We start from the raw sequence: 72089 nt of genomic DNA, 5'->3' as shown, positions 1-72089 counted from the left end.
AGCCATTGTTATTGCTTAACAACTTGACTTAGATTTAGTAAGTGCTTTTCTTAGGTTTAGAAACAGACCTTGAGAGGAGGAATCCTGTGTACGTGATTTATTAGGGTATTGCTTCCAACCCAGAGGAAACTGGTAAGGGAGTGGGGCGAGCAGGACAGGCAAAGGGAGGAAGTCAAGCAAGGATGTGATTTCAGAGAAATTCCTGTGGAAGGGAGCACTTCAACCTGATCCCATAGGGGAACTCTGGAGTGAAAGTTAAGCCTCAGGGTTATCTTGACCCAACAAAAGAAAACAGGGTTTTCATGCCCTGTCAGTCAAACAGAGATTGTAAATCCCCATGCACTTCCACCTCTGTGTGTGAACTAAAGCAAAGAGGCACCAGTAGCCCAAGGGAAATACTGTGGAAAAGACCCAGGTTTGCTGGCTGTTGGAAGCAAAAGAATTCCAAAGGTTGCAAAGGTATCCATGTACATGGTAAAAAGGAATCTGAGGGATTTGGGCAGAGCAGTGACATTATCAGCTAAAGTGCACAATATTTGCTTCAAGAATTAGGGAATGGCCCTGACCTTTTGCTCAGTGGTTAGAGCGTCAGCCTGGGACTGAAGAGTTTGATTCCTGGTCAAGGGTTTGATCCCTGGCCCCTGTAGGGGCACGTGTGGGAGGCAACCAATCAATATATCTCTCACATTGATGTTTTTCTCTCTCTCTCCCTCCTTCCCTTCCACTGTCTCTAAAAATCAATGGAAAACATATCCTCGAGTGAGGGTTAACAAAACAAAACAAAACAAGAATTAGGGAATGACTGATCCATTCTCAACTCAGCCAAGGCTGTACACATGAAGTAGGTTGCAAGAAGAATCAGTGGGCTAGGAGTTGGGGTTTAGGTATGGAAGAGAAAACAGGCAATGCCAACTAGACTATCGACATTGATCTCTCTCAACCTGCTGCTCCCTTACTCAGTTTCCATTGCATAATCACCAGCTCTCTCCAATGTCCACTGCCAGGTAGAATCGGTGTTGCAAAGGAGCAGTTGCAGAAGTAGGAAGAGTACCTGACACAAGCAGTTCCTGATCTAGTCTAGAGGGCTGAGTTACAATCTGGGTCCATGACCAAGCATTCTCAGATCTTTTCATTCAAAAGAAATGAAAGTTACTCTAAATATAAGTTGAATTTAAAGCCACTTATTTTCTCTTGGTTTTCTGTTTTGTTGTACAGTTCTCAGATTTCTGTTAGCTATAGAACTCCCTATCCAAGGAGATGTATATCCAAATTGACTGTCCGTTTTAGCCCAAAGGGTTTTATTTTCCAGGGGCTTGGCATAACAATGAGACATTATGTATAAAGTGTTATACTTACAATGTAATACTCACAAAGCCTCCTATATCTCTCAATTCCTTCTTACCTTAAAACAGACTCCAAATATTATGCCTTTTCCCTCATACTCAGCAAACCTGCATGACAGTAACTTAATTTATCAGCTACTGTTTTGACTATAAGTGAAAAGTGATAGTGTTAACGAACAGAAAGAGTTCACCCAGCTGGCACTAGTGGAGCTGAGCACTGAATACTGAGTTTTACAGTGAAGAAATTAGTCGCTTTATTTGCAGAGGGCAAAGCAAAGAGAATGGGAAGCTCTATCGCTTAAAACCCAAACTCCCCAGTGGCTTACAATCAGGGGGTTTTAAGGAGTTAAGGAGAACAGGTATTCAGAAATGCTGGTGGGGTGAGTTTGACTGGAGCGTTTTGGAAATTGGCCATTTATGGTAAGAGGCTTTAGCACCGGGTCTTCCCAGACAACAGACCTTTTGCTTCTGAAAGCGTTCCTGTGTTCAAGTTCCCATCAAGTCCAGATTCTTTGGTTCTGTGGGGAGAGGCAAAACAAGGCGATACTTTGGTTCCGGGTGCAGCTGGAGGACAGGGTGGCACATGTGCAGTACTGATTTCATAAAATAACTCAAGGAATGTATTAATCACCAATCAGCCTTAAGGGAGCAGAGCCAGTTTAAGCTGGCCAGTGTGATTAATATGCTGTTTCAATAGTTTAGAGTATTATAGACCTGGGCCTGAATCTTGCTTCTGTCATGTACTGAAAGGATCATCTTACACAAGTCATTTCACCTAAGCTTTAGTTTCTTCACGTATTAAAATAAAAATAACCATAATAATCCAACGGGCAACATTGTCTGAGCATGAAATGACACAATCCTTGTAAACTACCTGCAGAGTTTAACAAACAGAAAATGGCCCATAGATGGCAGCACATTACCAGCACTCAAGCCTCTAACATTTTGTTTTTTTAACAGGGAGAACCGCAAGCCTTAGTAGGCTACACATTTTGCCACAAAACAAGGTACTAATCAGATTTTCCAGTTTGCTTAGTGTGTCAAGTCAGGGCCTCCAGGAAGTAGGTGCCAAGATGGAGTAAGAAGTATAAGAGATTTATTGGGATGTGACAAAGATTCTCCTTGACCAAACTTTAGATAGGCCCCTCTGAGCCCTCTTTTCGTCTAGGCCTCCTTCTTGGGCCTTGTCTTTGGCCTGCCCAGCCCAGTTTTAGTAAGAATTCTGCTAAGGCAGTTTACTGAGATTCCTCCCTCCCTGGATATCGGATCACCCTGGCCTGTGATCAGCAAGAATCCTGTTAAGTCAATTTCGCAAGAAACCTCCTACCCTCGATGTCTCTCCTCTTAGTAAGTTTCCATCCATTGGCTCCCCTTATGCTGCGCATTGTCTTTAAGTCCCCAGCTGTCTTTGCTGTGTTCAAAGTTGAGCAAAGACCCCTATTGTGATAGTGCTGAAATCTACCACAGAAATCCTGAATAAAGTATTTGTTACCATTGTAACAACTATCAGAATTTTTTGATTCGCAGGTGAAACCTATGTAAGGTAACGGGTGAGGGAGCAGGAGTGGGCAGGGAAAGCCTTCAGGCCATGGTGCAGGCCTGACACCTGAGAAGGGAGAGGGGGAAGGAAGGAGAGGAGGTTGGAAAAGCCTCAGACCACCATGCAGCTCTGGGAAAGTCTAAGCATTCAGCAGTGTGCCCCAGAATAAAGATTATCCACAGAGGAGACGTTGCATTGGGCAGAAATGGCCAGACCCAAAGACCCCTACCATGCTCAGTCACCGGTGGAAGGGGAAGGAGAAGCTTCCTAGGGAGAGTATCCTTGGTTCAAATGTCTATAGCAAATCCTGAACCCTGAAGGCACTGGAGCTAGAGGCTCTAAGCTAACTGCACTGCCCACAGCAGCTTCTGCCTGCAACAGAGATCGGAGCAGTTGCCACACCTGGCCAGATGCTCATGCTCTGTGTTCAGGGGACAATGTAATATAATTGAAAGCAATGTATTTTGTGCCTGTCCCTTACTAGCTGTGTGATCACGAGAAAGCAGCTAAAACTCTGAGCTCAGAGAAAATGTTTGACAGTGGCTTTTCCAAGATAATCATGACAGCTGTGGTTATTCACTGTCATCTGAGGCCATGGATTCTAACCATGGAGTTCCTGCCAATGTTTTCTTTCCTCCTTTCTCCATTTCCAAGGCTTAACTCTTTCACATGCTTGTAAAACCTTGATATACCCATCATGAAAGTAATTGCATTTTTGTTCTTTCTCTATTTCTCCACATTTCGTTTGTGCTAATATCAATGGCTAGTGACTTGCATCCGTGAAGAGATGTTAGTTCGTGTTGATGTGACTATCATCCTGAATATCCCAGGGGCTCGGTCATTCCACACACCCATCAGGGTTAGATGTGGCTCTGCCCTACACTGAGGGAGCAGCCTTGTTCTGGAATAGTGCTGGTCATTGCAGCAGAGGGGAGAAGAATATATGGTGAGCCAGCCATTCATTCTTAAAAGCTGTGCTAAGAAGTGACAGATACCATCTGGTCAAAGCAAATGATATGGCTAAGCCTTATATCAACACAGCGGAATGCATAATACTTTTCTAGAATTTTTCATTAATAAAATCTACTACATAGTCCCAGTTTCCACATCTTCAACCTAGAATCTGAATGTCATTGTTTCCTCACAAACGTGTATTCTGGTATTAGTACTTCAGTTGACATAGTCAGCAGAAACTGAGAAACGAACTGCATGTGTCTGTTAAGAACTCCTTCTGAAACTCCTTACTTGAGTTCTATCATCTGTTTGCCTTCTGATCACTGCGGGACCTTAGCAAATATATTCTAAGGATATCATGGGCTTTGTATGAAATGCATTAATCATTCATGCTGTTTTGATTGGTTTCTTCTCTTCTTTTTGCAGGATATAGCAGCCAAACAAAGTCACTACTGTAAGATTTATTACAAAATATCTTACTGACAATTGATTTTTCTCCTTCTAGAATATTACCATGATACATTAGCCTTTGGGGTTTTACTGCTCTTTTTATAAGAGAAAAAAAATAGCACTCTATCTGTCCTAATTCTGTGACAACCAGGCATTCATTGTAAGACAAAATCCAGGGGGGATGAATTTTTTTATGTTCTAATATTTCTTTAATCATGAATGTGAGCTAAGTCAATAAAGCCAATGGGTTAATTCCGAACACTGACTGGTCCTAGGAATTATTGCCATTAGTACTGGTACTGTTTTAGTTAGAAATATAATAATATTTCAAACCTACAGTAATATGTGTTTGCATCTCTTCCTGGACTGACCTCTCCCCATTTTTCATTAAAATGGGGTTGTAATTCCATGGTTATCTTGAGTATAGAATGCTAATTTACTGAAATAGTAGAGAGTTTTTAAAATTCCAAAGATTGATTTATATCATATTATGCACTTTTTGCTGTTAATGTGTTTTTTTGGGAGAAAGTGTATAAAAAATAATTTGTTATACAAATCAAGTATTTAACTTATTAAGAAGATATTTGAAAGATTTATATGGTAATTTCCTTTTTCTTAATACTATCTGTCATCTCCTGGTATTTTTAATTTGGAGACCTGACTTTCCAAATCTGGCTTTTATTTTGTCTTCAGTTACAACTATAACTGCAGCTCCCAAACTGCAGATACCTTAGACCCTAAGAGATGTTTTAAATTTTCAAGAGAAGTCCAGCAATATCTGTCAGACATGGTACAAACTACTAGGACAAAGTAGTTCATAATTTTATTCTTAGATCATATGAAATTCCCTTTGATTATAATGTGGGGGCAAAAAAAAAAATACTTTTCCTTCCACCTTCTAAGTACTTCTAGCTGAGCTATTAATAAAATTAATGGAGACAGATTAACAGGGGGGAGGGAGTCAAATTTTAATATGTGTGCCTGGGGAATTCACATAAGCATGAAAATTCCGAAGACAGGGAGGCAAAATTGGGTATATATGTCATTTTGGACAAAGGAGAAAGGCAAGGAGTAGAGGTCTGAGATTTCAAAGGAGCTGGGCAACTTACAGGTAGCTGAAGAAGAGCAGAACATACATGACAAATTTTTGTCAGGCAACTCCAATAACAATGGGACACAAGGAGGTGATCTAGTTAACAGGCTCCTGCTTGGCACCTTCCTATCTACCATACTTAATTCAAATTAGGCTAAGGTGAATAAGCTAAGATTCCCTTCCTGGAATAGATCTTTCTATCTCAATCTCTTGGGTAGGAAAGGGGGACAGTTCTTTCTGAGTTTTTTGTTTCTTAATAATCAGCTTAAAATCAATATCTCAAAAGGAAAAACTTTGGTAGCCTTCAATATCATATCTTTGTGAAGCTGGGTTTTGGTACTTGCTCTGATAAAAAACAAGTACTGTGCAAAAATCAATGCAGGGCAAGAAATGAGGGTAATGGTATCCAAATGGATTCCAAGGTTTGAGGTGTGCAGTGTCCAACAGACAAATACATCTTGCGGTTATTTACAAATGAAATCAAAGTTTTATTTTTCCCCCAATTTATATATATATAATTTTTCCCTCCAAGTGGCTGCTAAATCATTAGCACAAAAATACCTAGTAAGTTGTGTGAACCTAACAACTCAATAAATAGAACTCTTACTTTTTTTTTTTTAAAATATATCTTTATTGATTTCAGAGAGGAAAGGAGAGGGAGAGAGAGATAGAAACATCAATGATGAGAGAGTCATTGATCAAGCCGGCAACCGGGCATGTGCCCCGACCGGGAATCGAACCCTGATCGCCTGGATCCTAGGTCAACGCTCAACCGCTGAGCCACGCCCGTCTGGACAATAAATAGAACTCTTACATATAGGATGCCCCCCAAAATGTATACACACACTTTGAATAATTCCAAAGGCAGTGTTTATTAAAATACATTTCATTTTCAAAATTGAGCTATCAGCTGTAAAGTACATATACATTTTCTGGGACACTGTATTTATTTTGGCCTAGGATCCCACATGAAAATATACTGAAACACCATGAGCATCTCGGTGTGAGCAAGTTAAGGAATCTCTGAATTATATGTATTACCTCGAGTGTAATATTTGAATAATACAGGGGATGTTATGGTGGCAAAATTGTTTTTAATTTACTCAAAACTATAGTTGATGTGGACTTATAGATTTATATAGCCGTGGCCTGTGTGGCTCAGTTGGTTGAGTGTCATCCCATGCACTGAAAGATTGCTCCTTCGATTCCCAGTCAGGGCACATGCCTAGTTGTGGGCTCCATCCCCAGTAGGGGTCATGCAAGGGGCAGCCGATCATGTTTCGCTCTCACATCGATGTTTCTCTCTCTCTTTCTCCCTCTCACTTCCTCTCTCTCTATAAAAAAAAAAAAAAATCAATAAAAAAATCTTGAAAAGAAAATGAAACCTTTTAAAAAATAGTGTGGTGCTCAATACCTTACACTCTCAATGAACCTATAAAAGAAAATTGTTGTTGCATCTTAATTCCATCTAATATTATAGTCATAAATGCTGGAGAACAAAAATATTCATACATATTCATGAATTCTGGTTTATTAAGGGTTGTTCGATGAGTTGTTTAAAATATGTTATTTTGATCAGTGTAGTAGATATTGATGATGGCTTTCCCTGGAATCTGCCTGCTTACCATCATCACCAATACCACCACCACTCCCAGGACACACATACACACAGCAGACAACCATGGCACTAGCCATCCCCTCCCCCCACCCATCCCCGCAGTTCCAGTTCTGGGCCTACCCAAACCAATCAACATAACCCCATCTCCTTTAGACCAAATATTGGTTAAGGGTGAACGTGTGATGTGACCTAGTTGGTCTAAATAAGGTACCACCCAGGAATAGGAGAGTGAATATACAAAAGAAATTGGCTTTTGGTGACATTATTCAGCTGAATAAACTCTAACTTGAAGCCATCCCCACCAATGTACAACATAAACACCTTGGGAATTTTCAGAATATTGAGCTAATAAGTGTCATCTTTGTTAAAGTCTTTTGTTACTTGCAACCAAAAATACTCTCATACAGATGTCTTACTCTTTTTATAACCGCAAATAAGAAAGTGTTAGAAAAGACTGTTCAAACTGAAATCAGAAATTTTTCTTTATGGGAAAACAATTGGTTGTCATTCAAATAAAAGAAAGTAAGAATGATTCCATATTTCCATGAAAAAAATAGTCACATTTACTTAGTGTCATGTAACTACTATGTATATGTTTGTGTGTCTGTCTCTAAATACAGAGACTTACTGGAAAAACCAAAAGGAAAATAACATTTATTGAGTTTATATCATTTAATCTTTTAAATATTACTTAATTAAATAAATATCCTTAAACTGTGCAAATCGTCTCTGGTATAAAAAACTATTTTTAAACAATTAATTAAATATTCTCAATTTCATATTTCCCTATCACAAATATATGATAGAAAAAATGTTATGATCATTTAAATGAGTGATTCTCAACTGTGACTGCACATGCCCATGGCCAAACCTGGATACATAGATTTATTTGTCTGCATTGAGGCACAGGCATTATTAGCAACTCTCCAGGTGATTCTAAATGTGGAGTTAGGATTAAGGAACTCTGTTTTCTGTGATGTTACTCAGAGAGTCTAACTTTGTTCCCACTGCCTACTTTTTCTTTATTCTTCTCTGCCAGCCTTCTGACATAGGAATTATCACCAGCTACTCTTAACCTGTTTTGATTCATTGTATTGAAAGTCAAACTGCAGCTACATGTTATATTCTTTCAAGAACTGATGCTAAAATAACCCTATTTTTTTTTCTTTCTACATCTTCTTTCAATAATTCACCAACCATCAAGCATCTCCTGTGGATTTTCTGGCTTTTACGAGTCAGTGCTTTACAAAACACCAGGTTACTTCCTTAGCTGGGTTGAAGGGCCTCAGTATGAAATCTATTGGGAGGTGTGAGAATGGATTCGGGCATAGACCTTAATTTAAGTAATTTTCTTTGCTATGTCCATGAAGTAACAATGATTCGATGATTGCTTCCTCCCGAGTTTCCTCCCAGGCTCTTAAAATGCTAAGCATTACTAATCAAAAACAGGTAAATTAGTTTCAGTGAAACTGCCAGTTGTTTATTCTCAAACACATTACCCCAGAAGGTCTGTTACAAAATGTAACATCTGTGTTTTACTAAAAGAGAAGGTAGAGGAACCATGACTGTTTATAGCTCATATCACTGGCATGTTGTTTTACTTTTGTCTTAATAATGCTTTCTTACTAGCTTTCCCAAACTGCAAGAATCTCCAGAAGTGTAATAAATTTTGAAGTCATAGGTATTATATCTCATTATAATAAAGAGAGACTAACAGCCTTCAACATAATTTGGCTCCTAATTTTGTGAGATTTCAATAGAGATTTTCTGGACACAGTGGAAACAGGATATACTCTCATTTTCTTGTGATCTGAAGCATACACAATGGTACCAGCTGCTTCCGTTTTCTTACACTGAACAATGTCAAGAACAGCACTCTTGGGCATATTAAAGTCATTTGTAAATTGTTGAAGGCAAAGATCACAGTTGAGTGTACACTTCCCGAAATGTATTGTCATTGGGAGTTAGGCTTATTAAATCACTTCCTGTTATATCAATGAGATTCCTGGGTCCTATATATGAGTATTGTGAAAACCTAACATAAAATACTGACCTGTATTGTTCCTGGTTCCTTCAGTAATTGTCACAAGTCCTTTATCCAGAATTGGGAACCGTAAATAAAATGTACACTTTTATAGAACCAACATCTAGAGTATTGGCTAAATTTATGTAATTCTCAATGAAAGCATAAAAGATCCAGCTAAAATGCTACTTTATGTGACAAAGTGTTGCTAGATCCAACTGAGAACTTTTCCCTAATTATATTGTGGCATCAGTGCAGCCATTTGATATAAGTGGTGATGGGTGAAAAAGCCTCTCCTCATCATTTTCTCCCTTCTGAAAGGTGTTATCCGACTTGAAGAGAAAAACATGACTTGGAGAAAGAACTACAGACAGAGAAAAAATCTACACTTGAAAGACTGAGTGAAAATGGCATCTGCAGCCAGCAAGCTTGCTCTTCCCATCTGACAGTCAGAATTCAGCCCTTTTCATCAGCATCCAGTTTTAATGTGTTTGCAGCGACCCAAACAATAAACAAGTAGAAAAAGCTACGGAAACATATCACTTAGAACCAGACGTCTCATTCAATTATCATGTAATCAGAGGAGTCAAAAGCCAATTTCACTCAATGAAGAAAAAGTGGATATGCAACTTTTTAAAAAATTTATCTTTACGGTTGAAAATATTACAGATGTCCCCTTTTTTTCCCCATTGACCCTTCTACCCCGCCCCACCCCCACCCCCGGCTTTCACCACACTATAGTCTGTGCCCATGGGCTATGCATATATGCATATAATTTTTTGGTTAATCTCTCCCCACCCACCCCCAACTTCCCTCTGAGATTCCTCAGTCTGATCCAGGCTTCTGTGTCACTGAATCTATTTCGTTCATCAGTTTATTTTGTTCTTTAGATTCCACATATTATAGCCTATGATTCTTTCACTGGAGAAGAAAAGAGGCTGGCAATGTGATTATACATGTGAAGGTTACTATTGTCTCTAACAGGAGCTTACAATATTTTCAGTGTTCAGAGAAAACCCAAAAGGAAAAGACTAATTTTTTAATAAATAAGGTTAGAAGCATCTTTTATATAGCAATAAACTGAAGAAGATTATAAGTCACATTTTCGGTCAAGGATTAAGAAGGCCCTCTAAATTGGCCTTCGGGTATTCATGTTGTTACGGCTGATGAGAAAAACATGTAATGCATGCAAGTACAAAGGATGTTGAGTATGTACATACATTACTGATATTTTAAGCTATCCAATTAATAAGTTTCACATATTATGTTCTTAAATTGGTACCAAAGGTATCATGAAACATTTGAGCTAAGGTAGATCAACTCCCCACACTTTTTGGATAAAGAAACTGAACTCAGAGGGTCAAAATGACTTTCACAAAAATGTACAGCTGTTAGTGGAATAATCAGAATAAGAATCCATGTCTCTCAGTTAAGGGATAAGTTTGCCACTACAGCAAACCTCACAGAGAAGAATCTTAACGTCACACATTATTGTCATCTACAAAATAAAATGAGATACATACAGTGTCTTTAAACACAAGCATAACTTATCTTAAATATTGTGACTGTTCTCATTAGAAAATGTATATTAAATGCAGGAAAGTATAAAAGTGAAAGTAAGAACCCCCTTAGCACCAGTGTGATTACTTCTGTCAACCAAAGGTCGTTGGTGTCAATTCAACCCAATTTGGAGTTGGTGAAGAAGGAAACTCTTTTCCGGACAAAGACCTCAATTGTGATAAAGCACAGCTGTCAGGAGGCCCTTGGGCCAGGCCCCTCTCCAGCTAGATGGCTCTGCTGTGCCCTGCACTGATCTGCTCCTATGAAACACCCTCAGTGTTTCAGCTGCCACCAGGGAAACACAGCATCCAGTTCAGTCTTCTGTCCAAAGGGAAAGTGCACTCTCAGAACCAGAGAGGAGCCGACTTATATAGATAGAAGTCCCCACCCCTGGTCCAAATAAAAACTCCAAATCCTGCAATATGTCCAAAAGACACTGTCCTTATTGGTTAGAATGGAGATGCTCTGATTGGTCAGTGAAGAAGTTGATGGGGATATAGTTGCGAGGCATTATTATTTTTTAAATTGGAGTCCTTTTAGCTATTGGGAGTCCTTCTTAGTAGGTATCTTGTTTCTCAGGGTCCATACTTTGTTATACTCCTTTCCTTGAGTATACTTTCCCTTCACATTTTAAAATAAACTTTACTAAGGTATAATTTAGGTACAGTAGAATACCCTAATTTTATATAAACAGTGCTATATACTTGTCCAATATATACATGCATGTAACCACCACCCATTCAAGATATAAAATATTGCCACCACACCTGAACAATTCCTTTTTGCACATTTGCATTCAACTTTCACCACTGTTCCTACCCAGGTAACATTCATCTTCTTCCTATCTCCATAAATTAGCTTTGCCGATTTTCAAAATTCATATAAATGGAATCATACTGTGTTTTTAGTCTGGCTTCTTTCACTCAGCAAAATGCTTCTGAGGTTTGTTCATGTTGCTGAATATATCAGAAGTTTGTTATTTTTTTATCACTGAGTATTTTCCATTGTATAGATATACCACATACCTCAGGCATTCACTATTGATGAACATTTTGGTTGATAAACATTTCAGTTATACCTGGTTAAGGGCTATCAGGAATAAGATATTCTGAACACACATATGTGTGCATCTTATTATATCACCTGTGCCTCATCTGAGGTTTGTCTGGTGTCTCCTAGTGATTAGATTCCAATTTGCAGCCTTTACAAAATATCACATCTTATCCACCTGTCCTACATTGGTAATGGCAATTTTACATATATATATGTCTTTATTGATTTCAGAGAGAAGAAGGGACAGGAAGAGAGAGAGAGAGAAACATCAATGATGAGTCATTGATCGGCTGCCTCCTGCACGCCCCCTGCTGGGGATCGAGCCCGCAACCCGGGCATGTGCCTTCACTGGGAATCGAACCGAGATCTCCTGGATCCTAGGTTGATGCTCAACCGCTGGGTCAGGCAGGTAATGTCAATTTTAATCACTCTGTCAAATGTTTTCCAATTTCTCCAGTGTATAATTACTATTTTTTCGTCCCTTTGAAATTCATAAGCAATCTTCATAAGCAATCATCAAGGCCATGATATCCTGCTCATCAAAACTTTCCCCTAGATTTAGCATCTATTAATGATTGTTGATTGACCCAATTTTTATCAATATGGTTGCAAAACAATGATTTTCCAATTCCAGTATTTCTTGCACATTTACCAGCCAGTCATCAGAATTCTCCTATAAGCAAGGGCTATCCTATGCCACCCCACACACATATATTTATTAATCTATTTATTATAATTGTGGACTCAGGAATTTCTATTTTATCAATGGTTTGTTATGGTTCTTAATTATTTTGATGTTTGAATTGTCCTAAATTAGGCCAGTAGGAGCCCTGTCAACCCAGTTGCTACGCCCTTATGAACTGATCCATCAATTTTTTTCTTTACTCTTTCTTACTTTCAGACATAACAAGATGCTTCAGGCTCATCTTGTATCTAAATTGCCTTATTCCTGAAATCTACCAGGAGTTTCTCCAAGGAGTCCTGACTCTTTCATGAGAAATGGTATTGGAGACCTAGATTTTGGTGTTATATGTGCTCACTGTTCCTGGAGTGACTTTGCTCTTTGGCCCTCTTACTGGGTGGAGTTAGGAAAATATGACTGTATTTACTAACATATCTAAATATATGTCCAAACATAAACAAATACACACACACATATGCATAATTTAGAAATCATGGACTCACAGTGACACCTCTAATTATAACCCATTTCCCCAGGGTTCTCTGTTGCCTTCTCCACATTCTATATTTTCATGTCCCTTGAAACAGTGAGAACACTAGCTCCTAACAACATCAGTTTCACTCATATGCTCAATTCTATAATACATGTGAAATTCTTTGAGTTGCTTCCCCTATACCACTACAATAAACACATTTTTTAAAAAGAAATTAAAATCTGTTTGCCAATCTCCTCCCTTCCTCACAACCCTGCCCAAGACTGAGAATATATAGTCAAATGCCTCATTCCTAAATTAATTGGATTACTCCTCCCTCCCTCCCTTCCTTCCTTCCTTCCTTCCTTCCTTCCTTCCTTCCTTCCTTCCTTCCTTCCTTCCTTCCTTCCTTCCTTCCTTCCTTCCTTCCCATTGTGGATATGATATTTATTTGAAATAAAATTAAGTTAATTTATTTCCATTTGCTTTCCCTTTTAGGTATTTTCCCTTCTCATTTTTATTGATTTCATTTTAATCTTGAATATGTAAAACATTAACATACACTGAAAACTCAAAAATATTCAGAAAGATGCACTCAAAGAAGGGTCATTCCTGCCTGTATCTTTTTAACCTTATTTTTCCATTATGTGTAACCTACTCGTTGTATTTTGTGTTTCTTTTTGAAAAGGTAAGCAGACATGTGTATGTTTTATTTCTCCATCTTTCATATACACAAATGATAGATTTTTATACACTTTTGCACTTTGCCTTCTTTATTTAATATCACCCCCTGGAATCACTCTATATCAGTTCATAGAGATCTTCCTCATTTTGTTTTACAGTTGCATTATACTCACTTGTGCATGAGTAACATAGTTTATTCAACCTCTCTCTAAGCTGAGGCATCTAGGTAGTTGCCAATATCTTGCAACTACACATACTACTCCAATATATAACCTTGATCATGTGAATTTTCACACTGTTGGAGTCATATCTTCAGAGTAAATTCTGAGAAGTGGGACTGCTAAGTTGTAGGGTAAATGCATACATGATTTTGTTAGATATTACCAAATTCTCCTCCATTAGATGTTGTATAGTTTGGCGTTTTGTAACTGTTACCCCAGCCTCTACATGAAATTTATACAAAAAGTAAGATGATGCTGTTAACATAATATTTCTCAATTTTTAAAAATCATACTGTATCACAGGCTATTTCACATGTTATTAAAGCCCTTTGTGAATGGGATTGTATGTAGTTGCATTATACTGCATTGAACAACTATACCATTATGAATTTTTTTCATTTTGGACATTTAGATTATCTTTAGATATTAGTATTTTACATTAAGTGACAGTGAACATTTTTAGTGTATAATCACTTGCCCATTTGTAAGACTACGTCACTGGAAATATATTTATAATTTTTCATTCGGTATTCTCATTTTACATATGAAGGGCATCGAGCTTGGAGAGAGAGCAAAAATCTTTGCTCACATGTATGAGAACTTCACACATTTTATGAGACAACTTTAGCAGAAATGTTTTGCTCAAACCAAATCATTTATATAGATCTATGGGCAATAAAGTATTTGTCAAGTATAGTCATTAATATAGTGGAGAAGAGAGGAAAACTTTTAAAGTATCAACTGAAGCAATCCCTGTACCCTCCACAAGTCGTTCAAAATGTTCCCCCCCACCCCTTCAGAGAGTGCTGGCTTTATTGAGCTGTAGTGTTTTAATAAAGAGCTTCAGAATGATTGCCAAGTACTTCAAGTGCTCTCTGAGTGCACTTGGTGTTTGCAAGGATTTTCATTTCACAAATTACTTTGTGCAGTAATTTGAGAAACTAAGTGCTTTTCGTTAAGCCCCCAGATACAGTACAATCCGCACTGAAAATGTGTGGCCTTGCATCGCTTTCCATGGGTCACTCTTCTGAGAAGCAAGTTGAATTTTTTATAGAATTTGCCTTTTCTCGAGAAACAGCAGCCTCAGAGTAGAATGCCTGCTTCCATTAAAACTGCAACATAGCTCTGGGGACTGGAGGTTCTCCCTGTGGACACAATCACTTTATAAGCTACAATATACTGGCATTTACGCTGACAATATTGTATCAGTCCTATTCAACTACATTACTGTCCTTCCTTTCGCTGCTGACACATCAGGCCTCCAGCCTCCCTTATGGTCCTGCTGAGTAAGGCACCCCTCATTTAAAATCTACTGGTGTTTCTGCCTCAGACCTTGCCTTGCTGCCTGGCTGCTACCCTGGCCTTGGATTTTTCTGGTCTCAAGCCCAGGTTTGTTTGACAAAGCACTTGCCAACTTGAGCTCAGGCTGCTTCACCAGTCTCACTCAAAATTGCAAATGCCTTGGTATATGGCACCATGTACACTATGCTGCTGGCCTCTTTGTGCTTGGCCACATCTGGGCCTAGGTCAAGCAATTTCCATCAATTGTTTGCTGCTATGAGATGGAAGAGCTCATATGTCAAACTGCAGGCTGTATCCAGCTGGCAGATACATAACCTCTGGCTACAGAACCTCAGAGCAACTGTCCTTATCAATATAGGCTCAAATATTGACCAGTAGAGGTTTTTTCAAGGTTTTGTACCCAGCTCACGGTGTTTTCTTAATTGAGAGAGTTTGGTTGGGCTCTCCTATATATATGTTTAAACCTAAGGGCCAGGTAGTGTGCCTTTACCACTTTACCACCAAGATAGAAAACACATTTCAACACATTTAGAAAACACGTTTCAACAGGTTTCTACCTTCCCAAACCCCCAATTCCTTTCTCTCTCCTTCTCCCTCTCTCTCTCTCCCGCAGAAACACACAAATCTACAACAAAAAGTAGAAATAGAAATGGTAAATACATGGGTAAATATAAAGGCTGTCATTTTTTTCTTTTAGTTTCTATATTTCCTTAAGAGAAAACTAATTTTTAAAGTATAAATAACATCTTTTTATGTGAGATTTTTAACATATGCAGAAGTTAAATGTATGATAAAGTAGCACAAAGTATAGGAGGGAAAATAGAAGTATACTCTTAAATGTTTTGACGTGTACATGAAATGGTGTATTATTAATTCTAAGTAGACTGCGATAAAGTAAGGGCACATATTATAATCCCAACAAAAAGTAATAAAAGATAAGTAGGTATCAAATGAAAGACAAAATATGCAAATAACACAGAAAAAGCAGTAAATGATGACAAAAGAAGCAATATATGGGACAAATAGCGTAGAAGGTAGACTTAAACCTTATAAAAAAACAGTCAATTCATTAGGAAGATACCACAATCCTTAAAGTAAACACATCAAATAACAGAGCTACAAAATAGATGCAATATAAATGGACAAAACTAAAATAAGGAACACAAAAAGCCACAGTCATAGTTGGTGATTTCATTACTCCATCTCAATAATTGATAAATCAAGTAGACAAAATATCATAAGGTTGTAGAATATGTGAACATTATCAACCAACATAGCCTAGTCACATTTATAGATCACCTAAACAATTACTGAACACACTTTTCATGTGCATATGGAATCTCCCTCAAGATAGGCCATATTCTAGGCAATAAAATGTACTAATAAATTTGAAAAGACTAAATACTCACCGAATGTGTTCTTCAAACATACCAATTAAATTTGAAATCAATAATAGTAAGATATTTAGAAGATGCCCCAAACTTTGGAAATTAACACTCTTCCAAATAACCCATGGGTCAAAGAATGCATCACAAAGGAAATGAGAAAAATATTGTACTGAATTCTGGTGAAAATATACCATGCCAAAATTTGTGGGATGCTACTAAAGCAATATATAGAGGGAAATTTATACCTTGACATGTTTATTTTAGAAGTAAGAGTTAAAACCAATGACCAAAGTTTCCATTGTAAAGATGTAGACTATCTAATTTCAAGGCTTTCTATAATGCTATAGGAATTGAGCTTTGGTAATATAAATACATAGACAACTACCTCAAACGAACAGAACACATCATCCAGAAAAAGACTCACACATAATCAATTGATTTGCAAGAAAGATCTCAATGCAGTGCAAAGGAGGAAGAAAATATCTCAATATCTGGGCTAGAGAAACTTCATAAATATATGGAAAAAATAACCTTGACTCCTTCCTTACATGGTACACAAAAATTAGTTTGAGATCTAAATGTAACAGTTAAAACTATAAAAGTTTTTAAAACAGTGCAGAATATCTTTGTGAACGTGGAGCGAGCAAAGATTTCTTAGAGCAGCCACACAAAAAATAAACATTGAACGTAAAAAAATGATAAATTGGACTTTGAGATAAAAAAATTTGTTTCTCAATTATCATCTTTATGAAATAAAAAATACAGGTCATACAGAGGTTGAAAATATTAGCAACACACATATCTGACAAAGGACCTGTGCCTAGAATATATAAAGATCTATGAAAAGTGACTAAGAAAAAATGGACAAACTACTTGAACAAATACTGCATAAAAGTAGATATGTGCATAGTCAGTAAGTACATGTAAAGATTCTCAATGTCACTGCGCATCAGGGAAATATAAATTAAAACCACAGTGCTACAACCACTTGGAAACTGGTTGGCAATTTCTTAAATAGCTAAATATACCTCACCCTTAGATCTAGTGCTCCACTCCTTGGTATTTACTTAAATGTAATTAAAATTTTTGTCCCTGCGCAGGTAAGCATGGTCCCCGCCGCCTCCCGCAGCCACATCAACATACAGAACCACCATCGCCAGCACCTGACCCACACCTGAGATCCCGCTGCACAGAAGCCCCGCAACCAGGGAGCTGAGGCAGCACCGAGACCGGGGGGAGGGGCGGGGACGCGGGCGGGGCGGGGCTGGATCCCGGAGACGCGGCCGCGGGCCCACACCCGGTGCCCGGGTAAACCTGGGAGGGCATCTCGGCGGCGGGGGTTTCCCGGAGGAGGGAGGGGTCCCAGCCCCACAGCAGGCCCCAGCCCAGGGCTCCAGGCCGGGAAGAGACGTCCCCACAACCCCGGGCTGTGAACCCAGCGGGGACTGTCCCTGAGGGTCGCGGAGGCTGCGGGAGCCCCAGCAGCTCCTCCTAAAGGACCGCGCGCGGACTCACTCGGACGCTCCCTCTGAGCCCAGCGCCGGGCAGCGGCCTGAAGGGACCCGGGACACTCGGGGAGGAACTAACCTGCCTGAGATCCGGGCGAGAGGCGGAGGGCGGCTTCCTCCCGGGCAGAAGGGCTGGCGGAGGCCATGGCTCCTGTGGCGAGCCCTCCCCGCACAGCCGGCAGGCAGGCGCCATGTTTGAGTCGCCAGCACCTGACTCGCACCCTTGGCCCCGCCCCGTGACTCCCGGAGGCCCCGCCCCTCCCCACCTGCAGCTCATCCAGGCCACTTCCAGGGGCTTTTCTGTGCAAGTGGCCTCTCGAGCCTCATGCTTGGGACTTTCCTAAAATCTCTCAAACAAGCAGCAGCTGCCCCATACGGCTTGATCAGCGGCCCCAGGCCTGGCACTAGCGGCAGCTGCACTGGCTCATAGCTGGGCCTCTCCTGGGCACCGCCAAGCCCAGCACAAGGAGCAGCCACCTACGGTTTGCTGAGTAGCTCATGCTGGGGGCCCTGGGCAAGGCACTGGCACAGGCTGACTTTGAACCTCCCGGGAGGCCCCAGAGACAGTGCACCTGGTGGTCAGACTCGCCCACGCTGGATTACACCCCTACCACAGCCACGAGTGACACTCAAGGGGCGCACTTGGTGAACACCAAAGCTCCACTGAAGCAAATCCTGCTCCACAGGGGTGTCTCCAGCACAGCAGCTCTCTGGCTGTAGTTGCAGCTGGTCCTCACAGCCGATTGGCCTGGGGGTCAGTTCCTCCCAGGGACCCCCAACAGCAACCAAGGCTCAACTACAACAGGACAGTGCACACAGCCCACACAGGGGAGCACCTAGCAGGCCCAGCTCAGGTGACTGGGGAGGCTGAGCCACTGGACCCTACAGGACCCTACAGGACACCTACTACACAAAGCCACTCTATAAATTCCAGGAGACACAGCAGCTCTACCTAATGCATAGAAACAAACACCTGGAAGCAGCCAAAACGTGGAGGCAAAGAAACATGTCAGGAAGGAAAGAACAGAAGAAATCTCCAGAAAAGGAACTAAATGAAATAGAACCAAGCAAGCTAACAGATAGTTCAGAATTTTGGTCATAAGGATGCTCAAGGATATTAGTAAGACTATTACGAAAACAACTGAGACCATGGATGACCTAATAAAATACCTATCAGAAATGAAGGCTACACAAACTGAAATGAATAAGTTACAGGGAATCAACAGTAGAGTAGAGGACACGGAGAATCAAATCAGCAAGTTGGAACATGAGAAACAAAAACACCCAACCAGAATTGCAAAAAGAAAAAAGAATCCAGAAATATGAAGATAGTGTAAGCAGTCTCTGGGACAACTTCAAGAGGCCCAACATTTGTATTATTGGGGTGACAGAAGGGGAAGAAAAAGTCCAAGAAATTGAAAACCTATTTAAAAAGTAATTACAGAAAACTTCCCCTACCTGGGGAAAGAAATAGACTTACAAGTCCAGGAAGCACAGAGGGTCCCAAACAAGAGGAACCCAAAGAGGCCCACAGCAAGACACATCATAATTAAAATGACAAAGGTTAAAGACAAAGAGAATCTTAAAAGCAGCAAGAGAAAAGCAATTAGTTACCTACAAGGGAGCAACCACACGACTGTCAGCTGATTTCTCATCAGAAACCTTGCAGGCCTGAAGGGAGTGGCAAGAAATATTCAAAGTGATGAAAAGCAAGAACCTACAACAAAGAATTACTCTACCCAGCAAAGCTATCATTTAGATCTGAAGGTCAGATAAAGAGCTTCACACACAAGGAAAAGCTAAAGAAGTTCATCACCACCAGACCAGCACTACAGGAAATGTTGAAGGGTCTTCTTTAAGAAGCTAATGAACAAAAGAATCTGATGAACTAAATAGATCCAGAGACAGTGACACATGTAACAGACGATCATAATTCAGAGGGAAGAGAGAAGGGGGGTGGAGGGTGGGAGGAGATTAACCAAAGAAGTTATATGCATAACCCATGGACACAGTCAATAACGAGGTGAAGGCCTGGGAGGGGGTGGGAGCGAGGTGGAGGGGTCAATTGGGGGGAAAAAATGGGACACTTGTAGTGCTTTCAACAATAAAGATTTTTAAAAAAATTGTCCTCACAAAGATTTGTATGAGAATGTTTATAGTAGTTTTATTCACAATAACCAAAAACTGGAAATAACCCAGAAGTCTATCAACAACATAGTAAGCTGTGGTATAGTCATCTACTGAAATAATATTTAGCAATAACAATAATGAACTGTTGACACACACACTAACATGTATGAATTCCATAGACATAATTTTCACTAAAAGATGAGAGACTCAAAGCATTATATATTTCATGATTTCAGTTAGATGAAGTGCTAGAACTTACGAATCTAACCCTTGGCTATAGAAATCAGAACACTGATTGCGTATCTGGGGGTGAGATATGACTGGAATAAGGAAGCACCAGGGTCTTTTGGTTTTATCTTGAGTGGTTATAGATTACATGTGTATATATTACATGTGAGTGTGTGTATACAATCAAATTTCATTGAATTGTACACTTCAAGTATTGTTTATTTCACTGGATGTAAATTTAACTTTAGGAATAAAAAAGTTTACAACTTAATTCTTTGAGAAAAAATATTCAGGCTGCATAATACTAGGGGAAATTTGCTCAGCATGCAAGTAATTGTGTTTCTTTTGTGATCTAGTTTGACCTACGAATATTTTATAATATATATTTGTGAAACTTCATTGAAAACAATTTTCTGTTCTGTAGCTACATTCTTAAAAGTTATTCAAAGTCACCAAAGCACATTGATTGATTCCATAGTCAACATTAGTTTTTAACTAAAATGTATATAAACCATGTAAGTACTATTATTCCTATGAATCTAAGTTATTGTTTTTTGGGGGGAGAAATACTCTTTAATTTCTTTTATTTGGGGATATTGGAGAATAGACCAGGCAGATTATTCAATAAATGCTCCCTAGGATACCTTGTAATCTGCAGTGTTGGATAAAAATCAGAGAAAAATCCTTGAACCACATTAGTGGTTTGGGTAAAATGAATTCAAACTTGCTTTTATACTACTTGAAGTAGAAATATCACATTCCCCTGCATTTGACATCTCCTAAGGGAGATATGATAATTTGCAAATGTGGCTGTTTCTGGAGAAAAGATCAACTATTCATAACTATTTGCAGCATTTAGATGCAGCTGACCAGAGGACTTTTGATAGAAATAATATAACTAGCATGATATCTGTAATTCGGCAAGACAGGTTGCTGAAAATTTAAAGGGGATACTCTTTTATGTCCTGATTAGAATGCCATCATTCATTTATTCTAGTTAATATCAACAAGGAAAGGTATGAGGAAACTTAGATGTCTACAGATTTCAGAAATCTGTTTCCAGGCTAAGTGAATTATTTATCAGTGACTCCGTACATCTGTGGTGTTTGAAGGCATATTGCACAAATTTAAAAGGAGTTTTTATTTATTTCTGCAGCCAGGAAACAAATCCAATTGAAATAAACAATTTGGAAAGATGATTTTTTTAAATTTTTTTTTTTTAAATCTTCACCCTAGGATATTTTTTCCATTGCTTTTCAGAGAGAGTGGAAGGGAGAGAAAGAGGGACATTGATGTGAGAGAGACACATCGATTGGTTGCTGGGGCCTAGGGATCGAGCCTACAACCGAGGCACATGCTCTTGGCTGGAATCGAACCCGGGACCCTTCAGTCTGTGGGCCGATGCCCTCACCACTAAGCCAAACCAGCCAGGGCTAGAAAGATTTTTATTTCTGAAAGCTATGGATAATTTCTTCAATATAAAAATTCAGTGTCTGCATTTGATGAACCACTTTGTGCTTAGATGCCAGTGCATTTTCAGTACTTGCCTTTACATGTGTTAAATGGCACGAACTGCTATTAAATGCTCATGTGACGTAAATAAAATTTCAGGAGATATTAGAGTAGAAAATAAAACACAATGGAAAACAGCCTGAAGCCACACCTTCTCTTTCTTCACAGAACAATTTTGTTTATATATCTCCTGTAGTTCCAGTTTCAGAGACAGTTCATATTGGCCAATGGAATAAGAGAATAGAATTTCTCTTGGTTCCTCTTTTTTTGCTCCATATAGGTTGTATGACCTAAGTTGGTCTAATCAGAATAAATTTTATTCCATGTTTTGAGAAGTTACTCTATTTTGTTTTCGTGAACAAGAATGTAAATACCCCGGGTTGCCATTGGCATTCACTTGAAAATATGTTATTATTTGGGAGAGATGGTGATTTTACTGAATCATCCAATCACTGATGTTTCTATACTCGACCCTACACTAGCCTTCCTGGTATGGAAGCATGACATTATATTATCTACAGTCAGGCCTTGATTCATAGTAAAATATTTTGCTGTTGGACTGAGTTTTAGGCTAAAATAGGACACTCATCATAGTTCATGGTTCTTGTCTGCAATGCAAGCAAAGGAAAATAAGTGAATATATTTGGTTCATATGGTGCAATCCAATTCTGAAGGGGTTTACCAGACTATCTCCAGGAATATCAGCACATAGCCAACAATAATGAATAAAATCCAAGAGGATTGGACTGAAGTATAACAATTTTAGAACATTGACATTCAAGGAGAAGTCATTTCTGTGATAACTGCTCTCTAACTATTGAATGATCATAGCTAGAAATGGCCTTGAGGAAACTTTCTGTACTGTTAGGGAACTGTGATTCAATGTCATTGCCGAGCTTAAGACACTGATGAAAAACAGAATGAAGATTATTTCTCTTCAGCGTGAGAAGTAGGCAATATATGACCTGTGCTTGAAGAATCATCAATATAGAGCCAATTCTACAATGTGAACTTAACCTTCACAAGTTAGGAAAATGAAAATTAATCATTATTAAATAGTAAAGGAGTTAGGCTCCTACGAGATGATAAAAAGAAAAGATGGGAAAACCTGACAAACACTAGCTCAGCCCAGTGAGCAAGGTTAACACGAGTGACAAGTCATGCTGACAGTGTGTCCCCTGAATATGACATGCTGAAAAGGACACCTTCCCTCTGTGGTCTTCCTGCCCAAAGCATCTACCCCTAATCTAATCATAAGGAAAATCGAATAACAAAAAGTGCGCTGCTATCCTTTTATTTTAAAAACATTTAAAACATTGGCATTTAAATGAGTTTAGGTATCAAAAACCACAGGCTACTTTTAAAAATTCTCACCCTCTAAATTGTGCCTTCATTCATCAGCTATTTTCTTCACTTCTTTAGTCACATCTATGTCCCTCTCAGGCCCACATTCTTAAAAACCTTGAAAGGCCTACCCGAGGATGCCTTTGCTCTCTTCTGCCTTCAGCTTCTTATTTCCACTATTTTACATTGTTTTATTTTAACACTCTCTTAGCAACATGATCTTTCTCCCATCCTTTCTGCATTTAAGATTCTTTGCTGTCACCTATGATTTTTGTCTCCAATCCAGAAATAACCAATCATTTTCCTGAAGGCAAAGTCTATTTCAAGATCTGGGCCACACTTGCTTTAAAATGAATTGAATATAATACTACTAACCAATGTGAGGTAACAAACTACTGATTAATGAAACAACATGAACGAATCTAAAAAATGCTATATTGAGCAAAAAGAACCCAGCCCAAATTGTCTGTGTCATTCCATTTATATTAAGTTCTTGACAAGGCCGATCTAAGTTACACTGATAGAAATCAAAATTGTTGTCACCTCTGAGGATGGGGAATTGACTGGAACGCAGAATAGGCGAAATCTTCGGGGGAATGGAAACTTTCTATAATTTGTTTGCAGTAAAGGTTATGTGAGCATATACATTTTCAAAATTTATTAGATTGTATATTTAATCAGTCTGTGTAGTTTATTTTATGTAAATTATATCTAAAAACTTGGAGGAATGAGAACCCAAAGGTAAAAAAGAAACCAACAAGCATTATTATAAATGAATGTTTGAATATTTTTTAAGTGGCTGATAACATTTTCAATTTAGAAATCTGTTTCGGACTTTTTATAGAAAATGGGAAGACCTGGAAACATTGAAGCCACATTTTCACATCAGCCTAGCAGCTGGGCTCTGAACCAAATAAATCCTTCCATCCCAGCTAGGCATGGACCCCACTACTCTCCAACGTATATTGCATCCAACCAGTTTCATTCATGTTACCTCTGCAGGCACATAGGTATTTGGGTTCATTCCTCTGCTTAGATTCCTTTCATCCATTTAATGCTTTTTCTTTGGTTTGGTCTTTTGGTCCAAATTCTAGTGCTTACTCCTGATGTGACTGTTGATCCTGTATTTGGGAAAAGTCGGGATATCCTAAGATTACACATACATATAAGCAGCGTAATCACATTGTCATTGAAATCACAGACCTAGAAGTCTACCTGATAGAACATGCACTGGGCCTAAGCAGAGGCAGGTCATTACCATTGACCCAGATACCCTGGAGCCAGACACCTTTTATACAGGCACAAAGGTGTAATACAATAATAAAAAGTCCAGAATGCCTGTTCATGATGAAGGCACTAATTTATGAGTGGTTAACTTCTCTCATTTTTTTCTGAGTTTAAATTGATAAAGATTTCAAATCCTAAAGCCTTTATCATGAAAATCTCTGAGTGCATCTCAGGGCACAGTAGCATTTTTTCCCCAAAGGGCTTGCAATTAAACACAGAGCATGTAAGTGATTTCATTAATGAAATTTCCTGCTGGTTTAAAATGATTCCATTTTTAAGGCTGCCTGAACATTTTATAGGTCACAAGCGTAGTTTTCAAGATTTCTTAATGGAAAAGTGACTGAAGTGGGTTAGATCAAAATAAACTTCACCTTCCCTCAGAAACTAGTCATGAGCCAGTTCCATTCAGGAGGAGGATTTTTTTGAGGCGGGCCTTAGATTCACCTGATAAATGGGACATGAAAATCAGATTTCTAGCTTAGCTAGAGAAATTCATTTAGGGGACCATATTCCTTTCATTCCTATTCAATAGCACATCCAATGAAAACAGAAACACTGCAATTAAGCGATCATCCAGTTTCCTAGTAAAAATACATTATGTTCCCGATGATATCAAGAGGACATGATAAACAATCCACATGACATAGAAATGTCACATTGCTAGCAGAATGGTTTGAAACCCATTGTCAACAATATTTACTGATTATGGCAAAAGAGGGTGGTGAAGAAAAACAGTCACGACAGAAAAGGTTTGTTGGCAAGCACCTGTAGATTGCAGTTTGAAAAGAAATTTTCTTACCATTAGAAAGACATGAAATTGAAGCAAGCATGTCATTTGCTTCCCTGTAAACATCTCCACTGATTCACTTAGCTGGGTTGCTAGCCAACAGGGTCCCAGTTGCATTTTGCATCGTAGCATCTACCGTGTAAAATATAATAGCCTGCATTACTAACTTAAGGAGAGAATACAAATTAAGCTAAATTGAACTTCTGTTTCCCACACTAGCAGTAAACAGAGAGAGAGATCTGGTTTGAAATACGAGATTTGATTTTGGCCAAGAGTCCTAAGCCCAAAGGGAAGTAAGTGAGTAACAAAGATACGATTTTCTTGGACACACTTGGAAGGTTCAGATAAATTTAAACTTTGAGTCATGTCGGGGAAATGATGTAGGGCGAGGAGGGAAAAGAGAGAACAGGGTGACGTGGCAATCAATTGTGCTTTGGTGTTTACAAATGTTGGCCTGGATTTAGAGCTTCTGGGAACAGAGTGAAATTATACCGGGCCAGTGCCCTGAATGGCTTTGTGCAGGGAGGCCCTTGTCAAGTTCTAGAATGATGCTTCCAAAGCATTCATGGCCTTTCCCACCAAACTAGGTCAGTGGTGTTGGAATATCAACTTTGTTTTTCAGTGGTTATTAAACATCCTAAAATAACCTTTCATTTCTCTCTACATGAAATAGTCAAGGGAAAAAGAAATTTAAGCATCTAAATTGTCTAAATTATTGTCTAACTTTTCTGAATTTGATAGAATACAGCCAAATATGTTTTTAAACTTTATCTGTAACGCAATTAAAGGTAGTGTTTTGAAACCCCCCAAGTAATGTTATTATACTTTGTACTTTATATTAATTATCTGATATAATACTCACAATGTTTTTTATGAAATAAAGTTTATTTCTATGATAATTCCCATTTCACAAATGGGGAGATTGAAATTTTTAATTTGTTCACAGTCACTATGCTAATAAGTGGATGATTTGGGATTTAAATTCTGATCTGTCTTACTTCAAAGTATTTTAAACATATGTTATGACACATTGCTGCCGGGATACAGATCAACCTTTTTAAAAAAAAATAAAATAGCCCTTCCTGGTGTGGCTCAGTTGGTTGGAAGTCGTCCCACGCATCGAAAAGTTGCTAGTTCAGGACTCAGTCCCCAGTAGGAGGCGAGCAGGAGACAGTCGATCGATGCTTTGCTCTCACATCCATGTTTTTCTCTCTCTCCCTCTCCCTTTCTCTTTCTCTAAAAAGTCAATAAATAAAAAAAATCTTTAAAAATAAAATAAACTTCAACAGAACAAGGCAGAGTAGAAAATGTTGGAAGGTAATACAGGTAGCAATAGTTGATGAAACTTTTCTTTCAGATGTGTGTGTCTGAGTGCAGTATGTGTATATTGATCTAAAATAAAAATGCACTTCTTACTGCACCACAGTAAAAAAGTTTGAGAAACACTGCCCTCTATACTCTTGAATCAAAATAATCAGTGGCAATTACAGTGTGCAAAAAAAGAAAACCCCCCAAATAAAATACTATCACTGGAAGATTCGATTGGCGACGTCCTTAGCTTTAGAGGCTGTGTGGGCTATTTTTCATTTCCTCCTTTACTGGATATATAGGGTGTCCCAAAATAATGCATACACATGCTTTGAATAATTACAAAGGCAGTGTTTATTAAAATACATTGCATTTTCAAAATGGAGCTATCAGCTGTTGAAGTGTGGGTACATTTTTGGGGGACACCCTGTGTAAGCAGATATCTCTCAGATGCTTCTCTGGATTCTGCATTTCACAGCTTTGACCAATAACTTAAATATCTCTCCCAAAGTCATCCAACTAGTACATGACAAAAATAGGAAGCAACGATGGGCCCTGTGATGTCATGTCCCCTTCTCCTCACACTTCCTTTGGATGGCCTATGGCAGGTGCTCCGGGGACACATGGCTTTCAGGTTCAGAGCAGAAAACAGGCCACTTAAGAAGTGGGAGCGCCTAGGGTGTCACTAGTGCTGAGAAGATGCTATGGCTTTCCACACTAGTAAGCTATATATGTGTGTGTCTTGATTTGACTGCACCAACCAGATGAATCAGTGCAATCGTTCAATTGAAAAAGTATTAAGAAACAGAGTTCTGCAGTCTCAAAATGACAAGTTTGTTAGAAAAGTAAAGGGCCTTCAATGCTCCTAACCTTAGTGGGAGTAGGAAATGGGAAATGAAGTTGGGCCTATTGTTGATTAGATACTAACTGATGGGTAAGGAAACTGAATTCAGCAGCAATATATGTAAACGAGGAACTTCAATAGTTTATTGCTTTTATGCATATTGTCTCCTTCTGAGCTACATGAAACATTATTTCTAATTGGAAGAATAATTTGATTTGGATGTTCATTTAATTGACTCATCTGAATCCACACACAGGGAAATCAATGGTATTGTAACTATACAGCTATTTACTAATCTAGTCAATGTGTTGAGTAGAGAGCATCCAAAAGACAAAACAATACATGAGAGATCTCTAGAAATATTGTGATCAGAGTTTCATGCTGAATATGTAATATGCACATATATAAAAATAACCCAAATATATATTTATACAGAATGTATCTGTTTAACTGGCTAAAATATAATTAAATACATGAACAAGAAATAAATGTGAAAAACACCAGAGCCACCATGTTTAGAAAAACATAAATGAGAGAAGCATAAAAGAATGTATTTAGCTATAACTCACAACTTCTCAAGTGCTTTTGAGATGGCTTTTCTGGGAATACTGACATAGTATTTAGCTACTACTAGCTTCATTTCTATTTCTAGAAACTAATAACCAAGAGATGGAATGCTCAGGGCTATTGTTGGCAAAAGACCAAGTGTTTCAGATGTCAGTACTCACTGGCAGTGCATGAGTTTTACGAGGATAAATGGTTGGGAAATTATGTCTCTTTGTAATATAGAAAGTCATATCACAGTTAGAATGATCTATTACCAAACAATTTCAAAAGGTAGCTATAATATATGAAAAGACAACTAGATTTAGAGTCAGAGGACTATATTTAAGTAAAGAGCTAAAATTTACCAGCTGAGTAATCTTGAAAATGAATATAGGCTTCAGTTTCTTCTGCTGAAGAAAAACTGTAGGTGATAATTCCTTTATACAGGATGCTGTGGTGTAGTTTGAGGTTGAATCATATAAAATTGCTGATGATTCATCATTTTGATCTACAAAAATGATAATTTCATTTGGATCAGCTTTATACTAATCACTATACACTTATTGACTCCTTTGTCTTATGTTTTACATGTTATAGTAGATGACAATGATAGCTCCCAATTTTGACCCCTTCCCGTGTCTGTGGCCTTTGCAATGTACATTTTGAGTGTCCCCTCATCACAGGTGGGCTGGCCTACCCTGTCTCTGGAGCCTGGGCTCACCCACTTGACTTATTTTTTGTCATTGAGATGTGAGCATGGGTGAGCAAACACACAGGCTTGACATGAAATCCAGCCGTGGGCCTTGCCCTCTGTGCCATGCTGTAGACTGCTAGAGGATGACATACATCCAGAACAGAATCGAGGGGACTTAGTCATCCCAGCCTAGGCCATCTTCGATCAAATGCCACCCAGTCAACTCTCAGAGTTATTCCCACCAGGTATGATTAGTGCAGCCAGCCTCCAGCTCTAAACTTTTTGTCGTAAACCACTGAGGATTTCTATCAGTACACATAGTATTGTGACAATTAACTGATACAAATTAAGATTCTCTCATGTCACTCATATTAACAAATCTATAGACGCTATTATAACCCTCACTGGACAAAAGAAGACACTGTGACCCAGAGAAGAGTTCAGTCCATCACCCTGGTCATCTTAGCAGACAGTAAATGACAGAGGAAGGGTTTGAAATGAGGAGGCCTGACTCCAGAGGTCATAGTCTAACCAGTACACTAAACGGCTTTGTTCTTATGAAGATGAAATGAGATTTGGGGGGAAAGTGCTTTGTCAGTGGTAAAGCACACTAAAAATATGTCAGTATTATGAAGCTGCAACTCCTTTTCAAAGATGCTGTAAAATTCCAGCTAAGTTTTTTCTTTGTCTCATAAAAAAAGAAACCCCAGGCAAGCACTAGACGATTTAAGATGCACTGTTCTTTAGCATGCCGGTTACATAGGGAAAATTGATAAATGGTGGAATTTCACATGCCATCTTCCTTCCACTATTTGCTAAGAAACCACCAAGTAAACAGAAAAATAAAGCCACGGTTTCCTTGGCAAGTGTCATTAAAAATAGATTAAGTTTACAGTAAATGTAATCTGTAGCATAGATCATACAGGCAAAAAACCTGAAGGGGAAACGAAGGCATTAATAAGATATTTCTTAATTTTATGAAGCGTTTCACACATTAGACCACTGAACCAAAATAACCTAGGGAAACAGCAATGAAACAGGGCACTTATTCCTCAGCTTTGGGGAGGCATGCAAATACAAATGGTGCAAAACAAGAAGCTGTTTATGCCTGGAAATCAGGATAAACATAAAAAAGAAAAGTCTGGAGATGCTAATAGGTATTAAGTTTATGAGGTGTGACTTTATTTACATGGAATATTCTCTGGGGCATGAAGTTTTAAAATTCCATTTCTTTTTTTTTTCATTTTTACATATATCAACCTCCCCCCCCCAAAGTTATTATTTTCTTGAGAAAATAAAACTAGAATGCTGCACTCACTGGGTGACATGAATGATGTGTAGAACTGGAAGGAAACAGGACTCTGTGGAAGTTAGCACCTAAGCTGAGCAAGGCATGACCAGGCGAGGGACTTCTTGATTTGAGAGGTTTTTGGTCTGCAGGATTCCTTTTTTTCTAAAACTCAGAAATGACACTTTAAAGAAAAAAAAAAAGGGAAAGAAAAAAATGAACTTAGAAGCAAAACCAAAAAGGAACCCAGAAGAAATGCATTAGACAAGAGGAAAAGAGAGTTCTGCTTTGGAAAGCATAACTAAGGCTTAAATGATTTATACGAAACCTACTGTTTCATAAACATCTCCAAAAAAGGCTAGGTTTGATTAAACCGGTTCTTAATTTAGTCATTTGCAGCCCCTCTAATAATTGTCAGTTAATTTTCTCTGTCCTTCTTTTGAGTAAAAGGGAAATTTAGCTCTGGCCAGTGTGGCTCAGTTGGTTGAGAGTCATCTCATGTGCCAAAAGGCTGCCAGATGAACCCCCAGTCAGGGCACAGGCCCCGGTTGCTGGTTCGATCCCCAGCAGGGGGCATCAGGAGGCAGCTGATCCATGTTTCTCTCTCGTCACTGATGTTTTTCTCTCTCCCTCTCGCTTCCTCTCTCTCTAAAACAAATATATTTTTAAAGAAAGGAAATTTAGAGGAAAGAGAGAAAACAGGTGAGTTTTGCTCTTGAGTGTCTTTACTTTCTCTAGCATTCACCTTTGAACACAAACTATTCAACCATTCATTCATTCATTCATTCATTCATTCATTCATTCACTTATTCATTAACAAACATCTACTAAGTGAAGTGATAACTCCCCCTTAGGGTGTTGGCATACATAAGCTCTGCTTAGGGAGAACTGATGTGCGTTTGGATAACACTATTTTTCCCTTGAGAACTAGACCTCAGTAACATCCTACCATCTTTTCCGTGTGAAATCCTGTGACACTTAGCCTCCTCATGCTGTACTTGGTCAGATGATGTCCCTTTGGATAATTCCTGCTAAATTTCCCCTTATTGTTACTGCTTTATTGTCCTGGCCTGTCAATAGTTTTGAATCCTGACAGTATAATCCTACAGTGCTATTTGCAAATTTTTAGGTGTTCTTAAAAGTCATGGAAAAAACTTTCTACAAGCCAGACAACTAAAAATAAAAAAACAACAAACAACAAAAACAATAAATATTGGCACTCTATTATGTGGCTCCTGGGCATGCACATTGATATCACTGCTTTGGAAAACTGCTTGGAAATAGTTATTAAATTGAACATGTGAATTTCCTATAACCCATCAATTATATTCCAAGTTATAAATACACAACAGAATTGTGGGCTTAGTTTTAATCAAGAGACCTATACAAGAATAACCATACCATCAGTATTTGTAATAATCTAAACTGAGAGCGAACTATATTTCCAGCCATTGTCGAATGGATAAATAAATTGTGACATCTTTATATAATGAAATACTACGCAGCAGTTAGGATGAACAAATTACAGTTTATATGCAATAATATGTATAACTCTCAAGAATGTTGAGCCAAATAAGATAGAAACACAGCAAATATTGCATAAATCCATTTTTCTGAGTTCAAAAAACACACTAAATAAAACCATAATGTAGAGGGATGAATAGTTACATTGTCAAGCTATTTTTTAAAAGAGGAAACAAGGTAATTATTATGTCTTGGGTGGGGGAAGTGGGGGACAGTTGTGGGAAGGGAATGAAAGATCTCTGAAGTGCTAGCACTTTCGATTTCTTGATCTTGGTTATGGTTATATAGATGTTCAGGATAAACTACTGAGTTCTACCTATGTATTTGCACACTTTTATGTGTGTTTTATTTCAAGATAAGATGAAAAAGCAAGTAAGCAATACTGATTAAAAAGTCAAGTATGGAAGCACCCCTACAAGATTATCTTCTGGTTCATCAACGTCCCTTAGCTTAAGCTGCTGTTAAACGTCATACTTTTCTGTATGTTTTTATTGATTTGAGAGAGAGAGAGGAAGGGAGAGGGAGAGAGAAATATCGATGAAGGAGAACCATCGATCAGCTGCCTCCTGGATGCCTCCCCCTGGGAACTGAGCCCGCAATGGGTGCATGTGCCCTGACCAGGAATCCATCCGGCGACCTTCTGGTGCAGGGGTGATGCTAAACCAACTGAGCCACACTGGCCAGGGCAAGCGTCCTACTTCTTTAAATGGTTGCTTTTATACACAGCAAATCTTTCAAATAAACTAGTTATAGTTTTGCCTAATATCTGTCACCATAATTATTCTGTGAATAAGTGCCACTAGCCTTGAATTGCGAGGCCGGAAACATATTTCAGAAGACAACACGATAAGTCTCCTAAAGTTAAAGATACTGGGAAATACTGATGAAGATATATAACAATAAACTTCTTAAATCGCAAATATTTTAATAAAAACCAAGAGCTAATGCTGAGATGAATGTCGTTTAGTCACTTACAAATAAGTAAGAACCATATTTCATTAACCCTAAAACCTAGTGTCTCACACCTATGAAATCAGGGTGCATCTCATCATCAGCTGCATCTTGTACCTTTTGTCAGCCCTGGATGGAAGTTCAGGTCTTCCAGAGAGAAGTTTTATTTGCTTTTGCCAGCCAACTTCAGGCACTGGCCATATGAGACCATTTTAAATTAAATTCTCTGCTTGAGCTTTCTTGGACCCCACTGGAAGTGTGAATTCAGACCTCAGACCTACATGAGTACTGACTAGTTGTTCAAATTTTCCACACAGTGCCAGGGTTGATACATTAAGTTTCCCTTGCTGTGCCTTTCTCTGTGGCCACTTTATTGAGTCACTTAGTTTTATACTGAAGCTATAGCCTTTGGTGGCCTGGTTTTATTCAGAGGACTCCTGCTACACCACCCCTCAGGCCAGTCTCGGGTGTGTTTTTCCTTCCTTATTGGTACATAAAGTCAGTCAGTGGTGTGTTAGATTATACAAAATACAGGCCACAGGTACACATGTGCTCTTTTCCCATAATAAAAGATCTAGCCTATAAGTGGACAGGAAAACCTAGACTGATTTTTACATGTATCATTTTGTTTGACCATGTAGTAGTTTTGGTCAAAATCTTGCTACAATTCTCTATATTGTTAGTAAAAGTATCAGGTAGCAATAAAATTCGCGAATCTACTTTGAGAACTCTAAGTCATTCCACAATATGAGGCAGAATTATCATTTCTATGTGCATGCGATTTTGTGTTTCCTACTTAAAATATAAGACCCATGAAGTCTCAGATTATACCTTCGGTAAGGGCCCATAGTCTTGTACAGCGTTGGGCCCATATTAAAGATGAAATAAAAGGTAGTAAATATGTGGAGGGTTGGAAAACAAGCACATGAGTTTTGCAAGAAACAAACAAAACTGAGGTGGGGGGGCTGGAGAATGCAAAGGGAAGGCCAACATCTGGGCACAGAAACAAAGAAAGCTTCTTGGTTGGTCTTTCTTACGAACATATTTTGGCCTTGGCAGGATTAGATATTACAGAAAAGTGCTTGTGGGGAGGTTGGGAATCCTATCTACAATGCTCGCCCCACCAGATTCAATTCACGGCCTTAGCAGGTAATCAAAGAAGCCTCTGGACCATGTAAGGGATTGCCCAGGCATAGCTGGGTGCACTGGCCATTTTATGTATGAATGCCAATCACAAATAAATCACTTTTCTGGTCTGCTGTGGAAGGAAAGAAGATATTTCTGTCAGGCAGTGAATGGAGGATTACTGACTTACTGACCTTTCCCGGCTGTGATAAAAGATGACTTCTTTCCTTTCAGCAATACTTCAAAAATGGAAATTGCTCTTTTGAACGTGTGATGTGAGAATGAAGTGGGGAGCCCGCTCTTTTTTCCTTAAATAGATGATGCACCCCTGGGGAAAGGCAGAAATTCTCATTAGGGTTATTTCTCTGAGAGCTGTCAGTATGCATGTGTTTGCATTTAAAGGCCGGAGGAAGGAGGGAGAAAATCCTGATCAGGTGCATTTTGAAGACTCTGTTCTGATTTCTGCAGCATTTAGATATGGCGTAGAACACACAGCACCCCTAACTGCCTCGTGCAATGTTTGTTATGTGGGTGCTCATGTCATTTTCCTGACGATGGAATAAAACATGCAAAATTCTTTTGCTTTGCCTTGCTAGACCCGAAGAAGAATGGAACAGAACAAGGCATGCGTTCTCCCTTGTCCCAGGAAATGTGACAGTTCCCTGGTGTTTCAAAAACAAATGGCTTTTGCTTCTCAGGCCCCAGGGAGAGAGCATGTGCCAAGGGTTGGACTTTTTGTTAAATGCGGTCAAGGATTTTTTTTTTGAAGGCCTCAGAAACTTACAAATGAGAAAATGCTGGCGTAGAGAATTTGTTACCGATATCAGATGCTGAAACACCTAAAAGGGTCCAGAGGAAGTCCCACCATATCTCAAGTCTTCCATCAATTCTTAGGGAACCCTTCTTTCCGGAGAAGCAGGGATCAGATCCAGTCTTTTGTTTCATGTTCTGTGCGACTTCTCTGGACAATTTGAAGATCTTGTCCACAAAGAGCAGGGATTGTACATCATACCAGTGGGTACTTCTGGAGATGAATCCGTTTTTCTTAAGGGCTTGAGGCCATCTGCTGTCTTGCAGAATCACAGAAAAATGACAGTCAAAGCTGAAATTCACATCAATCCATAGAACTTTATTTTGAAATGAAATAGGAACAAAACCCCAGGAAACCTTTTAAAGTGGATGACTTAGAGCCTGGATGAAAGCTGTGGAGATGACCAATAATTTGGATATATGATACTTTGCCCTAAGAGCTAAAATAGTCATCCTAGCATGTCATTTAAACACAAATATTTTTTGTCTTTTACCAAATGCAGTTAATAGGTTTGCTCCAACATGCTTCATTCTACTTGGGCTTGATGATTCACCCAACCCCAGAGCAGCACTAGAGTGAAGGCCATGGAAACCTCGTGTGAGGTATTACTTTGAACTCAAGAGAAGCCATAAGTTCAAAGAAATAAGCAATGTCAGCAGGACTAACATTCTTCGAGAACACATGCAAATGGAACTTTCTAGAGCTGTGCAATGCAACAGCTCTTAGGGGCTAATGTAAATTGCCAGTGCATTCTGCATTTAAGACGGAGGAGACATTACCACGAGTGGCTTCAGAGATTCCAGGACAGCTTTCATCCCATCTGATAATTATTGATCTTTCCCTCTTAGCATATGACTTTGATCTTGGGAAAAAACAAACACACAGAAGGGAGAGTTTACACCAAACTATTTTCACTCAGTTACATTTTATTGTGAATGAGCCAATTAGGAGCAATTTTTGGCAAAGCAATAAGAGTGCTGGGCATCCTGGGGTGAGATGGGAAGTGTGTCAAGAAATCTTCACCTACTTCCCAGTCCTTTTGCAGAGATTGACCACAGCCTGAATATTGAAGCCTCTAACAAAGGGTGCTTTGTCTGACAAAAGGTTCTGTTGCTTGCAGCTAAAACTGGATAGTCAGAACAGGAGATTATTGGAAGGACACAGGAGTGTTTCATAGAACACAAGGCAGCTTGGCCTTCCTAGGACCTGGGACCACCCACCCTTTCATCCCCCCTGGGCCTTATGTAGTCCCTCCTGACTGCTTTTCTCTGAATATCTATTACATTTCTTTATTCTCTGCAGTTTTTTTTCTTTGTATCCCTGAACCCACTCCCAAACCCTACAGTTTATGCGTTTTATTACTAGCTACATGCAGAGACTAATTCCAAATTAATGGGCAGGAGAAACAGGAGGAGCTAGACTAAGGCAGGAACCCTGCTCTAATCACCTCTGGCCAGGGGTGCAGGGTCGTGTGGTGAAAAAACATGGCTGTTTTTTCTGCCAAGGCCTCTACTGTTCTCAGAAAAATCACTGTGGGTGGAGCAGTCTTCAAAGCTCATCACAATTACATCAACCTGTTAGGCCTCTGCTCTCTTATCTGCACAGTTTTATACCACACAGTTATGACTAAATGGTAAAACTTGTCAGATCCAACTGTTTAATCTTTTTCTTGTAGTTACTCCCCCCCCCCAAATCCTTACTGACTTTAACTTTGTATTTCCATAAATTGTAAATAATTCTAAAAATGCTGCTGTTGCAATGTACATAATACACAAACCATTCTAAGTATATAAATACACGGAATGTGTACATATTTATACTAGTAAATCAAAACCAGCCTAAATTTAGGAAAACAGCGTATCACATGGGTTTTCCACCCTCAAAAGAGCGTAATAGTCAAAGAAGCCTAACTGAAGCCAAACGGTGCTTCTGGTTTGAGTAGACATAAGAAGTCTTAATTGTTGCCTCAACTTTTAAAGCATTTCTGACTCAAACATGTCATGGAATCAGCAGCAGCAGGTTAGTGTGTTTAGGATCATACTTGAACTTCCTGAAGCTCAAATTCTGTCTAAATATATACTTGTGTTTATTGACTTTCTAATGCAGTTAGGGGAGAAAATAATTTTATTCATGTCAGAAAAAATGGGAGACAGCAACTCAAAGAATTCCATGTCTTGAACATCAGCTGGAAAGATAGGTACTAAATATTGAGATTTACAAAGAAATATTCTGGGAATGGATTTTTCCAAAATTCTGCTTCATTCAAAAGCATTGAAAAATGTCAAGGTCTTCAGAAACTGTAACTGGAAATTTTATATGAAATATTATGCCTCCATAAGGATTTCTACATGATGTTAAATTTCTTCTCACAGTGAACAACATCCATAAGCTTGGAGTTGAATGAAAAACATACTTTTCACGATCGTAAGTGTTAAATGTTTTATGACAATGTCTCATTTTGCTTCTTCCCTTTAGATAATGCTTCAGATGAATCACCTAAGAGTTAAAAACTGGAAAGTGTTCTTGATGTCAGGAGTTGTCACCTTGCCACCGAGAAGTGATATGGCCACAAAGGGGACTTCCTCTCCAAAGCCGCTTTGATACAGCTTGCGGGGGACAGGCTGCCTGGGGTGACAGCGTTCTCTGTCATTTCAGTGAACACACAGTAAAGTAGTTTCTCCTCCATTTAACCCGTAACAATTTAAGCCCCCATTCATCATTTTAAATGTCTTCTGCTCAGGTTTAAGACAATTTCTTTGAACTCTTCCTTGTGAACTATTTTGATTAAAAAAATAAAATAGGCGATGCACTCTCTTTCCACGTTGAGCAATCAAAACTACTGCTTCTCTCCTTGCAATGGGCCCCCCCCCAAGTGAAAACATTTTTATCAGCAATTGCTGCGCAGTGACTGTGAATTTAAGTCCCCTTGTTTCTTCTGGGGCCAGTGCATACATGGGAACAAATAAAGAGGGCAGGCTTTGGAGCCAGAAAACAATTAAATATGCTTTATGGCATTCATTTCTTATTTTACCTTTATGATAAATTCAAAGCAATCAAGGGACAGTCTTCAGCACCATCATCACATATATGTTTTAAGTTTAACTCCATGTCTACCTCTCTTCTGTGGTGTAAGAAATGCCTTTCAGTCATGGACACATCCTCCCATAGGCCCAAATTAGGGGGTGTGTGTAAATTGTTTAGATACTATTTTTTTTTTTCATTACTCTTTGTCACATGCAGAAAGTGAAGTATTCAAGATTTTTACTGGTTTGATGACATGGTTTTCCAGTACTTGTTCCAAGCTTCTTTTATAATCATTATTCCTATGAAGTCATTCAGCTTGGAAATAATTGCTTGCCAAAACTGAGTTTCTCTGGTGAACCACTCAACACAGCTTTAGTTTTACAAAGAACACCATTCTCTGTGTGCTGTTAATCTTGGCTTAGAAACACTACACATATTATCCTTCCCACTTGAACAGTTCAGCTCCTGTTCTCTTAGTTATACTTTGGAACCATTAGACTTACTGCTGGAATATAAATGGGAGTCGCCTAGCTGGTGACTCTAAAAACAAATTTTCCATGTATCGATCCGTGAGCCCTTTGCTCATGGCAACAGTTGGTAGTTGTTAAAAGTGTGAGGACTTACCAGTCTGAAAACCTGCCTTATATAGAAAAACTGTTGGCATTTTATTACATGGAGTTTTGTGAGTCTGATTTTAACTTTGACACTGAGCAGCTATGACACCATGTTCTGATATTTGAATAGAAGTTAAACGTTTCAAATAAATCAGTGCTTCCTGTGAAAATACGAAGCACATAATTCTCATTTTTATTTGCTCTTTTAATTTGATCTCATTAAGGTCGCACTTCTGAAAAGCTATTAACAGGTCATAACGTGAAAATTTGATAAATTAGAAATCGAGGCATTCAGTGGATTCTTCTACAGAATGCAGAATAATTTCAGCAAAATGACTTGGAAACCATCAAAATGGGACACTGTGTTGACATAATATGAGCTTGACTTAATAAAACAATCTGCTAACGGGCTACATGGCTATTATGGCAAAGCAAATTCAAAAGGTTTTCCTGTTTCGTGTTCACAATGAAATCTCTGAAGGCAAAGGATTTTCTCTTGTCAAATCCCAGGGAAGTTGTCTCCATGTCTTCCAAATTCAGAGAAACTGGGTCACGGAAAATCACCAGGCAGGACATGTTTGGAAAGGTGTTCTGCTCATGAGGATTCTGTATAAAATGAAGTATTTTATGCTGAAAATATAACACATCAAATGAATGATGCTACTCCGTCAAATTAGAGTAAGGCCATCGCAAGGGAAATTTCCAAAATGATAGAAAATTGGCCAAAAAAAAAAAAAAAAGAGAATTTATAACTTTTACATACACTTTTGAAAGTTTGATATTAAATATATCATAGACTCACAGATGATTTAAAATATTTTAAGCAGAAAAATATACTGTGGATCTCTCAAAATTTGAGGGTTCCTGAGACATAAATGACCAAAAAAAAAAAATGTATTTTATATTCAAACTGATTTACCAACAAGAAAGTTGCTCAATCATCTAGTCTTATTTATAACTTTAAGAGAATTTCCTGACAATCACACAAGTGAATTTTATTGTCTAACTTAAATTTCTTTCCAAGTATATTCACCGTTTCATATACACAAAGGGTGACGGGAAATTTTGACTTTAAACTTAATGAATTTCTTCACATATACATGAACGTGTGCACTAAAAATTTAGATTGCCTCTCCAATTAAAAAAAAAGAAGTGATGTAGGAAACTCTGCTTTAACATACCTGGAAAACACTGAAAATTAAACAAAAACCCTTTCACTGCTGCTGTTTCTAATTGTGATTAGAGAGTAGGGGAAACAACAGCCCACAGTGTATCTCCTTCCTTTTAAAGCAGATAGTTTGAAAGATATTTTCTTTTATTGTTCATATAACTCAGCTGCAGAGGATAGACTCTTGAGAATTTGAAACAAAATGTAGTTTTAAAGAAATCTGACACAAAACGAGCATGTCATATTAAGCTGTTTTCAAAATGATTATATAAAGCAGAAGATGAACTGAAGACATGTAATTCAGAAGCTTGTGTACAGTAGAGAAGACACAGAGTCAAACCACATCAGTGAAGCCACTTTTATTTTTATTTTTTCCACATAGATAACTTCATGTCAGCTACAAAAATCATGAAATTAAGAATTGATCCTGAAACCGCAAACCCAAAACCACTGGAGTGATAAACAGGTTGCCCCCAGTGGGCTGTTAGAAAAAAAAAAATAACCGGGATACCATGAATTCATATTTAAGTAGTAAACATGTCATATATTTTCAAATAATAAATATAGAACAGCAGTAGAGAAACGAAGGGCATAAACAGCATGAAGTTATATTGTATTTTTAAGACAGATGAAATTTCTAGGCACAGTTTTAGGCATCAAAGAGGACACAGAGGCATAGGTTAGTGTGCGCTGCTCTGTACAAAAATACAGTCTGAATAAATTACATTGCTAGCCGTACACAGACATCAATTACCAGCCAGTTCACTGCATGTTTAATAATATACAGGTACATGCTAATCCACATATATCATTTATATTTCAAACACATAGGTCTCTCTCTATTTGTCTTGAAAATTTACATGTTGGACTTACAAAAAGCTAAACAGTTGTGCAAGAAATCCGAGTCTAACTAGCCCTGCTGAGTACTTTTTGCTGTACGCATGTGTGTTCTCTCTCCCTCTGAGACAAACAGGGAGTTTCTCGTGAACGGTTTTGCTCGTGAGAAAACAGCAAACGAACCCACAGCCGCGAAGACGTGGTATTAATGTAGCTGAGAAATCCACTCGTGTTTGTTCTGAGAGACGAAACTGTGTTTCCGATGAGCAACAGCTCGCGTGCTGAGCTTGTTAGTAAGGAGACGCTTCTGAACATTGGCCATGGTAGAAATCTAGAATGGGGCTCTTCCCTGGGAAGGGGGGGAGTTTGAAAAGCAATCTACTTTTCAGCAAACTGCAAATATGTGTGCCTTAGCTGCTAACATATTTATTCTGTCATTTTCCCAGCTGGTCATATTGACAGAGAATGAAAACCTGGTAAGACTCGAGATGTGATATTTAGCCTAAGAGCACACTGCATCCTCTAGTAGGACTAAGAAAAGTGCCTCCCTGATGTCGACACCAGAGTACTGGTCTTCCATTATTCAGGAATAAAGAGATTCTCTCCCAATAGTGTTTAGTAGCCGAAATCCCTTTGCAACGAATATCGTATTTCTCATGCTGTTCTGACAATAAGCCATTAACTAACTGCAAGACAGTCTGGCCCACATTTTCCTAAGTGTATTTCTCAAGAAAATTGCTTCAAAAGATCCTATAAGACTAACATCTTTCGGGAAAGTGTCCGCTCACAGTTTCTTGTGAGTCTACATAGAAACGTACATTTTTATAAAGGTTTCTCTCTAGGATGCGTTTAATCACTTCTGTCTGTCACTGCTAAAATAATTAGCCTGATACTTCATCTTTACTTTGTGATTCTATAGAAAAGTCAGAAGATAAGAGGTTTTAAAACATTTGAATAATAAAATAGTTTTTTTTTTTTTTCTTTTCCTGTTGTTTTGGCAACAGTTCTTAAGACAAGCTGAACTTTGCTTTGGGAGGTAAAGCAAATTATCAAATACTATTGATGTGGTCCTGCTCTTAAGAGATTTTGCAATACAAGAGAACATAGGTGTGTTTTCAATGATTTTTTTTCAATGCTTCTTTCTGCAGGAGGGCCAAAACCAGGACATACTGTTTTAGTGCCTTTGTTAACAAAAATAATTATTTATAACTTTTATATTAGAACTGTGTATTTGATATAAAAATATGTTTATAATTAAACTATCCAAATTTGTATATTAAACAGGATTAAGATGAACAAGTTTGCGGTGTGAGATTAGTTGCAAACTTATTCCCTATTATTGATATTTCCTTTCATTTAAACAGTCAACAAATGATTTCCTTAACATAAATCCATCATAATTGTGTGCACAAATCAATTAGCCCATTCCTTAACATCAGAGGACCCGGTGATAACCAGATGAACTCCTCTACTGAGACATTTAGACATTCATATAAATCTATCGCTATTCCTTTATTTTCTAATAAAGATATTTAAAATACTTGAGAAAAAAAAAGCAGCCTTCTATTTTAAACAAAATGATCATCCTAACTGCTACTCTCTTTTGAACTACAGTGCTTATAGGAGAATCAATAATTTTCAGATTAACACCATTTCAATTTTTCTTCTTATACAATTCTATTAAAACTTTCCAGTGAAACAGTAGAGAACATAGAGCAAAAGCTTTAATATGTACTTTTGTACGGTAAAGAAGTGTGCATACCGATCTAAGCCTCTTAACAACGTGTACACAGTCAGTGTTCAAATCACTTCACTAGAGCAAATATCAATTTTACGTGTAATAGGCAAATGCAAGTGTAGGGCTAGGGAACAACGTATTACCATCTGTACTAATGGTCCATCTTCGATAAAACTATTTAAGCTTGTTACATATGCACAATTATCTGCTGTAATGTTCGTTAAATGATTTAACGAGTACTCAGGACAAAAGCAACTCATGCAGATTTCTTTCTAGTTGCCCCAGGGAAAGCAGAGCCTCCCAGTTCTCCTCATTCTAGATCTGGCTGAGGCGCAATTTTCTAACCACATAATGAAAGCACGTGTCTCTACGTCTTGACTGCCTTCCCAAGGAAATGCTGATTGCCAAAGCGCACCTTCCCATTAAAAAGAATATTCTCGAAGATGGAATATGTACCATTGATCACTCATATTCAGGACTCCCATTAGATGCCAATGGGCAGTTCACTATTCCAGAGCTCACTCAAGCCAAAAACCAATGGCAATGGAGTTACTGGTTGGGAAAAGCAGCTGATAAGGACCCTTGTCAGAGCAAAGGAACTTGTACAAGTGGCTTATGCCAGCTGCGCCCCTGCAGGCAACGGGAGATTCTGGCATTTCTCATTCCAGCTAGTTTCCCACAATGGGCGCTGTCATACAGACCCTTCACTTGGCAAGAAAAATTGCATGAACATATTGGAAGTTTGCAGCATTTGCCTATGTCTAATCAGCTCTCTTAATTTGTGCAGGTCCCTAAAATGGATGTAAAAGCCGGTTATGATGTTGACAGCCAAAAGGCAAAAGATATTAAATCAACTCAGCAAACTGCTTGACACTCCACAAGTGTTTTTAGAAAACAGTGAGTTAGAAAAGATGCAGACGTATCCCTGTTGGATGTTTCCATCCCCGCCCCGCCCCCGATTTGAGACTATTGGTTCTAGTAGTAGTCTTCGTAGTTCTTAGGGTTCAGGCAGTAAAGGATGGCACCCCCAAACGAGAATATAGTTGCACCCCACGCCAGGCCATAACCCCAATTGAACTCATGGTAAATTTTCAAGCTCACAGTTTCAATGAATTTGATTGGGTAAAGGACCAGGCTGCAAACCTGTAAAACAACTGAAAGAAAAGCAAAGCAAAATTAGAAAAATATATTTACAGGAAATAAAATAATATAACATATAAATACACGTAGGTATGAGAATTACTTTTTGACCAAATATACATAAAAGCCAAAACATTCGAAGCATCGCTTATTCTAAAGGGTATATACTTTAAAATATTAACAAGTTATCTTTAACATTGTTTTACACAATATAGCAATAATTACTCTATTAATAATTAGTAAATCACTAGAATAGTTTTTGGCGAAATAATTAGTGCAATATAATAATTCGTATGGGCATACAAAGAAGTAATTTTCACTTTACAAACACGCGCAAGGGTGGGCAAAAGTAGGCTTCCAGTTGTACAAATAACATAATAATTAATAAATAATATAAAAATAAAATTTCACGTCTTTACAGCTGTAAACCTCCTTTTGCCCCCTCTATATAACGATCAGTGTTATGGGAAGTAGCGCTAGTTAAGCTGACCTGTTCCACTGTATAAAACCTGTAAACAGCAACCCAAGAACAGCGACCCTACCCATGAGCTATTATAATTGTTATTTATTTATGCTCTTGAGGAACTGGGGACGTCAGATTCTTTTGTACTTACGAAACCAGTCAAGCTGTGATTCAAGATGTGCTTTTGTGGTTGCTTCTCAGAATTATCTGCCTCAGCCCAGCATCCCAGGTCCTATTTTGATTCCTTTGCCCTATTACCGTATCAAAAACTATTTTTTTTTTTCCCACTCCTTTCTCATATAGCCCATACCCCTCTCATCTTTAAAAAGGCTCCAAAGTCATCTCTGTCAAGAAGCCACACCCAATTATATCCTTTCTATTACCCGTAACAGATGACATTTATCTATTTCATCCTTACTTTCAAAAAGAATTAATTCGTGAAGGCCGGGGAACCGATGGTACTGTAAAACCTAAGTGAATCATGACTACTAGGTTAGAGCAAAAACATTGAACTCTTAGTTCTTAGTAAAATCTTTATTCCTGGTCATGCATAATAAAATAAAACAAGCCAATTAATCAGGAAAGAGGGCTTTTAAAAATGTCTAAATAAAGTGGTACTTATTCTGTTCATTTTTTTGTTTTGTTTTGTTAATCCTCACTGGAGGATATATATATATATTTTTGGAGGGACCTAGAGGTTATTATGTTGTTGTTTTTTTTTTTGTTTTTTTTAATAATTTTTATTTTTGTTTAAAGTATTACAGATGTCCCTCTTTCTCCCCAATGACCCTTTCCGCCCGTTCCTTCCCCCTCCCCAGTCACTTTCCATTGATTTTTAGAGAGAGGGGAAGGGAGGGAGGGGGTTGGGGAGAGAGAAACACCCATGTGAGAGACACACATCGATTGGCTGCATCCTGCACACCCCCCCCGAATGGGGCCGGGGATCGAACCTGCAACCCAGGGAAGTGCCCTTGACCGAAAATCGAACCTGTGACCCTTCGGTGCGAGGGCCAATGCTCTAACCACTGGGCCACACCAGCCAGGGCTATTCGGTGGATATGTTTATATGAGACATGGGATTACGAAAGAGAGGATTTCTTCCATTCAAAACCGTAACTGCCTATTGAATCAACTATTATATCATTTCCATTTTATAAATCAATTTAGCTAGAATTTATGGGATGCATCGGTCTCATTCTCTAGTCTAAGAAACAATTGTCTCCCTGAAAAATCTGGGGTACGGTACTATGTGACAGAGGCTGGCAAACTACTGAATTTGGCCTGCTGGGGTTTTCTGGTTTTGTTTACTTTTTTTTAAAAAGAATAGTTGATTGATTTTTTTAGAGAGAGAGGAAGGGAGAAGAGAGACATCAATGCGAGAGCAGAACATTGATCAGCTGCCTCCTGCACGCCCCCAACTGGGGATCAAACCCACAACCAGGGCATGTGCCCTGACCGGGAATTGAACCAGCAACCGAGCCATACAGGCCAGGGCTGGTCTGCTGATTTTGAAAAAGATTTTACTGGAACACAGCTAGGCTCATTCATTTATGGACTGTACATTCTACAATAGCAGAGTTGAATGGCTGTAACCGAAACCATGTGACCCGCAAAGCCTTAAATATTTACTATCTGGCCCTTTATATATATTTTTAAAAAGTCTGCCACCCCCTGATATATAAAGTAAATTTTTTGTTAAGATGATTATTATTCAACTCATCTTAAAAGTACTGTAAATTTCAAAAGTGCGCCAACTAAATGTGAACAATTAAGGAGTAGAAGACAAAAATGAACTTTGATAAAATAAAAAAAGATACAGTTTATTACATTTTTAAAAAGAGCCATAGGATGGATAGTGTGCTTAATTGAACTAGAATTTTGTGCTTTAAAATCTATTCTCGTCTGTTCTCAGTGCCTGTAAAAGATCATTATTACCAATATGATTAATGTCCCTAGAAAATCTGTATAGCAATCATCTCTCTCAGGCATAAAACTGATGAAGTACAGAAAATTCACGAGGGCATGATTCCTCAAAGTAATTACTTTCAATGAAGCTCTACCTAAGGGTCAAGTGACCTTTCTGGAACCTGCTATAAGAATTCTAAACATTTTTGCCATGCAGTTGAACACTGCACAGGCCAGCACGTCCACGTTTACTATTGAGAGTGAATGGATAAATAGCGTAGATCCATAAAAAAGGAGAATCTCTCGGGTCCAAAACAGAAATCGCACCTTGTTTGTAGTTCAAACAACTGCTAAATTTTACGTTGTTTTTAGGACAACTGACAGCATATTGTATAACCTACACTATTTCCAGCCGGTAAGTGCTAAATGTATATCAATTAAAAAAATATTCAGCTGGCTCTGTGCTTTTGTGAAAGTGTTCATGTCTTAAACGTCTTAAAATTAACAAGCAGTCAATTAACTATCAATCACGAGCTAGAGGGGAAGAAAATTCCAAAGTTACTAAGTCCGTTATAAAAAAAAAAAAAAAAGGCATTTCTCCTTAAGGTTTCTGTATTCCGGTCACTAGTCAAATCATGACTGATCCTGGCAGGATGGACTGACATACGAATGTGACTAGGACTAGTAACCCATTTACTCTTTCAACAAGTTCATTCATTCAATAAATATTTGAATGTTTCTAAAGTGATAACAGTTTAAGGCACTGGGAACAGAAGTGCTACCCTCAGGGGTAGGCGGGCCATTGTAATTAAATACAGAAGACAGCAGGTATCGCTAAGGGACATAAAAATGCAAGTAAACAGGACAGAGGATGCTATACTCTTTCAGACAGCAAGCTGAAGAAGGCCTCTCTGGGGGGGAGTCAACAGAGCACAGGCTTGAGCGAAGTGTGGGGTGCAGGTCGGTATCGTGGGGAGTGAGCGACCTGGGGGGAGGGCACAGGCCGAGCAAAACTCCTGCCGCAGGAGCATCAGCAAGGAGGCTGCGGTTGCAGAGCCGAGAGGAAGGAAGGGACTAGAATGAGATGACAGAAAGGACAGCCAGGGGTCCCTTCAGGATGGACTTGTGAACCATGGTCAGAGGTCTGAGGAGTTCTGAGTAGAGAGTAACTCATCTGAAATAAATTCTAAAAGGGTCATACTGCTTCTTTGGTGAATCAGCCAGTCCCTGGTGTGAGGTGTTTAGCTGGACTGCTTTTAATATTCATTTCAGTATGTTTTATTTAGCAACTATTTGACCCTCATGGTATAATTTAATAACTTAATTCCCCTCTAGTGGAAAAGTGGAAATACAACTCCATTAGGCTCCCCTGGCACGCTCTCCTGAGCGGCTTTTTTAACGATAAAATTTTACCGTGGTGTAGCCAGATGAAAATTACCCTAAAATGCCTGATGCTTGTGAATTATTTTACTCTCTTTGGAATCACTGAGAAAAAAGCATGTAAAAGCAAAATTGAGAAAAAAATATATAATCCTGCACTTGCAAATAATTTTCTCCGTTTAATAAATTACATATATGCACGTAAAAATGCCTCCTTGTCTTTCGTAGATGCTGCAAAGGAAAAAACAAACAAACCTAAAGGGTCAGAACTCAAGAAAATGCTTTACCACTGATCACTGAAACATAACAGGCACTGGCTCTGGTAGTCTCGATGCTCTATGTCAGAGACCACAAAGGTGACATTTTGTAGTATTCTAGAATTCGAAGGGAATTTGAGGTTCATTTGAATCCCCTCCCCACTTCTGAAAAGGGAAACAACAGAACTACTGACCAAATTGTGTGGATAGAAGCATGAAAAGCACTTAAGAGGTACTGACTCTTGTGCTATTGCTAGTTTTCTTTAAGGGATATTTTTTCAATGTTTTCAACACTGAAATATTCAAAACAGTCCACATTGAAATATTCAATATTTTCTTAAAGGAGATATTTCAATGTTTCAACAAACATTTATTGGATGCCCACTGTTTTAGGAGAAGGGAATAAGACAGATTGGACATGGCTCTTGCCCTCTGACATTTCATACTCTGGTGGAGACAGGCACACAGGTCATTGCAAACGAACGTGTTCAACAGTAGTAGCAGAGGTTCGTCCACTTAGAAGCCGTTCATCCCACACTGACTGAGCTCTAACGATATTCCAAGCACCGCTTCTGCCTGGAGAAAGGAGGGAGGGCTTCAGAGAGGAAGCATCATTTGAACTGGCTCTTGAAGGACAGACAGGACTTGGTCAGAAGAGAAAGATGACTTTTAAGAAGCAGCCTGTATGCAGCTGAGAGATATAAGGTGTGCTTACAGAAAATTCACAGAGGCGGACATTCATATGGAGATGTTTAGCTCAGGCTATAAAAGGCTTACTGGTGTTATAAAAACAACAGACTGGTCTCTGCAGGAAAACACCTCAGAGGTTATTTTCATTGCAGAGGCTGTTGGTGCTCTGTCCGTATGGGCCCATCGTCATGACTCCAGCACTTGTCAACCTGACTTGCACTTGTCAATGCCTGCACTTCTTTGCCTGTCTTTTCCTCTGGCCACTCCGGCTACCTTGCCTGAGTTGCAGTGTAGGCCTGGCATTTTGGGAAATGAACACTGCTATCCCCTCCTCAACACCAACAGCCCTTACCAAAGATTCTCAGAATTTGGTTTATAAATACAGTACCCCCATTCGCTAGCCCTTCCAGTGAGATAGCTCTGATGTGTGTGTTCTCTACTGGTTTCCAGATATTTTCCGGGAAGAGTAAGCTCCAGCTGCTTACAGCGAAAACTGGTTTGATAGTGTCTTCTTTCTTGGCTGCCTTTCCTTCCCTTTCTCATGTTCAGTATTCCTTCTCTTCCCTCCCAGATCAAGTACTTGCACTTGATTCCTTGTCTCGGGTTCTGCCTCTGGGGAAACCAAAGGGACAAGTGACAAGTGCAGATTTGTATTGCAGAACTACACTTCGTGTGTTTGTGTGCAAGGCAGACTATACGGCGAAGGACAGGCCCCTAGGAGGCTAGTCAGTGAATGGATACCTGTGTGCAGTGACAACTAAGGTGATGTCAGAGGAAAGGGAGATGAAGGAATGAAAAGACAAAGCTACAAAAGAAAAACTGAATAACCGGATTCTAGGAGAGGGAAAGGAAGGGCTCACATAGTCATTTTAAGTCAGATGTCATCATAGAAACATACAACAAAGTAGGGAAAGTTGAAACTTGAGGACTGAGATCATGGGCTTCGTGAACAGTGACATCCTCAACTAAGGCAATAATGGTGGTATATGAAAAGAGGCTACAGACTTAGAAGATAATTTAAAGACAGAATTGATAGGACTCAGCAGCTGATGCCTAAACATAGCAAGTACATAAAGGAAATGATAATCTGGAGAATAAAAACATTTGCCCATGAAGGGTTACTATGAAGTTATCAACTTCTTCTTTAAAATTTAATCTATAACTGCTAAAAGTCGTACATATGAAATTAATTATTGGCAATGATACTGTCAATTGTTCTGGCCAAAGGGTAGTTTGATCCTGATAAAGATCTGTGAAAAGAACTCCTTTTTAGTTTGAGATTTAAGCTGGACACTAATTTCCTGTCAAAATCTAGAATCCCAATACCTCCAGCCATCTCAACTGTGTTACAGGGCGGTAAGGAGGGCTGCGAAACACAAGCCTCTAATGAGAGATAGCTGAGAGACGTACACAGTTGCAGGACCCTAAAAAAAAAAAAAAATCGTTTCACATCAGGTCATTTACAGGCAGCTTTTTGTAGATGCAAGAAAAGAAACATCATTAATAATACAACAAGTGGGAATTCTGTAATTTAAAATTTGAATTATGAATGACTGGGAATTTTCTGCAATGTGTATTAAAGGCCTTGGAAACAAAGAAAAAAACAATAATCGTAAGTGCCAGTGGGGCAGAAAAAGATCTGTAAAGCCAGACAATAAAAGACCCAGAAAGAGGCAACCCCTCCAGTTTCGCTGAGTCTTAAGTGAGAACTAGATGCCAGGTTTCAGGATCTTATAGTATGTGTCATTGTCAGTCACAAAATAATATGTTGTAGTCAGCTCTACTGGAAATGTGCACGGCTTTCACGATGTGCTATGGGTCAGTTGTGCTGCAATGATCAGTTTGTGGTCTTTATGCCATCTCAGGTTGCTGACTTCCTTCAGGTGTTGCTCCCGAGATGGAGTAACTGGAGTTACAGGATGAACTCCAACTGCAGCACACAACTGGCAGCTGGATTCGAAATCCAAGGCGAATGCTGCTCTTGTTTCTCTAAATGTTGTGGGGACCCAAGGAAAGATGACTCATGAATCCTCACTTGGGTTTTTAAGTCAGATAGGTGTCCTGCATTAAAACCCTGGCTCTGCATCCTACTAGTTGGATAACCCTGGGGAATTACTTAACCTTTCTGAACGTATTTCTTCACTGATAATATGGGGAAAAGAAATACCTAATCTTAAGGTTGTTATATCAGAGATAGAGTATGCTAAGTGTCTGGCAGTGTGACATATGGTAGGTGCTCAGTTAATTATTATTATCAACATTAGAGATAACAGCTTATTCTGAAGTCTAGGCTTCTAGGACCAGTGACAGATATGGAACATGGGACAATGTTTTAGATGGGCCGCAGTGATGGTCAGCTCTAAACTCTTCTAGCAACTATTCAAGCAGGTAACAAGCCCACCCTAAATTAAGGACCTCAAAGAAAAAGAGAAGATTAAAAAAAACAAACACCCTTTCAAATCTGTTTGGCTGGCTTTATAAGACTTAATCATCGGCTTTTAGTTAAAATCAGTTTTATAACTATTACTTTTTGAGCTATTTTGGTCTTAGCTTTCTGGTCACATCAAAGTTGCTGCTTAATAAATTGCAGAGAGAGAAATGGTTTAAGAAGAGAGTTACAGTTAGCTAGCTATTTGCATGCCTTTTCCCCCATCAGAGTGAAAGCCACATATGTTAGTCATCTGTCCATCGTTTATTCAACCAGTTACTGAGAGCCTCAGAGTGCCAGGCACAGCACAGGGTACTGTATTAATGAAGTAAATATGCAGCCCTGGGCAGAGATGTTTCCAAGTGGCAGTGCTATATCTGTTTTGATTTTATGTGTTGTATGTCTCAGCAGAAGAGAATCTTTCTTTGTTGAGAAAGATTATCATTCTCTGTGTGTGTGTGAACACCATGGTAAGGCTTGATAATATTTGGAGAAGGAAACATTTTGAGAAAAGGGGAGAAATCCAGACCATTTTCAAGCAGACTAAGGTGAATAAAAAAGGGAAATGGCCCCAAACTCATATTTTAAAAGGATCACTAAACCGAATTAGAGTGAAACAAGTCAACCACTAAAATAAGTATGTTTATTAAGGAGCAAGCAAAATAAACCACCATGATTTTAGCATTATTTCAAGTAGGCCCAAATCAAGAATAGGTTATTATGTTTAATGAATATCTTTTCCAGAAATCAGCTATAGGCAACTCCTGAATGGCTTTTGCAGATGGAAGAGAGAAACCTTTTTGCGACACGTTTCAATTCCTGGTCAGGGCACATGCTCGGGTTGTGGCTCGATCCCCAGGAGGGGGGCGTGAAGGAGGCAACTGATGGATGTTTCTCTCTCACATAGATGTTTCTCTCTCCCCCCCCTTTCCTTTCTTCTCTCTTTAAAATCAATGAAAAACATATTTAAAAATAAGAGAATAAGTCCAATTAAATTGCAGCATATGTACATTTTTAAAATGTAGCAGTATAATGCTTATTTTATATGTCTCAGTGGGGAGAATAACACATGAATGTTGCTATAGGGATTCTTTTCATTATTTTATAATTTACTAATATTTGTGGTAGCTAGAGCTCAATCAAAACCTGTTTTGACCAAATCCATTACCTTTAACTTCTTTTCATTTACAGTATGTTTTCTGTTGTAACCAGTACTTATTCTCACAAACTTTGCTACAGTTGGAAAAACATACAGAACTTTTTTAGGAAAAAAACTGGAAACTTCCACAGTTACTTTTCTAAGCATGTTTATAATAGGTGCTATAAACAACACCTTTCTTTATAAATTATAAATGCATATGCCATTATGTGGTAAGTTAAAGGCTAAATGGGATAGTAACGGGAGAGCACAATATTAGATATTTATAAGAGAATGTCTACAATATCTCTATACCATCCTAAAATCAGAAATATCTGAGTATTCTAAAAATTATTTAAAACATAATTCTGGTTTTAAAGAATGGTATATCATTTCAGAACAATGTATCAAGAAACTCTATTACAACTGATTAATCACTATGTTAATAAATCCTGGCTGCAAAGACAAAATTATACTACAATTAAAAGATCTAAGTTATTTCATTCAAAAAACAGAAAAAGAGCCATGGTAAATCCATGAGCCAAGAAATAAACTAGAGACTACTGACGGAATCTTTAGGAGAATCTTCATGTTGTATGATGTGATTCACAATAAAGGCCTTTTATTACACAAGATCAAAAAAATATTGATGCTACGGTCACTATCTAAGATTTCAAAATATTTTCTGTAATGGTGTTTTCTATGTTATTAGAAGTCTGGAATAAGTACCCAATAAACAGCTGAATGAATGAGTGAGAGAGTAGTGATGAACCACTAGATCCACCAGTGTAACTAATATGCTATCCTGGGCAAGTCACTTAAGAGATTTGAATTATACATACGTCCCAGTTCTTTCAGCCCTTGAAGAACTCCATTTTTGTTAACACCTACCTTCTGATCAGTCATTGTTATAGGAAGATAGACACTGAACATGAACAGCAGGGGGCAGCAGAACACTTGATTTTATATTTTTAGCTCAACTACCCTTCAAATCCTGAGAAATTTCATCTATTCCCATCTTTAAAAAAATCCACCTAACAGTCTAGATGGTTCTGTCAGTGTCTTCATTATTGACAGTTACAGGGGCTTATTTTGCAGTCTTTAAATCAGGTATGACTGACAGGGTAAACTGAAGGAACCACAAGAATATCGCAGTTTGAGTCAAAAAGAACAATATATTCAAGGCTATTCTTATAAATGAAAATTGAAACACACGAAACAATGTACTGGGCTTTTAGTCTTATAAACTCCCTTTTTAAATAGCTCCCTGACTTTTTGTAAAACTCCATTTTACCTTGGTTGATATTTTAATCACAGAATGCTTCATAAAATGATGGTTGTTAAATTGATGAGTATGCCATTAACCTCATACAATTCAAATGTCTCGTGGTGCAAGTGATACATTATGATTTTTCAGTATAACCATGTTTATGTCCACATAGATTTATACCTTTAAGGGTATGTATATATATTGGAATTTTCTTTTAGTTTCATGTCAGAAAAAATTATGTTGCCTTAAGATCCCCAAGGGGGTAGTAAAAGGAGTGGTGGGGGGGGACTAGATGTGAAGAAAGACTATTTATTGGTAAATACATCTGCTGTAATTCCTAAGGCGACAGCCCCGTCAGGAACTATTATTTATTCACCTTTTAGAAGTTTAGAAATTGCCACTGCGCTCTGTGAAATGCTTAACACACTGAAAACTGATCACATGATAAACCTTCAGCCAATTTATCTTAAAATACAACCAATGTCTCTCCATTTGTATGCAATGCAGCAAATGCATGCTGCTTCTGCATGAGAAGATAGCAGAAAGGTTCACGCAACTTTAATACCGGTTGGAAAAGAATATATTTACCTGCTGCAAAAAGCATCACAGCAACAGGTCTGTAAAAGCGCCTTCGAGATCCCACGCAGATAGAAATCAAACCCACCAGGAATGCAATGAGAATGATGGCAGCGCCACCCAAGAGTAAAGCCAGAGTAGCAATCTGCCAATCTAGAAAGAAAAAAGAAAGACATTGCTTTTAAGCAGTCAGTCCTCAAGGAATCAAGAGAACTATGCTCGGCAGCCTTCACCTTGCTGCGCTAAATGGATGTGAATTTACTGCATGCTAAGCATCCTTCGGGATTTGGAATGTTTTGCAACAAGAATTACTATAAATGTCCTTATTCAGAAAAGTTTCCTATGTTCAGCTCAGCAGTTTTTAGACCAGAGGTTTGCCACGCTTTTCTTCCAAGGATGCTATTTTAAGCATTCATGCTAAATTTGGTGCCCCCTCCATGACCTACTTTCATTATTATTATTATTAAAGTTTCTATTAAGCTACATAAAGCTCACAAATCTCAAGTACAGAGGAGAGAACTTGATGAATTTTAATATATAGTATACACCCAAGTAAATGCCATCCAGATTAAGATATAGAATATTTCCATCGCCCAGAAGGTTCCCTCAGGCCCCTCCTCAGCTAATCATCACCTCCTCACAGGCTACTGATGGTCAGCTACCATATATCACATGGAACATTTTTCCTTTCCTTAAACTGTATGGAAATGGTTTGAACTATTTTATATGCCTGGCTTTTATGTTCTTAATATTCATCCATGTTGCTGCTTGTGGCAGCAAGCAGGCCTTTTTTTTTTTTTTAATTGCTGTTCTTTCTTGGAAAGCCTTTCTTTCTCTGCATGTGCGTGTGCACACACATACACACAGGAAACAAAAGCAAAAACACACAAAAAAACCCACCAAGTTTTTATTTGCTTCCCCCCTCCCCTTCATTACAATGCCCCCCCCCCAGCAAATTAGCATCAGGGGGATTTGCTGTTTTCCCCCCCTTCTTTCATTTTAGTGTAACCTTACTGTTGTATTTATGGCCACAGGGATGGTTTCTGAAACTAGGTGTCCCCAGGGAGCCAAAATCACCTCCAAATGGCTGATCAGCCCCTTTCCCCATTTATGCAAGGAGACGGTAAGCACAGGTTGACCACTTACTATGTGCAGGCCCCTGTAGGCGGACACTTTAAGAGTCTCCCACGCCCTGAGTGAAACATAAACCTCACTGAAATGCATTTGTCATTTCTTATAAAATAAAGATGTACAAACAGTATGACAGAAAACTGGCCCACTTTCCATCCCATAAGAGCAAAATGTTCTCCAAGAACAAGCAAAGTGAATACATGAAAGCACTGGCCAGCTTATTAGGAAGCATCACAGAAAATGATAGTAGGGAGAACATTCTTCAGCAGGGGTTATTTGGAAGTCCCAGGCTGCCTCTTCTGGCTCTCACTTTAATGTACATGCAGGAAATGAAAATGGACTTTAGTCCATGATTAAAATGCAATGTGGTCTATCCAAAGTCAAGAACTCATGAGATTTGCATGCTGCAGGCTGCAATTCTCTCTCCAGAAACTTTCCAACGTGCGCTCTTTGCCACTGGAGTCTAAGAGATGAGTGGAGGAACCTACAATACCCAATATTTTCTTCTTTTATTTAGACTTGAATATCCCTGCCTCAAGGGCCCTCTTGTACATCTAATAAATTCTGGATAATAACTGGCATTAACCTGGAACTTGCACTGTATTCAGGAAACAAACAAACAAACAAACAAGGGGAAAACAGAACAAATCCAGACTTCTTAATACGTAAAGATGAATCACAAGAAAGTGGAGAACATTTCTTCATGCTTTCTATTTGTAACAAAGCCATATAATTTCAAAAGTATATCTGGCTTTCAACTACAGTTTAAAAGCATATCCATACTATGGCTTTTTACTCCATAATAGCATGTAGCTTTGAATTAAAAAAACAGCAACAAAAGAATCTTTATATTTGGAGGTCTCTAAATTTCCTCAAAAAAGTTTATGTACATAGCACAATTATACTGCACTTCAACATAACAGAAATCCTTCTGAAAACTCGTAAGTTGAAATTTCTGAATAATAAATCTAATTTTCATTATATCAAAGTGTTTGGGGTACAAAGAAAATAAAAATCTATCCATCCATTCAGTTCTGGAGACTTTGTTTAAGAGAACCCATGCTGAATACTTTCTAGTTGTACTATTACTTTTATAAAATGATGACTTTCAGCAACTTCCTAGAAATGATTTTAAATAAATAAGAATTGTAAGGTACCTATTTTATTAAATCATGATACAACTAAATATTTACTCATTTAAAAATATCTCAAAAGTACAATATAATGCTTTTTTCTGATAAGCCTGTTTACATGGCCCAATCTGCATAAAATGCTATAAATGTGACTATTTCCACTTTCAACCGAAAATAAACCAGGAATTAATTTCGATCACTTTCTCTCCTTTAAATATCCTCAAAGAATAGCTAAACCACATATATTGGCATTTTGTAAAGATAGACTAAGACAGGAAAAAACTGGCAAACTTTCCCTATAAGGCCAGAGAGTGAATACTTTCGTTTCTGTGAGTCATGATCTCTGTTGCAACTACTCAGCTATGCCACACAGCGTGAAAACAGCCACAGACAACACACAAACAAATGCGCAAAGCAATGTCCCAATAAAACTTTATATACAAAAACAGATGGCGGACTGGTTTTGATCCCCCTAATGTAGTTTGCTGACGCCTGGTCTAGACTTTCTGTACCATTTTAAGTGAACTTTTTTCTAGGTGTAGATCTCTCAGACGATAATAAATTCACAATGAAGTCGATCTGACAAATGATTAATACAGGAGCACAAAGTGATGGTTATCCAATTGAACAAGAGAAAACTGTAAAAAAATCCTAATCTCACATGATGCTGAATTTCCTTAAGATACTACTACTTTATTCCATATGGAACAGCACATAAAATGCAACAGAAGCTACCAGGGGAATAACAGTTATTAAAAGGGTCCAGAACCTAATTAGGAAGGGAACCTCTTAGAGGACAGGAAATAGTTCTAAAAAATAAATGAATACACCGAGGTCTGATTTTCTTCTAAATGTCCTATATTTCTTTTAACTACTGAGGGTTGTGGCCAATGAGAAAGTCACCCTGGACATCAAGTCAAAAAGGCACGTCACCAGCACCACCACCGTGCGAGGCTGCCACCCTTCGCTTTGGTCCACAACTGCAGAGATACCTGCTCACACAGAAAAGTCGTTTTATTTTCCAAGAGAGACTAGAATTGGGCCATGTTTGCCATTGTCATGGCCAGAGGCTGGGGCCCAAACTGAAGTACTGAGGCTTTATCTCTAGCGGACGGTGCCAAGTTCGGGGATTGCTGTCATTATATCCGTTTGGAAGGATTCACTCGGGCAGGCTGCCCAGGACCAAAGCTTTAACTCGCTGAACGGATGAGCTTCGATCAGGGAGCTGAGAGCGCGGGTCGATGTGGCCGCTGCCGTCAAAGAAGCCCGGGGCACTTTTCAAGGTTCAGCAACTATGCATTTTGGAGCTGTGAACATGCTCCTGGTGTTGTGTCTCTTTCAGCAAACATCTAGAATCCATCGAAATATTAGGGCCTGCCTTATGGGTGAGCTGAAGTCAGGGACTATGTAGATTGACCTGATACCATCTCCCTCTTACTGAACAAAATTAGAATATGGGGAATTAACAAAATGAAAAATACTTTTATAGATACCTACTAATGGCCATTAAAATAATAGGCTACGCTTTATGTTTACACAGATATTCACTTATCTACCAAATATAGATTTGAAATAAATATAAAATATTTTGTAATATACTATAGGATGGGCAATTTGCAGTAATATAATAAAGATCAGAAAACTTGTCTCTACACTAATGGTTTTTACATTAGAAGGTTTGCATGCCAGGAATCCTTGCTATCTCATATTCAGTGTTGGCAAAACAAATTAAAATGTCATAAAATTCTTAATTTTCAGCCCCATTTCTTTAAAAAAAATCATCTATTTTAAGTTCTCATAATTGGTGAATTTCTGTATCAATCTTAGTTCCCTAATTTTATAGCCCTCACAGTATTTAGTCAGATAAAGTGTTAAAAGTCCTTAGAGATTTATTACTCTGCATTAATTTTACACATTTCTATAAATGATATACTCATAGTGAAGTGGAGCAGTGACCAGAAACCAGCTCTGCAGAACATCAATAGCTATGGTGGTGTTTTACAAATTGCATGGCTCTGCACAATTAAAGCTGGTCATTGTTCAATGTCAGGCCAGCCGATTTGAAATCTGAGTTTGGTTTCTAAGACCTGAGAGAACAAGTAATCATTAGTTTTGAGGAAGTAATGTATATCCTTCATCCATAAACCGGTGAGGGCTCAAATGGGCTGAGGGGAATGTTTTAGATCCAGAAATCAAACCAGAAAAGAGGGGGTCATAGTATATGTCAGGTTCCACTTAAGAGTGTTTTGGCAAAATTGACACAGTGACGCACTGGAACTGCACCTACAGAAGCCGAGACTCAAGATAAGTGTGTACTTCTCCAGAAAAAAAAGGGGAAAAAAATAACAGGAATGAATATTTATATATTTATATATATAATGTTATACTTTGCCCTGTAGTTACAGAACAAAAATCGGGCAGTCCTCATGTCATAAGGAGGAGGAGAGTTTGCCAGCACAAAATACACCTTTGTGAGGATATTGATTATTTTAAGCTGGTTATTTTTAAGAAACAAAAGACTCAGGAAGAAACTCTGACCTTCCGCCTGACTGCCTAAAAGAATTTAGTTAGAGGAGCTGCCCCAGGAAGCGAGCTAGCATCACAGATAACTGTACTTTAATATGAACCAGTGTGTAGGCCTAGCAAGGCCCGTTGTAGATCAAATCCTACCTCTGTCCCATTGTTAAAGATGATCCAGCAAATATTTGTTTACCAAACATTTGCTTTGCATCTCCATGTGAACTGCCTTCTCCCCTTTGAAGTCCAACCACTACTGTCCTTTCTCCTTAGCTCCAGAATGGCATATAAACCTCAACCGGCCATTTGTCCTAGGGCCCCATATTCTTCTGGAACCCCCCTAAGTAAAAAGGCAATAAATTTGGTTATTTTCAATTTAATTCTTAGGCCAGTCAGAAGAACTAAGAGGGGAAAAGGGGGAAATTTAGATTTGCAGCCCTCCACACCCTACCATAAAATCAAGTCCAAAATGATTATACAACACAGGAACTAAATTCAAATCCTTTTTCAAGGTATTTTTATTAGCTGGCTCTGACCGGAGTTTTCAATGTCTGTAAATGCTTAGTATTCTGCAGAATTGTGCCACTTATTTTACAGTCTAACATGACACAGTTCTGAAATTGCCACTGCATTACGAAAATTATATGGGCTACATTATAACTGCCAAACCAGAGAATTCCCATTCCCTTAGGGAATTCATGGTAAAAATTGACTTCCGATTTTCAGGAAGGGCAAAATCTTAATGATGACACATTTCCCACACTTTTGAGCCAAGGTCAATGTACCACATCAGTACCTAAAGCTTTTCCTCCATCCGTCTCATTTCAAAACCTTTAACTTGTCAAACACTGCCTAATTCATTTATCTGTAGGTGCTGTTTATAAGCTAAGATTAATTCTATTGCATGTAAATTCCTAGCACACAATTGCCACTTCTGGCCAATTAGATATAATTAAAAAGCAATGAAGAAACAGATTTTTAACCTTAAAATTTAACTCCCAGTTTAGGTGGGGTAGTACTTCCCTAAATGTATTCTGTTTTAAGGCAGGATTCTCACTTTTCTATATCACAAATTAAAATATTGATTTTGAATAAATTTTTTAAATCTTCACCCAGGGATATGTTTTTATTGATTTTTGCACAGAGAGAGAAACATCTATCAGTTGCCTCACAAACGCCACCTTTTGGTTTATGGGACGGCTGTCCAACCAACTGAGCCACCTGGCCAGGGTTGATTTTTAATACCTTTTATAATCACATTCAAATCTGACAGACAGGCACTTATGTTTTCACTTCTGAATTCTCCAAAAGAAAATGATATGACCCAAAATGACATCGAGGACTGCAATCAAACTCATTCACTATTCAACCTATCATCTTGACACCACCTTAGAGGCCACCCACAAGCTCTCCCTAATTTATCCACATGAACTAGATCATTTCGCTCAACCCCAGCAAACATTCCAGTTCTTCTAAATACCTTTATTCACATGTAGGCCACATTTTTTAGCAAAACATTTATTTTAGTTATATTGGTAAGAACTCAGAAAGCAAATTCAGTATTGCTAATTCCATTCTGTCATCAGAAATTGGAAGTATTGGGATGGTTATATTTGTTTAAGGAAAAAAAAAGCTCAGTTACAGATTAACATTTCAAACCCATGTTCTCTGAGATATCCATCTCCTCACTGAAGACCGTGTTTTTTCCCCAGCTAGCTCACATTGTCAGAAATTATGGCATTGAATTGTTTTCATCAAATGTAATGTAAGAATTTATTTTGAGGTTAATACTACATACTTCTGAGTTTGGAGAGTAAGGCCATATGCTCATATATGGAGAATGAACCAAAAAGGTGCTGTTATTTTGTGCAAAAGGCACCCCGAAATATTTCTGGAGGTATCAAACTACATAGTTAATTTTTAAAAGTTAGTCTGCATGTGGCAAATGCAGTGGGACACCAAAGCCATTACTAAGGGAGTTTACACTTTGTTTTCTTGGCTACGTTGCATTTTGACCTAAATCCATCAGTGTTGCATTAATTTTCCACTCTTCCACGAGACGGAGACACAAACAAAGGCAGCAAAAAAAAATTAAAAAATCTGGATTGTAATTTCAATAATTAAAATCACTATCTCTTTTTCAAACAACTAGTATCAAAACATTCTTCATGTGCGCACAAATATTTAAGGCAAACAACGCTGCCTTTTATAAAATGACCTATAATATAGACACTATTTGCCGTGTGCTGCACAGTTAATCAAACTGGAAACAGTAGAATTTAGAGTCCTACTCTTTATCCCATTTATGGATTTAAAAAATGTGTTTAAAAGTACAGTCCCAGCCTGATTTTAAGCACATACGTGACCCCAGTAACCATCCAAAATCAGCAATGCAACAAACTCTAATGACCAAAGGGCCGATCGATTTTGCCAAAATTTTGGAAAATTCTGGTTGCCCAAAAGTACAACAGGTTAGTAATTTTCAATCCACGACAACTTTGTCTGAGCCTTTTGACTTGCCTTGTATTGACGTTAGAACAAATACAGTGACATTTTAGCTGGGTCACTGAATTCTATCTTAGAAAATTTGATAGAAATGTAATTTATCATCTAAATACCATAACATATGGAGTTTTTACCCGAAAGAAAGCCACTGTATACAGTGCTTTGCAAAAAGCCTGGCTATTAAAGCGAGTTTCAGTATTTAGACAAAAGGAAAGATGCCATCACTGCTAATGACTGCTGTTTCTTCCCATGTACTATATCAGAAAGCTTTCATCAGCATTCGGTGATAACTAATATTATCTAATGGGTACAGGTATTCCTCAACAGTAATTTCTAATCATAGTATTTCTATAAAGTTAGTTGTGTTGAGTCTGTTACACTGAACATTGTTCTTCTCCATTCTTTGGAAAAAAACCTAAGGAGGTTACAATTTGGAAAACTTGGCTATTTTCAAAAGCAGGAAGATGAAAACCCACGCCAGGGCTAGGAGGGGTGACCTTCCTCTAAGCAACTCAAAAGCTTTTGTGATGGATTTATGGTAGCTCACAATAACCAGAGATGACAAGATGGAAGACAGCCAGCCAGACACCCACAGTTGGTATTAAAACACCCCCTTAGTAAATAAAATAAGTATGAAGGGATAAGATTGGCAAGCCACTGCCCCCACCGGCTCTCTGTTAGCAAGTTTCTTTAAATGAGATCCCTTCTATCCTCCTGCAGAAGTCAAGCTCAAAATGTCCCCCTTTACAGAACTCTGTACATTTATATTATTTCATTAATTTATTTAAAAGAAACTATTTCACCCATCACCTTACTCTGACCACCTAGGGGCACACAGTGCCTGGCATATTGACTGACAGCTGACTTTGCACCAGGATAATGCCTACTCCCTGCTATGAAATCAATGAATGTGTTTCAGTGGAGTTAACTCCTTGGATACCTGTGAGAAGATAGGAAAGAAAGGAGGTTATTTCTCTCTCTCTTTAAGTCACCTAATGGTGCTAGGAATAGACTCCAGGTTGCATTCACAAAGCACTATGGCAGCATTTTGCTGAACGTTTGGTTTAGGGACCTTAAACCATGACAGCAATAAGACCCCCTCTGATAGAAATTTGAGTTCTTTTGTGGTTGTTCCTTTTTATGCACAGAGAACATGTGACTCAGAAGTCCCAGCTTCTATTTATTAGCATCTTTTTGCCTACTATACATATAGTTTTGAAAAGACAGAACCGGTGTTTGTGACATTAGCTTGCAACATGGCTCATTAAAAGATCATTTTTAAACCTCGTAAGTTAATAAGCTGGTAGAGACAAAAACGATCTCCTGGATATTTTTGACCGTGTTCTTTGGGAACCATGGTGCCACATTTTTGTGGGATGTTTTGTTTTGTTTTTAAATGGGAGTCTTTGGTGCCAAAGGCAAGATTAGAGTAGGATACAAAACTGATGATCTACTAGCATATCAAAATCCTACACAAATATAGAAGCAAAAAAGCATAAGGAAAGGTGTCCCTGTCTAATTTTCAAGGGAGATGATCCAATACTTTGACAAGACTGCTAAAGACTTAAATGTTAGTGACTTTGACATGTGAGGATGAAATTCTGCTTAAAAAAATCAGTCTCCTTTGACAAATAAATGTATTTTTTAATAATAAAGCCAGAATGCAGTAATAAGTTGACCTAGTAAAATTTATATCCATTTAATCTATTTAAGAACCTTACATGGCTGGCTTCCATATACTTTTAGATTTATTTTTCAACTTAAAATTAAGCAGCTGTTTTAAAGTATCATGGAGAAACCTAAAGAAATGTCTTTGTTGACTCTTAAGGACCAGTCATGGTAACAATGTAAATTTGATGATAATAAACATCTAAAACTTAACTAACTTATCAACATATGAGTATTTGAAGACTCTAAATTCTGTGTGAAATCAAATTTTGGATGATAATCTTTAAAAAAGGTGGACATTGCCCTGGCTGGGTGGCTTGGTTGGTTGGAGAGTCCTCCCTAGCACCAAAAAGGTTGCAGGTTCGATCCCCAGTCAGGGAACATATGGGAGACAACCGATAGGTGTTACTCTCTCACATTGATGTTTCTCTCTCCCTTTCTCTCTGAAATCAATAAACATATCCTGGGGTGAGGATTTAAAAAAAAAAAAAAAGTAGACATCTATTTCACAAGTAGTCCTTAAGCTCTTCATAAAAAATTCCACACATGACAGTATTCAACAATCCTTCAAACACCAAGAGATATAGTTATCAGAAATATTACAGGAAATTTTGAAAATCCACCTTGCAAAAATACTACAGCTAATTACAATCTCCCTATTGAGTCTTTAACATTGTGCCTTGCCCCATTTTTCTTAATCCATGCAATACATTTGATTGGGCAGGATTCTTTTTAAAATCTTTCCTACTCCAAATGTGCTATGATTCTGCAATTCAATATATGGGCAATTATCAGGCGAAGAATTATGTGGTGTTTTTTTAAAAGCAAACAAAAAAACAACTCTGCAACTCCAATACCTTTCTAGAGCTATAGGACTTGGCTCCTGTCTGGAATTTTAAGATTTTAGTATTTGTGTACAAAGCATCCCATCAGACTCACAAAACTTAAAAAATAGCAAAATTTCATCATGCAACACCAAGTGACAGATTACTGTTCAGATTCTTAATCAGTTTGAGCCTCAGTCATTTGAGATTGTTAATTGAAGATGACCTAAGGTTATACAGAGAGGAAAAAGTTCTCTATTTGTGGACAGGTTAGGTTCTTGTGTTCATTTGATTCTCAATCCAAAGTAACCACCGACAAGTGACTAATTAAAGCCATCTGTTGGTTGAGGGTAGCTTTTGCCCCAGCCAAAAATTATTTATATAATCTATTCAGAGTTCTTAAGGAAAGTAGCTATGTGGTTAGCTGTCTTTGTTCTTCAGAGGCAATAAAGAATGCAGATTTGCAGCTAGACTCCAGTGTCAAAATAAATGCTGTAAACATGGGCCAAAAGCATCTCCTATCCTGCATGCTCTTCTATAATGTGACACTGTTGTTGATGCATCAAGAGGTGGAGTCCAACTGTCCTCCCCTGGAATCTGGGCTGGCCATATGGCCCCTCTGTGATGTTCTAGGCTAGTTCAGATAGAGTCTGTTTCTCTTAGGACCCTGGGTCTGGACAAACACACTCATCCTGTAAGAAGTCCAACTACCCCTAGACCACCGTGGTGGAAAGGTCAGTCCCCACTTAGTCCAGCCCCCCAGCCATTCCCACCAAAGTGTGAAATGAAATGAAACCATTTGGAAGAGGATCCTGTAGTTCCAGATGTTCCAGTGCCCAGACATTCAAGCTCCCCTCAGCTATGGCCCCAGACATCCTGGAGCAGAGACAAGTCATCCTCATTATGACTTATCTGAATTATTGACTCACAGAAGTCATGAGCACAATAAAATAATTATTATTTTACGCCACTAACTTTTGGGGTGGTTTGTTTCCCAGCATTAGTAATTGGAACACTCTTGGATAAATCCTGTCTCTACCACTGATTGAGAACTTCGTAAACTTACAAAAATCCCTGGTTTCTTCAAAAATATATAGGTATAACATCCGCTACTTTGCAAGTTTACTGTGACCTTGGGAATACTTGAGATGTCCAGCATGTAAGAGTACTGAATAAAAGGCAGCTTTTATTTGTGACCATGTATCTACCAGGAGCACTGTTAAATGCCAGGTAATGCATATCAAAATCTAAATTTGAAACTAACAATGGACTTCATTGTTTAATGCAAAGAAAATTTGCCACTTAAGGTGGAAAAAGTCCTTAATTACTGAAAAAACTCCCTTTGGGTTTGTTTTTCTGAATATATAATAAGGAAGAAATATAATCTTAGTGAGCAAGTACTTTTGTATCTTTAATCTTCATAACAAACCATTTGAAGACATTAAGTTGTATGAAATCACATGATTGGTAAGTGGCCAATTTCAGGGCATTTTGAATCCAAAGCCGCATGTATTCTTACAAGACTACTTGACCCTCCTACAAGATTATGCTATAATTTGGCATAGTTCATATAGAAGTTTACTGTGGTATTTAGGTAATGTATTCCAGGGACTTATTTTAAAGCACTGATAATCCTTTTCACTGATATATCTAGTAGCACTGGACGTGTATTATGGTCTCAGAGTGGTCTTACTATTAAACAGAAACTTGAAAGAAATTCCTAAAGTGTACCCCTGACAGCAGGCAAAACCTACTGCTTAAGATATGTTTTTGTTTGTTTTGAAATGTTTTATGAAAGGCCAGGTTTCTCACATACCCATCAAATCCCTTAGCTGACAAAGATTGATCTAAATGGCTCCCTAGAGATTACAATCATTCTATAAATGTGAGCAAAAGAGGAATTAAATTATATCTGCCCATAAATTAAAATGTCCTTTGTAAAAGTCAATTTCAGAAACTTAAAAATCATGTGTTTTTTTAAAATTTATTTTATTTTTTTATCACCATTTATCCACTCTATGCCCTCCCCCCTCCCCGCAATCACCACACTGCCCCAACACTCCCCAAATCTAAGGAGATGTTAAAAGAAAATCAGGAAGATCTTGACATAAGTTATACTTGGTTTTCTCTGGTTTATTGCTTGAGAAAGTTTTGGTGCTAAGTGCTACTCTTTGTATAATGTTTCCGCCCATGTGAGCTGTGTAGGTTAAAAAAACCCAGCATTTAGGCAGTGTCTCAGTGGTTAGAGCGTGCACACCAGAGGGTTGCGGGTTCGATTCCCGGTCAAGGGCATGTACCTGGGTTGCAGGTTCGATCCCTGCCTGCGTGTGGGAGGCAACCATTCGATGTGTCTCTCTCTCATTAATGTTTCTCTCTCTCTCCCCCTCCCTCCCTTCCACTGTCTAAAAATTAATGGAAAAAATATCCTCACTCCTTGAGTGAGGGTTAAAAAAAACAAAACAGCATTTGTTCTACTTATGTTCTTTTGCAGGAAACCAGAAGAGGGTACAACTGTTGTGACCTCCAGGTTTGCTGAGCTATTTGTGAACATGCATCAATATCAACTCATTTTAAGCAGCAAGCTGAACCTTCCCTGGAGTAAACTACACTGTGAGCTTTCCCAAATAAAATGCTGTTTTCCAATTAAGGTATGGATTTAAAATATGCACAGACGATAACTCTCTGAACTCAGAATCAGTGTATCTCAGATTTTCTAAGATTTGCAGGTGTTAAACTTTGGTTTACCTTAAGCTACCAGCCAAGACAGTTTCTTATAATGCCTTTTAAAGTGCATTTTTAGCCCAGCTGGGTGTGGCACAGGGGTTGAGCATCCAGGAGATCGGGGTTCGATTCCTGGTCAGGACACGTGCCCGGGTTGTGGGCTTGGTCCCCAGTGGGGGTCGTGCAGGAGGCAGCCGATCAATGACTCTCTCATCATTGACGTTTCTCTCTCTCTCTCTCCCTTCCTCTCTCTGAAATCAATAAAGATATATATATTTTTAAAGTGCATTTTAATATTACCATTTTAAAAAGTGAACTACATATAAAGCACTCTTAAAAGAATCTCTTGTCAACTGAAAAATAATATTCACATGTTATTAGCCTACAGTGCACTGCCATTTCAAAACTCCAGTGACTCATGTTACAAATGCAGCTATTTTTAGGACAGTGCAGGAATGATGTTAACAATATTCCTTGAAATGCCACTAACTATTTGATCAAGTATTTTGTGGATGGAAAAATGGATACATGCACTTGCTATATCCCAAAATGATTCCCGGTAAAATGTGTTCATTTGGCCATCTGCAGGTCCTTGCTTTTTGCTTAGTCAGTAAATCACACAAACATCAAAAAAACCCAACAATGTGCTTAATATAAAATAGCTACATATTTATGAATCTTAAAGAAGAAACGCACAATCACCTTAGAGGTTATACAGCATGTTTGAAGTCAAGTTCAGAGCAGCAGCACTCTGTGTACACTCGAGCAGTCCTATCTGCATGTAGGATTCTCCTGTAATTGCTATGGCTGTGAAACCCTAGTAACTATATTCCTTTAAAAAGTTATCACAACTAAATGTGACTAAGCAAAAGTCTAAAACATAACTATCGTTTTAAAAATAAGACTAAACATGAATTAAAAGGATTTATTAAAAGCCCAAATCAGCAGTGGGGAAAACTATCCTTAGAAAGAAATTCTATGGCCAGCAGCCATGTGAGTACTCCAGATTCTAAACTTCCTGACAAGCATACTCTATTATTTCTGTTTGTTTGCTTGTTTCCACCACAAATGATAGTCAATTAGCCATTTTCTCATTTGTAATTTTTGGAAAACTTCAATCTTAAGAGAAATGCCTGGACTGTCCTCCATACACTGAATTGGGACACTGGAGAAAAGCATTAGGGCTGATTGACACCCGGATTACTGGTTCCTACTAGAAGTGCTGACGCAACCTTCAATAGACCAGGACACAAAAGGCATGGTTCTGCTTTGGCTCAGAACCATAAAGCAGGCTATAAGCAGCAAACGATGCATATCTGGTACCAAAATTAAAATGCAGCTTTAAAAATAATGGAGGGGAAAGTTTCTGTAGGAATTGGGCCTAAGTAGGACAGATTGCAGGCAGCAGAAACATTCCTGAAATCTCCCTTCTGTAAATACAAGCTGGCCTCTTCACGGCAGTTTTAATTCTAATTAAGACAAAGGTTTTTAATTATGCCCTGAAGATCCTGGTGAAGGGCCTTCCGTAAAACTGTCCTTGCTGGTTCCTGCCGAGGTAATTCATTTTAGAGAGACAATGAAGTGGACCTCTTCACATTTCTCCCTGCTTTCTGCTACTCCAAGCAGCAAACAGACTGAGAAAAGCTGCTGGCCCGTTGGAACACGCAAGAAAAGCACTGCTCCTTTGCCATTCGAGCTTCCCCCTTCGTTTCAAAACACTGGCGGATAGAGGCTTCAAGTGCACAGAGCATTGGAAGAAAACTGATTTTGTAAAGTGGGGAGCATGAGCAATTTCCCATATTGTTTCCTCCCCCCCCCCCCCACCTTGGGGAAGCAAAAATAAACTGCTACTGCATAAAGAAAGCCAACAACTTGTTCCAGATAGCCTCAAAAATACCATCTCTACTCCCCACCGCGCCCCAATCGGCTGACGAAGTATACTTTTTTCTAGGATGAAAACTATTTTGGAAGCAAAATAAAACTAAAGCTGGTTTTCAGGAACCCAAATAGAAGTCAATGCTGGGGTATGAGTTTCAGCAAGAGGGAAGAACAATACCGGGTCGAGGGAAAACATCAGGAACTACCTGCCTCTGCTTTTTACCTTGCCTAGTCCTAGAATCACTACTTTTGCCTTAAGCTCCGGTCTCCCTACTTCCTGGCCTGGAGAGGGGGGAAAAAAGCCAAGATAAATGGGTATGGAGGCAATTAAGGAGAGATTAGCCAGCACTGCATACCGCTCAACAAACGAAGCTGGCTTCTCCCCATACCCCACATTCCTGGCCAAGAGAAAAAGATCCTGGCCTGAAAAGAAAATGGGAGTTGAAGCTGGTTTCTCTAACCTAGCTGAAAAGTCTTTATACAATCAGGGGCTATTATTTCACGAGACAGTGGGAAAGGGGCAAAAGATTCACGTTGCTAAGGAGACACACTAAAGCAGGCATTCCTACATAAATTTCCATTTCTATTGAAGAGGGGAAAGAAAAGATATTTTCTCCAAAGTTTATTTGGATCCCCTGGTTACTGAAGAAAGGCATTTTACCGATTTATTTCATCTTTAGTTGTAAACAACCAACCCTGAAAGAATTAAAAGGCCTAAATGTTGACCTCCTGCTGCCAACCAGTCCCCTCCACAGTGAATTAAACAACAAAGCCGAAACCCTTCAATGGAAATTTTGAGGAAATATCAAAGAAAAAGCCTTTTGTAAACAGAAAATCAAATTTATGGAAGAAACTTAACCAAGTGAACTAATCTCTCGTATAACAAGAGACCAAAGACAAAAGTCAATCAGATTCTCGTGAATGTTGTGCTATTTCAACTTTCTTGGAACTGGGAACGTTTCCAGTAAAGCTTTATAAATAGTTCCAAAGACATTAAACTGGCACGAAAGAATTTAATGAGCTTCTCGGGGGGTGCGCGTAAGTGCGTAAAATCACGGGCAGGTCCTCTCTCTTCCTTCCCCTTTCTCTGTACTGACACCAGCTAAAGACTCACGATTAGCAAGGAAAAGGGGTTGTAGCAAGAAATCGGAAGTTGGCAGATTTCTACTAAGTGCGAAACTGGGGCGCTGGGGAAGGCAACTGGGGATCAAGGAGAGAGTAAAGCAGTAAAGCCCCCATGGGGCTGGCGGCCCCAGTGACCATCTTCTCCACCCACCCTCCATCCTATCCATTTGCAGCTTTCAGTGCTGGCTGAAAAAGGTACGAAGTTCCAGGCTTCTGTGAGTAGTTCAAGAAGAGAAAAGAAAGGAAGGTCTGCAGGAGAGAGGGGGTACTTGGACCGGGAGGGAAGGAAGGGCAACTCACAGCCAAGGGCAGTGTCACCAAAAAAGGAAGGGAAATTAAGCCTGTCTCTCTCGCAACTCTCCACATCCCTCGAAAATGTCAGGAAATAAAGTCCCGACCTAAACTCACTGGGGAAAAGTCAGGTAAAGTGGAGCAGAAGCGGCAGGAACTCGGGCAGTAAGAGGTAAACTCCGGCGCATTCCCGCGGAGAGAGAAGGGCGCAGAGCGCGCCGAAGACCAAGAGAGAGCCCGGGGCATCCCGGTGGAGTTGGGGCGTTTGTGCTTTCTCTTTTTTTAAAGGGGGTGAGGACGCCCTTGCATTTTTAACACAGCCACATGGTTCTCGCCTTAAACGATAACAATTACCCCAAAGAGCTTACAGGTTACTCCAGAGCCGGAGGAATGACCGCGGGAGGAGGGGAGAGGGCGCGGGACGTCGCATTGGGTTTGTTTGGCCACTAGGACCGAGAGGAGGGGAGGGGAGGGGTGGACATCAGGGAAGCGGCTGGGTCCCGAGGATCCGCGAAGGGCCAGGAAGCAGCAGGGCGGACAAGGGTAGGGGACACAGAAGGTGTGGGGGAGAGACGGTGTGGGTCGTGGCAGTGGGGCGCGGGGCGCCGGGCGGTCCGGGGCGGGAGGAAGGGATCGCGGCGCGCCAGGCCCTCACCGCTGCTGAGCGTGGACTCGCAGTGCCAGATGTCCAAGCTGGCGGGTTTCCGGCAGGACTCCCACAGGGACAGGTAGTACTGGTGATCGGCAGTGACCCAGGCCGGGCTCAGTACGGCCCCCAGGTCCAGACACAGCGCCAGGAAGATGCACACCAGCCCGACCAGCTTCAGCGGGGTTAGCACCGACACGCGCACCTCCTCCATGCCGCTGCCCGCCGAAGCCATGCCCCGGACGCCGCAGTCGAGTGGCCGGCCCGCCGGAGGCGAAGACGCCAGGCGGGTCCGGAGAGCCGGGTGCCGGACCTCCCTCCGAAGGGAAACAGCAGCGCCGCTAATGCGCGGGGACTCTCTCCCTCCGGCCTCCGCGCCTCCCGCCGCCGCGAAATTGGTCTGCGGAGGTGTCCGGCCGGGGCGGAGAGGGTCAACGCCGCCGAGCCCGCCGCGGACCTTCGCCACCAGTCCCGCGCCTCGATCTGCCCGCGCCCGCGCCGGCGCCCGCTCCGCCCCAACGCAGGCCGACTCGCTCCGCCCCGGCCCCTCCCCTGGTTGCGGGAGGCGGTGCCGAGTGGGGCGGGGCGGTGGTCCGCACCCGGGCGGTGTCGGGCTCCTGCTCTCCACTCCAGGCGCTAGAAGACTGCGCGCCCCCGCCACGACCCTGGGCGGAGCGCGCGGAGCGGGTCCCTGCGCTCCGTCCCTCGCGCGCAGAGCGCGCAGAGCGAGTCCTCGTCCCGGGTTCCCCGCGCGCCCGGAACCCAGTACCAGCCCCCCAACCCCCACCGGCAATTCTTCGAAGCTGCGGGGCCCCGGGACCCGCCCCTGGCCGAGCGGGCTCCGGGGTCGCCAGGCTTCCCGTCCCCACCCCCCGCCATCACGTGGGTTTCCTTTTCTTAGCCAGCCGTGGTGGGTCCTTTTCTAGAGGGCGTCAGCTGCGGATTCCTAGGTTTCCTGGGCTGCAGCCGTTGGACCAAGGAGAGGTTCTCTCTCTCTCGGTACCGCCGCCACCACCACTAACGCCCGGTCAGTGGTCAATTTCTCATCCTGGGGGGCTTGGAGGAAGGAGGAGAAATGTGACAACAGGTATTTCGTTCTCTAATTTTTCAAACCCGGAACGGACCCAGTCTCGGACCCAGAAATCCACCAGTTTTTCCTATTTCCTAACTTTCCCTCTAAAACTGCCGTCGCTCCCCTTCTCTGGACTCGCCTCCTCTCCCGCCCCCTAGGAAGGGCGATTGCTCGGGGAATGCAGGCACGAAAATGGGATTGGAAGCTCCTGCAAAACGTGCAGTGAGCCTTCCGTGCTCCCCGCTGCTCTGTTCGTCCAGTGGGTGTTGACGAAAACCGTTATTCTTTGAACTTTGCACAATGCCAAGTTGCATCTAAATCCCTCCCTGCGCACAAACCTGTTCTTGTACCCAGCAAGACCTAGCCCAGGGCCTGGCATAGGAAAAGTGGCATATCTTTAAGTGATCGATCTACACATATGTATTGAGCGCCTACTATGTGCACTCCGGCCTAAGGATTCAGCCAAATCCTTGCCCCTGTTCTTAAGGAGACGCTCTATTTTTTTTTTACCTATACCTGAGGAACAAACACCTCTTGAAATTGAATTTGCAGTTCTGTAATTAACTAGGTCAGCTTGTAACTTGGTGGGTCGTCTGCCTTTTGTATCTCTTTGACTACTTTGATTTTTCCTTTAGCAGTTTGTTGAATAATAGATCACTGGGGGTGGGGGTGTTCCCAGATCTTTCACCATATGGAAAATTTGGTGAGAAATCCAAAAGAGGGGTTAAGATCTGAAGAAGGGAAGAAATGCCACCTCTCTTTTAATGAAACATGGTCCTTGACACTGCAAGATGTCATCGTTTTTGTTAATAACCATTTCTTTCCTCTAGCCACAGCTTTCCATTGGGCTGACCACAGTTTGACCCCAGCAACATTCTGAACGTGAGAAACAATCGGTTAGTGTCAAATGACTTGAGAATAAGAACCAACCCAATGTAAAAGAAAAACCCATGGCTTTCTTATATTCACAATATTTCAATCACAGTATTTGTTGCCATTAATAAAGAATGCCTAGCCCGCCCGGTGTGGCTCAGAGGTTGAGCGTCGACCTAGGATCCAGGCGATTGGGGTTCGATTCCAGGTCAGGGCACATGCCCGGTTGCGGGCTCCATCCCCAGCAGGGGGCGTGCAGGAGGCAGACCATCAATAACCCTTTCATCGTTGATGTTTCTCTCTCTCCCTCTCCTTTCCTCTCTGAAATCAATAAAGATATATTTAAAAAAGAAAAAAAAATGCCTAGAGCACTCCAAGCTCCTTAACCTCTGACTCCGAACAGGCTTTTTGACCTTCCAACCTCCCAAGGGGGAAGAAGCCTAAGTGCTTCTCCTTGAAAATGGTTTCTAGTGGAACACTGGAAAATTAAAAACCAGGATGGGTAATAGGAATGACCAGGCTTTTGGTAGTTTTCTATTACCTGGATTTCTGTTCGAGGGCTTATAATGTCCTTTTGAAAGTAATGCTTAAGAAAATTCCTTGACTGTGCCCTCCAAGTCGTAAAGAAATATTTTTTTCTCCAAGTTCTACCACTTGCCCTTTAATAAGTTCCATTCCTAGTCAGCCGATGTTTTATCTTTATCTTTGTTCCCTCTAATTTGGGCTCCCTTTCTCCTCCACCCCCACTCTAGCCGCCTCTGCCCTCGTTTTGCTTCATTTTTCTGGCTTGTTCTCAACCGCTTACTT

At 39.4% G+C, this 72089-nt stretch overlaps 1 protein-coding gene across 1 annotated transcript; it reads right to left on the bottom strand.

Moving 5' to 3' along the window:
• Nucleotides 1-39420: 39420 nt before the first annotated feature.
• TMEM47 (transmembrane protein 47) lies at nucleotides 39421-69978 on the bottom strand. Its single transcript, XM_081126617.1, has 3 exons — nucleotides 69347-69978; nucleotides 52911-53051; nucleotides 39421-42805 (listed from the first exon to the last, which is right to left on the bottom strand). Exons 1-3 carry the CDS (start codon nucleotides 69570-69572, stop codon nucleotides 42627-42629), a joined length of 546 nt encoding a protein of 181 aa, XP_080982743.1. The 5' UTR covers nucleotides 69573-69978; the 3' UTR covers nucleotides 39421-42626.
• Between the last annotated feature and the right edge of the window lie 2111 nt (nucleotides 69979-72089).

This window comes from Miniopterus schreibersii (assembly GCF_964146895.1).
Source record: "Miniopterus schreibersii genome assembly, chromosome: X".
Classification (NCBI taxonomy): Eukaryota; Metazoa; Chordata; class Mammalia; order Chiroptera; family Miniopteridae; genus Miniopterus; species Miniopterus schreibersii.
Note: the sequence above shows the minus strand (reverse complement) of the source record. Positions and strands in the feature narration are given on the sequence as shown.

Bases quoted from the DNA above. Each gene is read 5' to 3' on its own strand.
- TMEM47 (XM_081126617.1), bottom strand. From the start codon at position 69,572: ATGGCTTCGGCGGGCAGCGGCATGGAGGAGGTGCGCGTGTCGGTGCTA. The intron at 53,052-69,346 runs GTGAGGGCCTGG...TTTTCTTTCTAG, and splicing joins CGAGTCCACGCTCAGCAGCG to ATTGGCAGATTGCTACTCTG. The intron at 42,806-52,910 runs GTAAATATATTC...CTTTTCTTTCAG, and splicing joins TGTGATGCTTTTTGCAGCAG to TTGTTTTACAGGTTTGCAGC.